The sequence below is a fragment of the Euleptes europaea genome, chromosome 1 (assembly GCF_029931775.1).
Source record: "Euleptes europaea isolate rEulEur1 chromosome 1, rEulEur1.hap1, whole genome shotgun sequence".
In the NCBI taxonomy this organism is placed as follows: Eukaryota; Metazoa; Chordata; class Lepidosauria; order Squamata; family Sphaerodactylidae; genus Euleptes; species Euleptes europaea.
In genome coordinates, this window is record NC_079312.1 from 1,500,634 (window position 1) to 1,561,581 (window position 60,948).

At 47.1% G+C, this 60,948-nt stretch overlaps 2 protein-coding genes and 1 pseudogene across 2 annotated transcripts; all 3 read right to left on the reverse strand.

Annotated features, from left to right (window-relative positions):
* Nucleotides 1-2,023: 2,023 nt before the first annotated feature.
* Nucleotides 2,024-11,796, reverse strand: LOC130493302 (zinc finger protein 14-like; the record flags this gene model as incomplete). Its single annotated transcript, XM_056867012.1, has 5 exons — nt 11,374-11,796; nt 10,963-11,077; nt 9,973-10,043; nt 9,631-9,750; nt 2,024-4,210 (listed from the first exon to the last, which is right to left on the reverse strand). Coding segments are annotated over exons 1-5 (2,916 nt in total), but the record flags the coding sequence as incomplete, so codon positions are not given.
* Nucleotides 11,797-27,642: 15,846 nt separating this feature from the next.
* Nucleotides 27,643-40,851, reverse strand: LOC130493304 (gastrula zinc finger protein XlCGF17.1-like; annotated as a pseudogene).
* A 2,619-nt stretch (nt 40,852-43,470) lies between these two features.
* Nucleotides 43,471-48,779, reverse strand: LOC130493305 (zinc finger protein 436-like; the record flags this gene model as incomplete). The annotated part of the gene is made up of 6 exons (XM_056867013.1): nt 48,582-48,779; nt 47,948-48,062; nt 46,861-46,931; nt 46,544-46,670; nt 44,734-44,930; nt 43,471-44,340 (listed from the first exon to the last, which is right to left on the reverse strand). Coding segments are annotated over exons 1-6 (1,578 nt in total), but the record flags the coding sequence as incomplete, so codon positions are not given.
* Between the last annotated feature and the right edge of the window lie 12,169 nt (nt 48,780-60,948).

The following is a 60,948-nucleotide window of genomic DNA, read 5'->3' on the forward strand; positions in this document are numbered from 1 at the left end:
CTAGGCATTGAGGGGAGAAGACATCGGCGTGAGCGTTTTCTTGGCATCTAGCTTGGACCTCCATTACCTATCACCTACATATGCACTATTTAATGAAGAAAAACCTCACCCTTCAGAAATCTATGTAACAAGAATAACTTTTGATCTTACCGGGAATGGAAGTTTGATCTGACTGGGGAAATAACTGGGAACTCCGCATTCTTTCCCCCCCCCCCAATATAAAACCTTTCTGGTTAAGATTTCAGATAAAGCGGCAAGGACTCTATCCATGCAAGAAGGAAATATGGAAAAGAAAATTCAGGAGATGTTTGCCAGACAAAAAGAGACAACTGCAAAACGATATGAACAGCTGTCAAAACAACAGAAGCAGCTGTCAAAACAGATGGAGCAAATGATTACTATACTGAATACTTTTATCCAACCAACGACACAAGTATGGAACGAGGCAATAGAAGACCCTACAGAAGAAGCAACCCAGATGACTACAATGAGGTCAGAGGTGATACTAGAGGGCCCTCTAGTGGATAAGAAAGATGAAAAACACAAGAATCTCGTAAATGAAATGGATTACTATAATACATTGACAACAATGGACTTGAATGAGAGTGACTTTGAATCAAGTCCTTTTAATTTGCCTGATGAATTGTTCAACATTTGTTTGGAAGATCTGATGACCAAGAAAAAAAAGGAGATTTCAGGATCATCTTTCTTGAATTTGAGAAGCAAGATGTTGCAACAAGGATTTACTATGAAGACTATCCACCTGCAGAGGAGACCTTACTAACAATTCCCAAGGATGCTCCTCGATATCTACTATTAATGATGAGAAGAAGGAAATGCTGGAAATTCCGGATAAAGGGATTAAATTAAGAGATTTTAATTTTTTTATGGCAAAGATTAAAAAGGAATAGATTAAATGGAACTGGTTAAAAGGATTGGCTTTATGGATATGCAATTATATATGATAATTAATTTACTAGAATATGCTTTAATTGAGCGTTTGGGAGTAATGGAGATTTATAAAATAATTAATTTTTAAGGAATGGAGGGAAATGTAGGGGAAGTTAAAAAATTTCTTTTTTCATTTTTGATTACAAATATTTTACAATGGTTCCTTTTTTATTTTATACTTGATGTTAACTGTTAAACTATGTGTTTAACATTTTGGGACCATGGATATTACTTGATCTATTCCCATATTTATACTTTCTATTAATTTTATATTAGATAGATTTAATTGTTAGATAGAGACTAATTAAAATTGTATTGGGGCTAGCTCTGTTAGCAAAAGTTTTGACAATTTATTTTAAGATAGAAGAGGGTGGGGGGGGGAAGTCAGCTTGTGATTAATTTAGTAATATAGAATTTTTAGTAGTATTAGTTTTTGTTAATACTGGATTATGTTTATATGTTAATATATTAAATTAGAAAATAAAAAATTATTTTTTAAAAAAATGGCTCAGAGGTGATGGCCAATTAACTAGAAATTGTCTCGCATTGCTTTGATGAAATCCTCTTGAAGTAGAGATAAGGGTGTTCACAGGACATTGAGCTGGGGGGAGTATATAAAAGTCAGTGATATCCTGCCTCTGTCAAGGAAATGCGCTCTGGACATGACAGGGAGTGGCACTCTCTCAAACTTATGCCAAAGATCCACCCAATGTACATTACACTTTCAATGGGGTCCCCTTCAAAAAAACTAAGAAAAGATTGGGGACAAATTGGAGTGCCTCAACAGAGGAGGGGACAGGGGCCTTATACTGAGCATTCAAAAAGGTTTTCCCTTTCTATGGGGTCTTAGATGCTGTGCCAGATTGCTATTATGACTGATTATCTTTCCACACACTGAGCATTCAAAGGTATCGCCCTGTGTGTGTTCTTTGATGCCCTTGAAGATGGCCACTTTCACTGCAATTCTTTTCACACTCTTGAGCATTCAAAAGGTTTCTCCAATGTGTGGGTTCTTACATGCTTTTAATTGCCACTGCAACTAAATCTCTTTCCACACTCAGCATGAAAAAGGTTTCTCCCCTGTATGGGTTCTTTGATGCTGTTGAAGATGGCTACTGCAACTGAATCTCTTTCCACACTCCGAGCATTCAAAAGGTTTCTCCCCAGTGTGGGTTCTTAAATGCGTTTGAAGAGCGCTACTCTGATTGAATCTTTTTCCACACTCTGAGCATTCAAAAGGTTTCTCCCCAGTGTGGGTTCTTTGATGCTTTTGAAGACTGCCACACTGACTGAATCTCTTTCCACACTCTGAGCATTCAAAAGGTTTCTCCCCAGTGTGGGTTCTTAAATGCGTTTGAAGTGTGCTACTCTGACTGAATCTCTTTCCACACTCTGAGCATTCAAAAGGTCTCTCCTTTGTGTGTGTTCTCTGATGCAGTTGAAGATGGCTACTGCAACTGAATCTCTTTCCACACTCCGAGCATTGAAAAGGTTTCTCCCCAGTGTGGGTTCTTAAATGCGTTTGAAGAGAGTTACTGTGACTGAATCTCTTTCCACACTCTGAGCATTCAAAAGGTTTCTCCCCAGTGTGGGTTCTTAAATGCGTTTGAAGATGGCTACTCTTACTGAATCTCTTGCCACACTCGGAGCATTCAAAAGGTTTCTCCCCAGTGTGGGTTCGTAAATGCGTTTGAAGAGAGCTACTGTCACTGAATCTCTTGCCACCCTCTGAGCATTCAAAAGGTCTCTCCTTTGTGTGGGTTCTTAAATGCATTTGAAGTGTGCTACTCTGACTGAATCTCTTTCCACACTCGGAGCATTCAAAAGGTTTCTCCCCAGTGTGGGTTCGTAAATGCGTTTGAAGAGAGCGACTGTCACTGAATCTCTTTCCACACTCTGAGCATTCAAAAGGTTTCTCCCCAGTGTGGGTTCTTAAATGCGTTTGAAGAGAGCGACTGTCACTGAATCTCTTTCCACACTCTGAGCATTCAAAAGGTTTCTCCCCAGTGTGGGTTCTTAAATGCGTTTGAAGATGGCTACTCTGACTGAATCTCTTTCTACACTCCAAGCATTCAAAAGGTCTCTCCTTTGTGTGAGTTCTCTGATGCAGTTGAAGATGGCTACTGCAACTGAATCTCTTGCCACACTCAGAGCATTCAAAAGGTTTCTCCCCAGTGTGGGTTCTTAAATGCGTTTTAAGAACGCTACTCTGACTGAATCTCTTTCCACACTCTGAACATTCAAAAGGTTTTTCCCCAGTGTGGGTTCTTAAATGCGTTTGAAGAGAGCGACTGTCACTGAATCTCTTTCCACACTCTGAGCATTCAAAAGGTTTCTCCCCAGTGTGGGTTCTTAAATGCGTTTGAAGATGGCTACTCTGACTGAATCTCTTTCTACACTCCAAGCATTCAAAAGGTCTCTCCTTTGTGTGAGTTCTCTGATGCAGTTGAAGATGGCTACTGCGACTGAATCTCTTGCCACACTCAGAGCATTCAAAAGGTTTCTCCCCAGTGTGGGTTCTTAAATGCGTTTTAAGAGCGCTACTCTGACTGAATCTCTTTCCACACTCCGAGCATTCAAAAGGTTTCTCCCCAGTGTGGGTTCTTAAATGGTTTTGACGAGAGCTAGTGTCACTGAATCTCTTTCCACACTCAAAGCATTGAAAAGGTTTCTCCCCAGTGTGGGTTCTTAAATGCTTTTGAAGAGAGCTACTGTCACTAAATCTCTTTCCACACTCTGAGCATTCAAAAGGTTTCTCCCCAGTGTGGGTTCTTAAATGCTTTTGAAGAGAGCTACTGTCACTGAATCTCTTGCCACCCTCTGAGCATTCAAAAGGTCTCTCCTTTGTGTGAGTTCTCTGATGCCGCTGAAGATGGCTACTGCAATTGAATCTCTTGCCACACTCCGAACAGTCAAAAGGTCTCTCCTTTTTGTGAGTTCTCTGATGCAGTTTAAGATGGTTACTCTGACTGAATCTCTTTCCACACTCGGAGCATTTAAAAGGTTTCTCCTTTGTGTGGGTTCTTAAATGTGTTTGAAGAGAGCTACTGTGACTGAATCTCTTTCCACACTTCAAGCATTCAAAAGGTTTCTCCCCTGCGTGGGTTCTTAGATGCCTTTGAAGATGGCTATTTAGACTGAATCTCTTTCCACACACTGAGCATTCAACAGGTTTCTCCCCAGTGTGGGTTCTTAAATGCGTTTGAAGAGCGCTACTCTGACTGAATCTCTTTCCACACTCTGAGCATTCAAAAGCTTTCTCTCCTGTGTGTATACTTTGGTGCACAAGGAGCTGTGATCTGTATCTGAAGTACTTGCTACAACGAAAGCATTTATGTGCCCCCATTACACTAGGCTTTCGAAAAAGTGCATTACCCTTTCTTCCACAAGGGAACATCCTTCCACTCTTCATGCAGATAAATGGCTTTTCTCCTGAATGAATCCTTTGGTGTTGAAAAAGGTCTGATTTCTGTGTGAAGTTCATGCCCCAGTCGGAGCAGCTATAAAGTTTCTTCCATTTGTGTATTCTTTGATGTCTAAGGAGCTCTGATCTGCGATGGAAGCTCTTGCCACACTCTAAGCATTGATGGGCCTTCTTTCCTCTGTGCATTTGCAAATGGATATCATATTGGGCTTGATCTGAGAAGTTCATTCCACACACAAAGCACTTGCATGCCTCTTCCACCATGTGGACTAATTCATGGACATCCTGCTCTTGGCCAGGAATGGGTCTATCCCTCTTCTTGACCATATGACTTTCTTCCTGCCTGTTTAGTCTGCCTTGACTCCAGAAGTTTCCTTTCCAATATTCATTCTTCACTTTATCTGGCAATAGCTGATGCACTTCCCGATCACCCTCATTCCACTGATCATGCCCTGCTGGAATGGAAAGAGAGATCCCTTTAGCACCCACATGAGTCCTGATGATCCACAAGCGAAACATTTTTTTAAATTATTATTATTTATTGCATTTTAACCCAAAAAAAGCCCTGGCCCTGATCGAGGCCAGCCAGATACTGCTTGGGCTGGAGATCACAAGTAAAGTTGGTATTACATGAACATAAATTTCTCCAGGGAACATACCAGGAGAGGCAGTCCTGTAGACAGGACAGTCCCAGATGTGACAGTCCCAGACCATGTAAGGCTTTAAAGGTCATAATCAGCACCTTGAAGCTGACCTGATATTTCAGCTGGAACCAGTGCAGTTGACACTGGTGTAATATGTGTCCACGGCAAGGTACCAGTAAGAAGTCTTGCTGCGGCATTCTGTACTAGCTGGAGTTTTTGAGTCAGTCTCAGGGGTTCTTTCTTAAAAGAAATGGAGAATACTCCAATTACCATGTGGGGTGTTCATGGGCTGCTATAGGGGTAATTCGTCCTATGGGTATCCCTTGCAACCCTCAAGGTCACAGAATGCCAGGCAAGTTGAAAGAGAGAAACAGTGTGGAGGTTTCTATGCTAATGCTAGAAGCCTCTAAGCAGAAATGGGGGAGTTAGAGTGTATTGTTTTAAGAGAAAACATAGATATAGAGAGCATTACAGAAACCTGGTGGAGGGGAGAGAACCAGTGGGATACAGTCATCCCGGGTTACAAACTGCATAGAAATGACAGGGAAGAGCGTATTGGAGGGGGTGTTGCTATGTACATCAAGGAAGGCATAGTGTCTAAAAAGCTAGAGACCATAACAAGGGCAGACTCGTCCACAGAATCCTTATGGGTGATGATTCCGGGCCCCAACAGTGATTTAGTACTGGGGACATTCTATCGGCCCCCTGACCAAATGGCTCCGGGTGATCTTGAGATGGAGAATGAAATTAGGGAAGCATGTAAAGATAATGAAGTAGTAATAATGGGAGACTTTAACTTCCCTCATATTGATTGGATAAATGTATGCTCCAGTCAAGCCAAAGAGATAAAATTTTTAGACATCCTAAATGACCGTGCCCTCGAACAGTTGGTCATAGACCCAACCAGAGAGGGAAGTGATCCTGGATTTAATACTCTGTGGTGCTGCCAGTGACTTACAGCCCATTCCTGAGAATGCGGCATGCAGAGTTGGCGGGGAAGAGGCGCAGTGGCGCCTCTTCCTAAGCTGATTCACATGGCTGGGAAAACAAAAAAGGCCGTTTGGCGGCTTTTTTTGTTTTCAATGGGGCCTGCACCGCTGTTCTGGCTGCCGGCACAAGTGGCCGAAAGGGGATAGGAAGCCGCCTAGCTGGCAGCTCCTCCACGCCGGTGCCGGTGCCACGGAGAGGCTGCGAAAATGGAGGGGCGAGGTACTGTCCTGCTGCGCTCGCCCGCCAGCGGGACTGGCCTCACCGCCAGCGTAAGTATGTTTAATCACGGTATTACGCGTACTTGCGCTGGCGGCGAGGTGACACCGCCTCCTATGGAGCTTCAGCCCATTTTTCAGGAATGGGCTGTTAGTGCGGGATGTGGATGTAGTTGAGCCAGTTGGCAATAGTGATCACAATGGCATCAAATTTAATTTATATGCAAGTGGGAAAGTGACAGGGGAAATCTCACACAATCACCTTTGACTTTAAAAGAGGAAACCTCTAAAATGAGAAAACTTGTAAAGAGGAAGTTGAAAGATCAAGTTAGGAGGGTTAAATCTCTGGCAAAGGCTTGGAGTGTTACTGAAGTCAACATTACTAGAGGCTCAGCTAGCTTGTATACCGCAGGTCAGGAATGGTAGTAATAAGTCCAAGACGTCACCACCATGGCTAACAGGTAAGGTTAGCCATTGAGAAAAAAAAGCCATTAGAAGCCATTAGAGAAAAAAAGCCTTCAGAGACTGGAAGGTTTGCCCAAATGAGGCGAACAGAAGCAAACACAAACTTGCACAAAGGAAATGCAAGCAGATAATTAGAGATGGGAAAAAAGATTTTGAGGGGCATATTGCTGAACACATCAAAACAAACAATAAGAAATTCTTTAAGTATATTAGGAGTAGGAACAAAGCTAGTTAAGCAGTTGGACCATTGGATGACAATGGGAGTAAAGGAACTCTAAGGGAGGATAAAGCGATTGCTGAACAACTAAATGAATTCTTCTTATCTGTCTTCACTGTTGAAGATACAGGGCAGAATCCTTCTCCTGAACAGAGATTTTGGAGATGGGAGAATGAGGAACTGAGGCAAATCGTGGTAATAAGGCAGGAAGTCCTAGAACATCTAGACAAACTGCAAACTAACAAGTCACAGGGACCAGACTGTATTCATCCTAGAGTTCTTCAAGAACTCAAACGGGAAATTGCTGAGCTTCTAACAAAGATATGTAATATGTGTCAGGATCAGGCGTTTACCCCTAGCATCCCATAAGCAAACTCATCCAGGCAGGTAGTCCTGAAGCAGTAATACTTTATTAGGAGCAAAAAGGTAAATTAAAGAACTGACTATCTACAAACAGAAGAAGGCTGTTAATAACGATACAGAGGACAGTACATGCTTAAAAGCACTTCTGCCAGGGAAAGTAAAACAAAGTGAGGTAAACCCAAGATAAGGGGTTCCCAGGAAGCGTAGACCAAATATCTGCACAGCTGCAGAAAACAGGACAGAGAATCAAGGTCGTTTGACACGAAGCCAGAGTCTGGCCTCGTCATGTCAAGAACAAAGGCCTGACAATATGTCCCTTCGATCAGCCTCTGTACCAGAGGACTGGAGAATGGCCAATGTAACACCCGTTTATAAAAAAAGGTTCCAAGGGGGACCCAGGAAATTACAGGCCAGTTAGCTTAACGTCTGTTCCAGGTAAATTGATGGAAAGCATTATTAAAGATAGAATTGCAAGCATACAGAAGGGCAAGGTCTGCTGAGCAAAACCCAACATGGCTTCTGTAAAGGTAGGTCCTGTCTCACTAACCTATTAGAGTTTTTTGAAAGTGTCAATAAGCATGTGGACAGGAATGAGCCTGTGGATATTGTGTATTAGGATTTCCAAAAAGCTTTTGACAAAGTCCCCCACCAAAGACTGCTAAGCAAACTTCATAGTCACGGGATAAGAGGACAAGTCCTCTTATGGATTGAGAGGTGGCTGAAAAATAGGAAGCAGAGAGTAGGAATCAATGGTCAGTTCTCACAATGGCGGGATGTGAGCAGTGGGCTTCCTCAGGGATCTGTGTTGGGACCGATGCTTTTCAACCTGTTCATCAATGACCTGGAGTTGGGGTTAAACAGTGAAGTAGCCAAGTTTGCGGATGACACCAAAGTATTTAGGGTGGTTAAAACAAAATCGGACTGTGAAGAGCTCCAGAAGGATCTCTGCGTACTGGAAGAATGGGCATTAAAATGGCAAATGAGATTCAATGTGAGCAAGTGTAAAGTGATGCATATTGGGGCAAAAAATCCCAACTTCACATATATACTGATGGGATCTGTGCTGGCAGCGACAGACCAAAAAAGGGATCTTGGGGTGGTAGTGGATAGCTCAATGAAGATGTCAACCCTGTGTGCGGCTGCTGTAAAAAAGGCAAATTCTATGCTGGCTATAATTAGAGAAGGAACAGAGACTAAAACTGCTGATATCATACTGCCCTTATACAAATCTAAGTTGGGACCACACTTGGAATACTGTGTACAGTTCTGGTCACCAGTCCTAAAAAAGGATATTACAGAGCTTGAGAAGGTGCAGAAAAGAGCAACCAAAATGGTTAGGGGACTAGACCAAGTGTCCTATGGGGAGCAGTTAATACATTTAGGGCTGTTTAGCTTGGAAAGAAGGCAGCTAAGGGGAGACATTATAAAGGTCTATAAAATTATGCATGGCTTGGAGAGAGTGGACAGGGAGAAGTTTTTCTCCCTCTCCCATAATACTAGACACGGGGTCATCTGCTAAAGCTGGAGGGCGAGAGATTCAAAACAGATAAAAGGAATGTATTTTTTCACACAACGCATAGTTAAATTGTGGAACTCCCTGCCCCAAAATGTGGTGATGGCTGCCAACTTGGAAGGCTGTAAGAGGGGAGTGGATATATTCATGGAGGAGAAGGGTATTCATGGCTATTAGTTAGAATGGATACTAGTCATGCTGCATACCTATTCTCTCTAGTATCAGAGGAGCATGCCTATTATATTGGGTGCGGTGGAACACAGGTTCTGGTCTGAGCTTCTGGGACAACAGAAAACAACTCGGCACCCCCCTCTATATCAGAGCTTCTTAAAAGTATGGGTCACAACCCCAAATGGGGACATGGAATAGAATCTCGGGGCCGGGAAAAGTCGCCACCCTCTCTGCCGAGCCCCCCCCCCCTTGAGCTCTCCCTAGACCAGAAGTGTCAAACTGGCCTGCGGAGCTGAATCAGCCAGCCCCCACTCCCCCTTCTTTTCTGAGCACAGGGAAGCCACTGAGGAATTAGGATGGGGGCCCCTTCCAGAAACTTCCTGAGGGCCTCTCAGTCCTGCATTGGCCTCAGGCCAGGACACCCTCTCTGGCTTATGCAATGGCCACAACACTGGCCTCTGTTGCCCCTGGCTCAGCCAGGACATTCGGGTCACTCTATCCGGCCATGCTGAATATTGCTTTTGCTCCCACCCCACCACTTTGAGGCTCCCAGAAGGCAGCAAGTAACAGAGCAGGCCTCAAAACAACATATTGCTGTTTAAGATTTTGATTTTGAATCAGCCCAATGGCACAATCCTAATGGCAGCAATTTGCACCTCTGCCCCCTTACCCAGAGAGGCCACGCTTCCGTAGTTCTCCAGCATGACTTCCTTGTAGAGAGCTCTTTGGTTCGGATCCAGCAGGGCCCACTCCACCTCAGTGAAATGCACAGCGACCTCCTCAAAGGAAACTGGAGACTGAAAGCAAAAGCAGATTCCTTTGTCAGAGATAATGCAAGGCAGAGGCAAATTTCTGGAAGGGAGGCGCATTCTGGGAGGGTCCCAGATGGAGAGTTCGCCATGGGTAAAAGAAGTGGCATTCAGAGGCTCTTGCCTGGACACTTTAAAAACAACTGCAGGAGAAAAGCCCCCCAGAAAAAGGAGGGGGGACCCAGGCTGCCCTCTTCTCATCTCCCCTACCTGGACTGGAGGTGCAGCAGCTGTTTCCACACCTCCGCAAAGAGAACGGATCAACAGTGTCTCTTCACTGCCTGCGAGGGAGAGAAAAGTGGAAGAAAGGGTATTAGCCTCGACTTCCTACTTAACTTTCTCTTAAGTTGTGGGAGAGGCAGAAGAGAAGCACAAGGGACGGATGAACCTGGGGGTGGGAGGGACTCTAAATTCTGCTGACACGTTTCAGACTTCTGAAATACTTGCAACCTGTCCTGGGAATGGTGGAGCTCAAAAAAGTGGCAGCATTTCTTCTGGATCAGACCAAATGCCCAGGCAGGCTGTTCTCCCACCAGCTGGGCCCTCACACAAGCCCTTGAGTCCAGGTTGGTGGAAGGAAAAGAGGGGAAAATAACATTACATGGCACCTCGCTGCCACAATCTGGCCAAAAAACCACACATGAATTGAGCGGACCTGGAAACTCAGGGTAATATCACTGGGTGTCCGGATCGTCTACTGATCCAGTAATGTCATATCTGGGTTTTCAGCAAGAGGTAACATCAACATGGCATCACATCCGCCACAAACCCCTCCCCAAAGGTGCTGGACATGCCAGACCTCTGCCTGGCATCCTATTTCCTGTAGAAGCCCGTCAGATGCCCTGCTAAGCATGAGCACAAAATACATTCTCCCACTATTCCCAGGAGCTATTCTACCCACAATGTACAGGCTTTGTTTATTTGCGAGAATTAAGAGCTCGGTTGAGATTTGTCTACCTTTTCTTCTGGGCCACCTTCACTCTCTCTAATGGAAAAAAGGGGGGATGTGAATCTTGTAATCAATATGAGGAAATGCCTGCATGATTTTGTAGAATCCCCTTTAATGGGCATCACAGTTAGTGAACGTTGAGTGTCAAAAGGTGGGTAGAGGACCGTTTCTCTTTTTCCCCCTGACTAGAACTGCCCACCCATCAAATTCACCGGATTCCCCAATCCCATCCAGGCACAGTGAGTCCTTACCGCGTGAGAGCGCATCTTGGGCACACTCCTGGGATTGGGCCCACTGCCCTTCCTCCAAGGGAGCTCTTTCTGTTTCAGAGAACTCAGCTTCCATCTTCACGGATGGATCCCACCTCTGAAACAGCACCAAGGGAGACGGGTAAGAGATGGAATGGAAGACACCAAGGAATGGATCCTGCCCCACTCCCAGACTCTGATCCTTTTTCCCCTTAGACCTGGAAGGGTTTTCCTCTTACCTTGTGGAATTACCTGGAAGGTTAAGAAATTCCCTAAAAGAAGTGACTGATGAAGCATGTTGTTAAATCTCCCATTTGGATGATTAACACTTGGGCAAATATCGGGCAAGGAAGCTTTAGGGTAAGGTCAGATATCGTTGCTTGATTTGGAATACCTGGAAAGAAAAGCCCTCACCTGTTCTGCCTGCCTCTTCTCCTCTGCCTGACTTAGGAGGAAACCTTCAGCCAGGGCCACTGCTTGGGAACTGGTCTCTGGCCCGCATCCTCTGATCCAGCTCTGCATTTTCTGGGGCAGGATGGTCAGGAACTGCTCCAGGATCACCAGGTCCAGGATCTGCTTCTTGGTATGTCTCTCCGGCTTCAGCCAGTGGTTGCAAAGTCCATGGAGCTGGCTGCAAACCTCTCGGGGCCCATCGGCCTCACAGTAGCGGAACTGCCAGAAGCGTTGGCAATGTACATCTGAGTTCAGGGGCTCCTGATCCCAGATCTCTGGCACAGCTCTCTCCCAGGATTCAACACCACTCCCAGCTTGGACAGGATGGGGGCCTTTCCTTGCTCCCTTGGCAGGTCCATTTCCTTCTGGGTCCTGCTCCTCCATCTCTTTCCCCTTCTATTAGGATGCCTCTGACTGTGACAAGATCCCTTTATTCGCTTGGCTACAAAGAGAGGCTTCTCCCTGCGGGGGAGGAAAGAGGGGGGTGAGACAGATAACACCGTGCCAGAAGGGAAACAAAAGAATGGAGACACGCAATGGGTCAGAACCAAAGTGCCATTTGTGGTTTGTAGTATCATTTTGTTATATGACATACCCAGATTTTTAAGAGATGCCTGTTAAGTTCTTTGGGAAGGCTAACTGTCTCTGGCTCTTTAAAGATGCTACAAACTTGTGTCTGATTACTTTGGATGGCTACTAGGTGTGTTAGCCAAAGCTAGAGCTCATCGGGGCTGCTGTGGAGTAATTCTCCACAGGGTTGCATGTACCGGGGTATCCCATGCCACCTCCAGGAATGGCATGGTGGAGTGGGGAGGAGGAGGAGAAAGCTGAGGCAATATAAAGCAAGCTCACCTGAAGCAATCCCAAGCAGGTCAACCCATAATCCTCCTATTCAATCGGGCTTACTTCCAGGAAAGTGGTTTTAGGACTGCACTGAAGATCTTTGTTCCTGTAACATCTTCCACGTTTTGCTAAGCATCGTGCCAGCAAGACCGTCCCACCTCCAAAGCTGCCGTTTTCTCCAGGGGAACGGAGCTCTGAGGTCTGGAAATCAGTTGCTGTAATCCCAGGAGAACTCCAGGCCCCGCGTGGAACTCAGCAACCCTCTTATTGGACTTTCTGGGTGTCACTCTTCCCCCTAGAGTGGCAGCATCAGAATCTAGGTTTGGCCGCCTTCTCTGCTCACAGAGGTGTTTGAGGGTATAAAAATGACTATTTTCAGGTTGGGGGGGGTCTAAGAAAGGGCACCTTTTATATAGAGTATACCTGAAGATCAGAAGATGGAAACCCCCCCCCCCGCACGAGGGGAGGAGGAAGAGGGCTTTTCTGGGGAGAGTGAGGAATTGTGTCTCACCATGTCCAACCCCCCAACTCTAAGGTCCCTCCTAGTCACATGCAATTTCTATTTAATTCCAGGAGAGATATCAGTGATATTTTTTTCCAATGAAAGAACTGAGGGAGTTCACGTCTTTGACAATATGGTCCCACAATGTGACACTGACATTTTAGAAAATAACACTTGGTGTGTCGTCTGTCCTTTCTTTTCAGGAGTTTCTTGCAGCCCTTGAACACTAATGTGTAGCTTTATAAAAAAAAAAAGCTGGAGTCCTTCTGAGGGGGTGGGGGGGCGACCGGCAGCTTCAGGCCCTCCAACCACTCTGGGAAGGTTCATAGAACATCCATTGCAAACATTCACAACCACAATGCAGACGAATAGGCAATGAATAACATTAACACAACTCTCCTTCCAGTAATCAGTATAAGAAATTCTCATACCTAGAATATTCACCTGCAGTTTTATAACAGAAATAAACATAAATGTTAAAAGCCGAAGTCCTTCTGAGGTAAGCTACCTGCAGCTTCAGCCCTTCCAAATACTCTGGGAAGATTACGACTTTTTCCTTCTGCGGTGTACCCCAGTTCTTTAGCCCCCTCCTCCCCCAGAGGACACAGGGCTACAACAAGGACAACAAGGGTCTCTGCCCTCTTTGCTACGAAGCATCCTTTATGAGTGTGTGTGTGCGTGGGGGGGGGGGGGATAAGAACCAGTCTCTTTAGGACCAGATCCTAACAGGCCCATCTGTGGAGCTGACTGGCAGACCCCTCTCCCAGCCTTGGCAGGCCATCTTCATGGGCTCCCATACAGGGAAAGAGAGTCTTCTCCTGTGATAAGAAGTCTACTGAGGATCTAGCCCACGTTACATTCAAGGTAGGTTGTCAGTAATAGGTTTTTGTGGGCGAGATTGTGTGGACTATTCCCAGGAAGTCCAGATCAGGAGAAATTCATCGCTTTTGAAATGTGATTTTTCCACTTTGGGTCATCTGCAAACTTTTATTGGTCTTTGGACCGTTTGGTCTTTCCTGTTACCGGAGATACCGTATTTCCCCGTCTATCAAACGCCCCCTGTTTTTTTTGGGGGGTCGTCTTCTGTGCATAAGGCCTTTCGGTGGGGGGGGTCGCTCGCTCTCTCTCTCTCCCCCCCCGGGCCGCCTCCCTTGCCTTTCGCTTTCGCTGGCCCCACATTTCCCCGCCTCGAGCCCCCCCGACCCAGCCCCAGGATCCCTTTTTACTCACGTGGGAGAAGAAGGAGAAGAAGCTGCTGCTGCCGCTTTTCCAGGCACCAGAGCAACAAAGGCCGCGTTCCCACGGGCGGACTCCGGGTCAGACAGGAAGTGGCCTCTCTGGGATTTCAGACTCGCTGGCCTTCGTTCCGATGGGGCGGAGACAGCCAATAGAGGCGACCCTCCGCCCGGGGATGCAAATCACGGACACGCCCCCTCCTCCCTCCCTCCCTCCCTCTCTCTGCCCAAGGGGCTTCGCGTCGTCTTTGGGAGGGGGGAGGCAGAGAAGGGGCTGCTGGGAAAGAATAGGGGCCGTTGGGGAAGAGGAAGACCCCCCCCACCCCCCAGCTCTGGATTATGTGTTGCCCCTTCTCTGTTCCCCCCTCCCCAAGCAGGATCCAGCTTCCCCCCCCCGTTCCCTGGCACAGGTTCACTGGGCCTCTTGGAGCCCCAAAGGAGGGGGGGTGGGGGGTGGGAGGTGGGGGCTGGCATCGGAGACCCCTTTCTGCTTCGGCACTTTATTTTCTCCTAGAAATGGGAAGCCCCCCCCCCCTCCAGTCACAGACGGTCTGCTGCAGAGGCTGGCAGAAATAGGACTGAGACGCTAGAAAGCTCAAGGGCTCGTGGTCTGTTTAGGGATCAGATCCACGAAGGCCCCCCCCCCTTGTCCCCTGGATCCCTCTCCATCCTGGTGCAAGGAACCATGCAAGGCCCTCATTGCACGATGCCTCGTTTCCAGGTCTGTCCCGGGCCCTGTGATGGATTTGTTCTGGGAGCTGTGTGCTTGGAGCTTGATTTCCAGAAGACGTGTATCGGCCCAGTCAGGAGTCCCCAAAAAGTCACTTGGGGCCATTTCCGATACCTCTTTACTTAATTCATTGACACCTTGCCTTTCTCCCCAGTGGGGATCCAAAGCAGCTGACATCATTCTCAGCTCCATTTTTATCCTCACCGCAACCCTGTGAGGTCGGTTAGGCTGAGAGTGTGACTGGCCCAAGGTCACCCAGCAAGCATTCCGTGGCCGGAGTGGGGATCTGAACCCGGGGCCTTTGCATACTGGTCCAGCACTCTTAACCATTACACCACGCTGGCTTCCACTGATCCACACTGGATCAGGCAAACCAGTGTGGTGGGAGGCTTCAGCCTCCTTGTCTCCTATGGTCCCCATGCAAATCAGGCCCCCACTTATTTGGAAATGAAGTTTTCCGCAGGGAATTAAGAGGACGCTTCTTTAGACAAAATCCGGGGATGGCAGACCCAGGAATAGTAAATCCTACACGATGCAAATGAGTCTCCAGAATTCACTTTGCTTTTTCCCATGGTTGGTTAGGAGAAAAAGCGCAGATCCTTCTCTGCCTCTCACTCCCTTTCTGCCTCTCACCTGGGTGAGCGGGCAACAGTGTGGCAAATGAAGTCCAATGTAGGTAAGTGTAAGGTGATGCACACTGGAACAAAAAATCCCAACTTTAAAGTTAGGCTAATGAGGTCTGATCTTGCTGAGGTGGGTGGGGGAGATCTTGGGGTCGTAGTAGATAGTTCAATGGAAGTGTCCACCTAGTGTGCTGCAGTGGTGAAAAAGGCAAACTGTATGTTGGAAATTACTAGGAAAGGGATTGAAAATAAAACAGCCGCTATTATAATGCCCCTGTATAAATTTGGAATATAAAATATAAATTTAAAATATAAATAAAATTACTGTGCACAGTTCTGGTCACGGTATCTTTAAAAGGACATCACAGAGCTGGGAAAAGAACAGAAGAGGACAACCAAGATGATTTATAGGATTGAGCACCTTCCCTGGGAAGAAAAGGCTGAAGAGTCCAGGGCTTCTCAGTTTAGAAGAGAGAGCACTAGGAGAGACATGATAGAAGTTTATAAAGTTATGCCTGGGGTGGAGAGAGTTGACAAAGAGACCAATTTCTCCCTCTCCCAAAATACTAGAACTTAGGGGCATCCAATGAAGCTGATGGGAAGAAGTTTCAGGACAGAGAAAATAAAATACTTCTTTACACAGCAAGTGTTTAAAATGTGGCATTTGCTTCCAGAGGATGTAGTGATGGCCCCAGGCACAGACAGCTTTAAAAGGGGATTAGACAGATTAATGGATGATTGTTCTATCAGTGGCACGTAGCCATGGTGGCTAAAGGGAACCTCCACATCCAGAGGCAGTCAACCTCTGAATCTCAGTGATAGGAGGTAACATGATGGGAAGGCCTCAGCCTCTGTGTCCTGTTGTTGGACCTCCAGAGGAACTGGTTGGCCTCTGTGTGAGACACGATGCTAGATGGACCACCGCTCTGATCCAACAGGGCTCTTCTGATGTTCTTATGTTTAGCTATGGCAAGGCCATCTCAGTGGCTTTTCCTGCTGTACATTGAAGGGTACATTAATAGACACTTTAAAGGATGCCTGCTGCATCAGAAAGACTTGGTCTGCAATCAAACTATTTGTATTAGCTTCTCACCTGAGTGAATTCTTTGATGTGATGCAAGGGCTGATTTCCCACTGAAGGGTCTTTCTGCACTCCACGCAATCATATGGTTTCTCTCCTGAGGGAATTTTCCTCTGGGAAATAACACTCATGTTCTTAGTGAAGGTCTTTCCAAAGACCACGCTTTCATTTTCGTTTTCCCTGGTTGACCTTTCTTCTTGGACTTGGATTTCATTTATTTATGCATTATTTTATTAAATTTCCACCGCACCCTCCCCAGCCTAGGGTGCTTTATTAGACATTCTCTCCCCCCGCCCACAATGCTGGTCACACCTTATGCCCAGCCGGACCTCCCAGGTGAGCAGTTTTTATTTTCTGCCTACCCCTCCCCTCCCCATTCTCCCTGTATGAAATTTCCAACTCTATGATGACTAAGTCTTTCAGGGCCAGCCCAGCTTTAAGCCTCTTAGTTATGCAAATTCCCCAAGAAGGGACTATCAATTTCTTTAGTGTTAACTAATAAATGTTTGCTATTTTTGGTATTGGGATAGATTTGTGTTGGGTGCTTCATTTTTTTTAAATTTTTGTCTTTTTGTAGACTCCAAGTCTTGAACACCCAAAACTGAGTACAGCAAAAAATGCAAGACCAGATAGTGGAAGATCATTCCAAGAGGCCTGGACAGAGTCATTTGGAGTGAATGAACACAGTGGGAAAGCATTATGTATTCTGTGTAATGAAAGTGTTGTGTGTCGCACATCAAGTGTCAGACGGCACTTTGACACCAACCACAAAAGTGTTGCTGAACTTGGTGAAGCTGAATGAAAAGAGTTTCTTGAGGGGAAATTGAGGAATGATCATTCCCAGTCTCTCAGTTTTTCAAACTACCTTTCTAGAACATATCATCTGACAGCTGCCAGTTTTCAAATTTCACTGTGCATAGCAAAACATGGTAAGCCCCTCTCTGATGGGGATATGATCAAAACAGCCATGTTGTCTGGGAGTAATTCCCTTTTTCACGATTTCCCAAACAAGGATAAAATTATTCAGTGCATCTCTGAGATGCCACTTAGCAGAAATACTGTTAAAGATAGAGTCCAGTGCATGGCAAGTGATGTTAGTCAGCAACTCACCACTGACTTACAAAAGGCAGCCTGTTACTCCATGTGCTTGGATGAAAGCACAGATATAAATAATCATGCAAGGCTAGCAGTAATTTTGCGTTATGCTGTTGGTGACATCATGAGAGAAGAGCTGGTGAAACTGGTGTCTTTGCCTACAAGAACACAAGGGATAGATATCTTCAATGCTGTGATGGGGGCTTTTTTGTCACAAGACATAAGACCAGAAAATTGGTTTCAGTAACTAGTGATGGGGCACCTTCTTTGGTGGGGGCAACCTCTGGTTTCATACAATTCTTTGTTAAAGAAACAAAACATCAAGTCATTCAGTTCCACTGTATTATACATCAAGAAGCTCTTTGTGCCAGGGACAGCAGCAAAAAATTGGACGATGTCCTCAAAGATGTCACAAAAATGGTGAATTACATCATGGCTCGTGCTCTGAATTGTCGACAGTTTCAAGCACTTCTTGAGGTTGAGGCACAGTATAATTGTCTACTTATGTACAATAATGTCTGGTGGCTGAGCAGAGGACGAGTCCTGGAGAGATTTGTAGCCTGCTTGGATGAAATTAGGCTGTTTATGAATGAAAAGGCAGGAATATCCACAGCTCACTGATATGGCCTGGCTTACCAACCTCATGTTTTTTACAGATTTTACACAACACTTCAATGTACTGAACAAATTCTGTGACCTGCGTGAAACACTTGAGCAGATAGAAGGGATGCCAAAGGATAGCACAGTTAGTTCTGAAAATGAAATCCTTAAAGTGTGGAATTCTCTGCCAAATAATTTTAAGTCAATGAAAGCACTTGGGATTGCTTTCCTTACTTTGTTTGGATCATCTTAGGCTTGTGAGCAGCTGTTTTCAGCTTTGAATTATATCAAATCTGACACCAGAAACAGACTAACAGATGACCTGAGTGCTGCATGTGTTGCTCTCAAACTTACAAACTTTGAGCCAAGGGTGGACAAATTATCAGCAAGCACACAACAGCAAAAATCACATTAATTGTTCAAAAGCATGCCAAATGCAAACTTTTACCTTTCAATAAAAAGTTGTTTGTATCATTGAAAGCTCTGTTATTGTGTTTTTCTTTTAAGGCAAAAGATGTTAATGTATGCGTTGTTTTTTCTAAACTAAAACCTCAGTATTCAGGTTAAATTGCCGCATTGGCACTCGGCGATAAATAAGTGGGTTTTGGGTTGCAGTTTGGGCACTCGGTCTCTAAAAGGTTCCCCATCACTGCCCTAGAGTGGCAGCGTCAGAATCTAGGTCTGGCCACCTTCTCTGCTCACAGAGGCTTTTGAGGGTATAAACATGACTATTTTCAGGTTGGGGGGGGGTCTAAAAAAGGGCCCCTTTTATATCGAGAATACCTGATCAGAAGATGGAAACCCACCCACCCCGCACGAGGGGAGGAGGAAGAGGGCTTTTCTGGGTGAGGAATTGTGTCTCACCATGTCCAACCCCCCAACTCTAAGGTCCCTGCTAGTCACATGTAACTTCTATTTAATTCCAAGAGAGGTATCAGTGGTGTTTTTTTTCCAGTGAAAGAACTGAGGGAGTTCACGTCTTTGACAAAATGATCCCACAATGTGACACTGACATTTTAGAAAATAACACTTGGTGTGTCGTCTGTCCTTTTTTTTCAGGAGTTTCTTGCAGCCCTTGAACACTAATGTGTAGCTTAAAAAAGCCAGAGTCCTTCTGAGGGAGGCGACTGGCAGCTTCAGGCCCTCCAACCACTCTGGGAAGATTCAGAGAACATCCATTGCAAACATTCACAACCACCATCACAATGGTGCGTGTGTGTGTGTAAACTGCCTTCAAGTCGCAGCCGACTTATAGCTTCTGAGATCTGACGAGATCAGGCTAGCCTGGGCCATCCAGGTCAGGGCCACATTGTTGCTAGAACCTTGTTATTTCAGATGGAGGCTACAGTTGACATCCAAACTTTGAGACTAATAGGCAATTAATAACATTAACACAACTTCCCTTCCAGTAATCAGTATAAGAAATTCACATACCTAGAATATTAATCTGCAGTTTTATAATAGAAATAAAATAAAATAAATAAAAATAATTTTTAAAAGCTGAAGTCCTTCAGAGGTAAGCTACCTGCAGCTTCAGGCCTTCCAATACTCTGGGAAGACTTTTTCCTTCTATGGAGTACCCCAGTTCTTTAACCCTCTCCCCCAGAGGACACAGGGCTACACAAGTGTCAGGCTTCAGCAAATCCACGGTGTTTCAGGCAATAGAACTCAAATCCAGGCAGAGCAGCGATTCAAAAGATTTATTCCAAAAGTCAATGATTTCAGTAAGGAGACAAACAAGGCTGGAATACATGACTGGGGGAGAGAGGATACATATATAGGGCTGATACAGTAGGGTTACAGGAACAAAGAGACAATGTAGTCGTTTCCTGCCTGTAACGACTTAAGTAAAACTGAAACAGAAACAATTAAGAGCAATCAGTGGAGGAGATGGCCGAGCTCTCGGCTTTGTGCACGGGACCCGATATCAGATCGGAGATTTACACGGGCGGGTCCCAATACAATTGTAAATCCCTGGCCGGAGCTCGTGTGCAAAATGGGGGGGGAGTGCACAGAGAACTCCATCTTGTTCACGGGGGAACCATCTTGTTTGGGAACGGAGCTGTCAGAAGCCCTATCTGACAACAAGGGTCTCTGCCCCCTTTGCTACGAAGCATCCTTTATGAGCGTGTGCGTGTGTGTGGGGGGATGGTAAGAATCAGTCTCTTTAGGATCAGATCCTAAAAAATCCATCTGTGGAGCTGATTGGGAGACCTCTCGCAGCCTCAGAAGGATATATATACTGGATATATATATATAATGATGAATTTGTATATGTATTTTAATGTTATTTCCAACTTAGTCGGCATTGATGCTATGGCTTAATGGGTTGTCATACAGGGAAAGTCTTCGCCTGTGATAAGAAGTCTATTGAGGATCTATCCCACATTACATTTCAGTGTCCAAGATATGAGGTTGTAAGTAATAGATTTTCGTGGACTATTAATATCCCACTTCCCAGGAAGGTCAGGTCGGGAGAAATTCATCACTTTTGAAATGTGATTTTTCTACTTTGGGTAATTTGCAAACTTTTATTTGTCTTTGGACTGTATGGTCTTTCTTTCCTACTAAAAAGGTAAAGGACCCCTGTGCAAGCACCGGGTCATTCCTGACTCATGGGGTGACGTCACATCCCGACGTTTACAAGGCAGACTTTGTTTGCGGGTGCTTTGCCAGTGCCTTCCCCAGTCATCTTCCCTTTACCCCCAGCAAGCTGGGCACTCATTTGACCGACCTCGGAAGGATGGAAGGCTGAGTCAACCTTGAGCCGGCTACCTGAAACCAACTTCCGTTGGGATCGAACTCAGGTCATGAGCAGAGCTTGAACTGCACTCCTGCAGCTTACCACTCTGCGCCACGGGGCTCCTATTACTTTCCTGTTGCTGGATGGATATATATATATATACACACACACACACAGGATATATATACTGGATATATATATATAATGATGAATTTGTATATGTATTTTAATGTTATTTCCAACTTAGTCGGCATTGATGCTATGGCTTTTCTTGCTAATGTAATCTTGAATGAATGAAAAGCTCATAATATCCTGGAGTGGGGGGTTGGTGTCAGGGGGTGCCCACTGTCTCCAGATCCCCTCCTCCTTTGTCCTTTCTCACCCCCTGAAATAATGTTTCATGCCTTTCCATCTTCCATGGGTGGGGGATGGTCCTTTTCTTTCAATTCCCAAAGCCTTCTGCATACCTAGGAAGTCCCACCCCAACCCACACCCCGTTTGGGGGCCCTACAGAGAAGAATTGGACCAAAATGATTATAGAACTGTCACACCTCAGTTGCGTGTAAGAGGACTGGGTAAAAGTTGGATCTAGATGAATTTAAGCGGATCCTCATGAAATCATATAATTTTAAAATGGAAACAAAAGAAAACAGCTGTCATGTTGTAGATCACATCTTAGTCCACAACCAGCACCACAAAAAGCACGCATCCATTGCTTCATGGTGATGCCATGGCAGAAAAACGTAATTCCAAAGCATGGTCCCTCATGGATCTTTATGACTTTTGTCATTTAGGTCACCCTAAAGTCACCAACATATCACACAGCATGTTCATAGCCACAGATTGCAGTGCACAAATCAGGCATCCATCGCTTAGTGGCACTGTCATAGCACAAACATATCGTCCCAAAATATGGACCCTTAAAGATCGTCAGGGTTTTTGCACACGGTCACCCCAAACTCAAATCACATATTATGCTAATACCTACAGACTGCAAAACAAAAAACATGGATTTGTGGCACCACTACAGTGCCGAAACAGAGTTAATAATCATGGATCCTCACTATTCTTTCATTGGATCACTCCAGGGGGCAGGTGGGAGTTTCAAACCCTGAACTTGGCAACTACAAATGTTACTTTGAATTACGAAAAACTCCCTGCACACAGAAAGCTAGCACTATAAGGAGAAAGGATGTTCCCACTATCTCTGCTTGTGTGAATTAGGTAAGAGATTGATGTCTCCTAGGCATACCCAACAAGAGATGGATTGACTCAATAAAAGAAGCCACAGCCTTCAATTTGCAAGATCTGAGCAAGGCTGTCAAAGATAGGACATTTTGGAGGACTTTCATTCATAGGGTCGCCGTGAGTCGGAGGCGACTTGACGGCACTTAACACACACACACAGGCATACCGGATGGGGGCCCGCATCTCTCTTCTTCCATCCGGCACAAGGCACTGCTGACCCTGAAGAGAGCCGGCAACTCTGGTCCATAATCTTGGGGAGCCTGGAAGGAACCCCTCCCCCTGCACACACCCAGCAGAGTAGAAAAGCAGCCCACAACTCAGAGGGCCAGGGTTGCTATAGGGAGAAAGACAAAGTGGAGTAGAGGGGGGCTCTCCCTCACCTGTTTCCAAAGAGGCAAAGGAGACGGCTGCATTTCTTGGGATGCTGAGGTGGAAAGAAGGAAGGAAAGCCCTGCTGGGGCCAGACTGGCCAGCAGCAGGAGGGGCAGGAAAGGAGGGGGCTCCTCCCAAATCTCCTGCCCCTCCTCAGTTTTGACCCATCAGCCCCCTCCCAACTCTAAAGCGGCTAGAAGGATGCTTTCCTATTTACCACTCCTGTGTGCGTGTGTGTGTGTGGGTCTTAATTTCCCGGCTCTTTATGGACTTCTTTGTTGTTCACCAAGTGGCTCTTTTTCTTGCCCAGGAAGGGGGTGTGCGAACTGGGGGTGGGGTGGGCTCTTCTTCCAATTCACTGCTCCCCCCTTCCTTTCTCTAAGCTCTGGATCTTGCATAGCAGACTCTGGCCCTACCCTTCCCCCTCCCAAAATCCCCGTTCAGCTCACCAGATCCAGCCATTCCTGCAGCAGCCCAACTCAAACCTTTCTTTGAAGGGAGGGAGTAGGAAGTGTCCCCCACCCCATCCCGCAGCTCAAGTGCCCGTCTAAGACTATGGATTCTCTCCCTTAAACTATTCCCTTAAACTGTTCTGTCCTCCCCATCCGAGCCAGGAAATAAACTGGTTTTAATTCTAATGGTGTCCAAGACTGAAACAGTCTCCCGTGCAGGGAGGAATGCGGAGCTTTTCTCCCCCATGGGCATCATTTCCCTCGGCCTTCTTTGCTCTCTGCTCGGGGTTTTTGCCCTCCAGAACGAATTGATGTCCTCTGCAGTCTGCATACTCAGCCCCACCTGAATGCACCTCATTTCCAAACACGTTGCATGCCAGGAGTCAGATTCTTTTTCCTTGCCCTGGGAAGAACTTGCGGGGGGGGGAGGGAGGGGGGGGTCTGACTCCAAACACTCTCCCCCCCATCCTACCCCCTCTTCACCATGCCTTTTCTTGACTTGCAAGCCCCATATCCAGGCTCTATGCTCCTTCCCCCGCAAATCTGGATGTCTGGCAAAGCCTCCACGATGCAGGGAAGGGGCTGCATCTCCCCCCCACACACACACACCAGCCTCATGCAGAAGGAGGAAAGAGGAGAGCCAGACGGAGCAGCCCCCGGAGGCTTTTCGGTGGAGGGATCTCCGTCTCTCCCTATCCTGGATCAGGGCCGCCTTTGACCTCCCTTGCATTTCCCTTCCACTGGCCCCACACTTCCCAGCCTCGAGTCATAGAATCATGGAGTTAGAGGTGACCACCAGGGTCATCTAGTCCAACCCCCTGCACAATGCAGGAAGCTCACAACTACCTTCCCCCCCCACACACACACACCCAGTGACCCCAACTCTCCCCCCGCCATGCAGGATCCCACAATCAAAGCACTCCCGACAGATGGCCCTCCAGCCTCTGCGTAAAGACCTCCAAAGACGGGGACTCCACCACCCCACCCCGAGGCAGCGCGTTCCACCGTCGAACAGCCCTCGCGGTCAGGAAGATCTTCCTAATGTTCAGGTGGAATCGCTTTTCTCTTCGTTTAAATCCATTCCTCCGTGTCCCAGTCTCTGGAGCAACAGAGAACAAAAGCGAGTTCCCTCCTCGACGTGGCATCCCCTTCAACTACTTAAACATGGCCATCATGTCTCCCCTCGACCTTCTCTTCTCCAAACTAAGCAAACCCAACTGCACAGGGCATCTGGATTCCAGGGACCTCTGACCATCCTGGCCGCCCTCCTCCGGACACGCGCCAACCTGTCCGCATCCTTCTTAAGTTGATTCCCAGCGGGTGGCCGTGTTCGTCTGTCTGCAGTAGTAGGAAAGAGCAAGAGTCCAGGAGCACCTTGAAGACTAACAAAAGTATGTTCTGGCAAGGTATGAAAGCTCAGACCCTGCCAGAAAATATTTTTGTTAGTCTTTAAGGTGCTCCTGGACTCTTGCTCTTTTCCACTTCTTAAATTGGGGAGCCCAAAACCGGACACCCCGGGATCCCTTTTTACTCTGTTGGAAGAAGCGGCTGCTGCTGCTGCTTCTCCACGCGTCAGAACCACAAAGGCGGCGTGCCCACGTGGGGACTCTGGGCGCTGGCCTTCGTTTCTGTGGGGCGGGGGCAGCCAATAGTGGCGACCCTCCGCCCTAGCAGCGCCCCCTCCGTCGGGGATGCAAAGCACGGACACCCCCCTCCTTTCTCTCTGCGAAACAGGCTTTGCATTTTATTGGGGAGGGGGAGGCAGAGAAGGAATTGCTGGAAAAGAATAGAGACATATGGGGGGAAAGAAGACCCCCCCAGTCCTGAATTTCCTCTGGCAAGAGGAGATATTGCCCTTTCGCCCCCCACCCCAAGCCCCTCCCGAAGCCGGATGCAGCCCCCCCTCACTGGGCTTCTTGGAGCCCCAAAGGAGGAAGGGGGCTCCCTGGAACTCCCTGCCCCAGGATGTGGTGATGGCTGCCAACTTGGAAGGCTTTAAGAGGGGAGCGGACATGTTCATGGAGGAGGGGGCTATCCGTGGCTACTAGCCAAAATGGTTACTAGTCATGACACATACCTATTCTCTCCAGGATCAGAGGAGCATGCGGAATATATTAGGTGCTGTGGAACACAGGCAGGATGGTGCTGCTGCAGTCGTCTTGTCTGGGGGCTTCCTGGAGGCCCCTGGTTGGCCACTGTGTGAACAGACTGCTGGACTTGATGGGCCTGGGTCTGACCCAGCAGGGCCCTTATGTTCTTTTGAGGTGATGTGAAAGAACCGGGAAAACCACTGCTAGCCTTAGTATACAATACTGACCTTGATGGACCAAGGGTCTGATGTGGTATAAGGAAGCTTCATGTGTTTGGGTGACTTGCTTGCTTGAGTGGTTATTTGGAGGCGTTCAGAGGTTGACTGCCTCTGGATGTGGAGGTTCTCTTTAGCCACCATGGCTAGGTGCCACTGATAGAACAATCCTCCATAACTAATTCCCTTCTAAAGCGGTCTGTGCCTGTAGCCATCACTAAATCCTCTGGAAGCAAATGCCACATTTTAATAACTTGAGTGTAAAGAAGTATTTCCTTTTCTCTGTCCTGAAACTTCTTCCCATCGGCTTCATTGGATGCCCTCAAGTTCTAGTATTTTGGGAGAGGGAGAAAATGGTCTCTTTGTCAACTCTCTCCACCCCAGGCATAATTTTATAAACCTCTATCGTGTCTCCTCTTGTTGCTCTCTTTTCTAAACTGAGAAGCCCCAGACTTTTCTTCCCAGGGAAGGTGCTCCAACCTCCAAATCATCTTGGTTGACCTCTTCTGTTCTTTATCCAGCTCTGTGATGTCCTTTTAAAGAAACCGTGACCAGAACTGTGCACAGTATTCCTATTCTAAGACCCCAAGATGCTTTTCGCACACACTACTGGTCAGACAAATCTCCCCCACCCTATAATTAGGCATTTGATTTTTCCTACCTAAATGCAGAACTTTGCATTTATCTGTTGACATTCTCACCATGTCCACACCCAACTCTAAGGTCACCCCGCAAAAGATGTAACTTCAATTTAATTGAAAGAGGGGATATCAAATACATTTTTTTCCAATGAGACTTAAGGGAGTTCACATCTTTGACAGTGTGATCCCACCATGTGACACTGACATTTATGAAAATAACAATAAGCAAACTTCAAATTTGCTCTTTCTTTTTATATAAGACGCAGTACAGCAATTAAGTATGTCAAACAATAATTAACATGTACCAGTTTGGGCCTTTTTTTCTGATTTCTGTCTAGCCAGGTGTCCCGTAGAGATGCATAGACTTGAAGCTCCGTTCAGCCTTGGTGTGTCGTCTGTCCCTCCTTTTCAGGAGTTTTTGCAGCCCTCAAATAATAATGTGCAGCTTTAAATAATGGATGCACTGCTTTGTGGCACCACCATGATACAAAAACAGAGTTTCAAATCACAGATCCTCATGGATACTCACTATTGTTTCATTGGATCCCTCCAGATTTACTATCAGATTACATATCATGTCCATAGCCAAAAATTAGGAGATAAAACTAGATTGTGTGGTCAAGGGAGCAGGTGAAACATTCCAACCCTGAACGTGGCAACTACAAATGTTCCTTTGCATCACGGAAAACTCCCCGCACATAGAAAGCTAACACTGTAAGGAGAAAGGTTGTGCCCAGGGTCTCTGCTTCTATGAGCCTGGAAAGAACCGCCCCTTTGCACATACCCAGCCAAGTAGAAAACCATCCTACAACTCAAGAGGAGCAGGTTTTCTATAGGAAGAAGAAAGCAGAGTGGAGGGGGGCTCTCTCACACTTGTTTCCCAAAGAGATGGCTGCATTTCTTGGGATCCTGAGGTGGAAGGAAGGAAAGGCCTGCTGGGGCCAGGCTGACCAGAAGCAGAGGGGCAGGAGGGCACCTTCCCCACCCCCAAATCTCCTGACCGTCCTGAACATTGACCTATAAGCTCCCACTAGAAGATCCCTTTCCTATTCACCTCTCCTGGGGGGATGGGGCATCAATTCCCCAGCTCTTCTTTCTTTGGGGATTTCGTTTTGCACAAAGCGGCTCTGACACAGGAAGTGTGTGTGTGTGATCTGGGTGGTTAGGTGTCCAGTGGGGTGCCACAGAATTTAATTTCCCTTACATATAACAGAGCATACATTGAAGTAAGGGACATATTGCAGATACACTGGCACCTTCTATCTGGGATCCCCCGGTATATCCGCCCCTTTGCCATCTAGTCCAACCCCCTGCTTAATGCAGGATCAGCATAGAGAATCCCCGACAAGTGTTTGTCCAGCCTCTGCTTAAAGTGAGGAGAAGCTCACCACCTCCCTAGGTAGCCAATTCCACTGTAGAACATCTCTTACTGTGAAAAAAATCCCCCTAATATTCAGCCAGTTCCTTTTTGCCCATAATTAAAACCCATTATGGTGAATCCTATCCTCTGCTGCCAACAGCAACAGCTCCCTGCCCTTCTCTAAATGACAGCCCTTCAAATACTTATAGAGAGCTATCAGGTCTTCCCTCCCCTCCTCTTCTGCAGACTAAACATTCTCCACTCCCTCAGCCTTTCCTCATAGGGCTTGGTCTCCCACAGGGAAACTTTCTGCTCCCCTCGTTCAGCACTTTGTGACCTTCCATCACTCTGATAAGGACTTGCACTTCTGGATCAGAGGACAAGCACAGACATCTTCCGTTCAATTCTCCAAACAGCTGCAAAGGAGAGAAATCTTCTGAATTTTTCCAGTGGAAACTTTGTCATCTCAAGGACTGGATGAGGAAATTGATTTTTGTTTGAACATGGCAGGGAGATTCACTCTCTCAAACCTATCCCAAGATCCACCCATTGCACTTTATACTTTAAAGGGGAGAGAACATGGGTATCAAACTGGGGTGTCTCAACTGTGGAGGTGACAAGGGCCTTACACTGAGCATTCAAAACAGTTTTTCCTTTGTGTGGGTTCTTAGATGCCATGCCAGATTGCTACGATGATTGAATCTTTTTCCACACTCCTCTGTGAAATTTCCTCCTTTGTGTGGGATCTTAGATGACATTGAAGAGTGCCACTTTCACTGAACCTCTTTCCACATTCTGAGCATTCAAAAGGTTTCTCCCCTGTATGGGATCTTAGATGCCTTTGAAGATGTCTACCGTTACTGAATCTCTTTCCACACTGAACATTCAAAAGGTTTCTCCTCTGTGTGGGTTCTTTGATGCAGTTGAAGATTGCAACTGTTGCTGAATCTCTTTCCATACTCTGAGAATTCAGAAAAATTCTCCCCTGTGTGGGATCTTAGATGCCTTTGAAGATGTCCACTGCGATTGAATCTTTTTCCACACTCTGAGCATTCAAAAGGTTTCTCCCCTGTGTGCGTTATTTGATGATTTTGAAGATGTCCACTACGACGGAATCTCTTTCCACACTCTGAGCATTCAAAAGGTTTCTCCCCCGTGTGGGTTCTTTGATGCTGTTGAAGATCACCACTGCGACTGAATCTCTTTCTACACTCGGAGCATTCAAAAGGTTTCTCCCCTGTGTGGGTTCTTTGATGCCCTTGAAGATGGCCACTGCGACTGAATCTCTTTCCACACACTGAGCATTCAAAAGGTTTCTCCCCTGTGTGGGTTCTTATATGCTGTTGAAGATGTCCACTGCGAATAAATCTCTTTCCACACTCTGAGCATTCAAAAGGTTTCTCCCCTGTGTGCGTTCTTTGATGCTGTTGAAGATCGGCACTGCGACTGAATCTCTTTCTACACACTGAGCATTCAAAAAATTTCTCCCGTGTGGGTCTTTTGATGCTCTTGAAGAGTGCCATTGCGACTGAATCTCTTTCCACACTGTGAGCATTCAAAAGGTTTCTCCCCTGTGTGGGTACTTAGATGCCTTTGAAGAATGCCACTGCAGCTAAATCTATTTCCACACTGTGAGCATCCAAAAGGTTTCTCCCCTGTGTGGGTTCTTAGATGCCTTTGAAGACTGCCACTCTCACTGAATCTCTTTCCACACTCTGAGCACTGAATAGGTTTCTCTCCTGTGTGTATTCTTTGGTGCAGAAGAAGCTTTGATCTGTATTTGAAGTACTTTCCACACCAAAAGCATTTATATGCCCCCATTATACTATGGTTTGGGAAAAGAGCATTGCCCTTTCTTCCACAAGAGAACATCCTTCCACTTTCCATGCAGATAAGTGACTTCTCTCCAGAATTAATCCTTTGGTGTTGAAAAAGTTCTGTTTTCTGTGAGCTGCACTTGTCACTGTCTGAGCAACTGTAAGGTTTTTCTTCTTTATGTGTTCTTTGATGCCTAAAGAGGTCTGAACTGGAAAGAAAGCTCTTGTCAAACTCTAAGAATTGATAGGTCTTCTCTCCATTGTGGATTTGCAAATGGATCTCATATTGGGTTTGATCTGAGAAGTTCATTGCACATTCGAAGCACTTATATGCCTCCTCATCCATGTGCATTAGTTCACTGAAATCCCACCCTAGGCCACAAATGGGTTTATCCCTCTTCTTAGCAATTTGACTTCCGCCTTGATTCCTGAAGTTTCCTTTCAAATCTTCCTCCCTTACTTTATCTGTCAAGAGCTGGTGCACTTCCTGATTCCCCTGATCATCCTCTGCTGGAATGAAAAGACAGATCCCATTAGCATCCATGCAAGGTCTGATCATCCACACGCAAAACATTTCAGTGGCTTTTTTCTGCAGTACAACCAAGGGTACGTTAATATACACTTTAAGGGACATGAAATTCTGCTGCATCAGAAAGGCTTGGTTTGCAGTCTAACAATTTTATACAACTCCTCACCTGAATGAATTCTTTGGTATGAAGGGCTGATTTTTGACTGAAGGTCTTTCTGCATTCCACGCATCATATGGTTTCTCTACTGAAGGAATTTGCTTCTTATTTCCAACAGGCAAATTCCTTCAGTAGAGAAACCACGTACTCAGAACAGTCATGTACTTACTAAAGGTCTTTCCAAAGGCCACACTTTCATTTTCCCTGGAGCAGATGCTCCAGTTAGCACAGAGGTCTTTATTCCTTCTTGTTTTGGGTGACCATTCTTCTTGGAGTTGGATTTCACAGAAGCCCCCTCCTTGGGACTGAATGAGTTCATCCCTCCTCTTTTCGGTGTGGATTCCCTGCTGCTGCTGTGCTCCACCTCCATCCCTGACATTTCCTTTGGAGTCTTCATTTTCCAAAGAGAACCCCTGCAACCCCCCAACTGTCTCCTCTACATGTGCTGCTGGAATAAAGAAAGAGGCCCAGTCAGCAGCTATGAAGAAGGCAAGCCAACCATCAGGCACTGTTCATTAATGGGTGTGCATTTTCTTTATCAGAAATCCCCTCCCCCCGGAATGCTCGTCACACCTTAATTCCAGCCAGACCTCCCAGGTGAGCGGTTTTTATATTCTGCCTATTCCACCCCTCCCCCTACTCCTCATATGTACTTTCCCCCCTTAAAGTGGCAAACAATCATTCCCCCACTGTTCACATTTGACTTGTTATGCAGCACTTTTGATTTTCTGCTATTGATTATTAAGTAGAAAAGAAGAAAAGGCTTTTATGCCGTGCTTTTCTCTACCCTAAAGAGTCTTAAAGCTGCTTCCAAATCAAACTCCTTTCCCCTCTCCACAACAAGAACCTTGTGAGGTAGGTGAGGCTGAGAGAATTCTGAGAGAACAGTGACCAGCCCAAGGTCAGCCAGCAGGCTTCATGTGGAAGAGTGGGCAATCAAATCCTTTTCTCCAGACTAGAGCCTTCCACTCTCAGCCACTACACCAAGCTGGCTCTCCACAGGAAGACAGACAGACAGATACAGAGATGGTTCTTATATGGGCAAGGAAAGGAAATGGAAGGAAGAGGAAACTTTTTTTCTGGAAGAATGGACACCTGGTCAAAATTAAAGCCTGTAATCCCAACCAGTGTAAGGGGTGTGTGTGGATCCATTCCAGAGTCAGAGAGGGTGACAGTAATCCCAATTACAACAAGCGTGTTGTAATGGTAGGCAATGGAGAAATTAGGATGGGCCCCCCTAATGGCAGCAATTTGCACCTTTGGCACGTATCAAAGGTGCTTACCCAGAGAGGCCACGCTCCCGTAGTTCTCCAGCATGACTTCCCTGTAGAGAGCTCTTTGGTTCGGATCCAGCAGGGCCCACTCTGCCTCAGTGAAATACACGGCCACCTCCTCAAAGGAAACTGAAGACTGAAAGAAAAAGAAGATTCCTTTGTCAGATACCATGCCAGTCAGAGGCAACATTCTGGAAGGAGTGTTTTGGAAAGGTTCAGGATGGAGAGCTCAGCATGGGTAAAAGTAGTGGTGTTCAGAGCCTCTTGCCTGGGCCCCTTAACAACAACTGCAGGAGAAAAGACCCCCTGAGAAAGGAGCGGGGTTCAAGACTGCCCCCCGCTTATCTCCCCTACCTGAACTGGGGGTGCAGCAGCTGTTTCCACACCTCTAGAAAGAGGACAGATCAACACTTTCTCTTCACTGCCTGCAAGGGAGAGAAAAGTGGCAGAAAGGGTATTAGCCTCAACTTCTTGTTTTGTTTTCTTGTGTGAAGCATGCTTCATGCCTCCCTGTTCCAAGGGTGTGAAACCTTGCCCTATATACACTCAAAAAAAAGGTAACACTTTGTAGTAAGTTGTGGGAGACGTGGACGGGAAGCACAAGGAATCAATGAGCCTCCTGGGAGCACGAAAAGCTGCTGACACATTTCAGACTTCCGTGATACTCAAAACTTTGGAGCTCAAAAACCTGACAACATCTCTCCTGAATCAGACCAAAGGCCCAGGCATGGTATTCTCCAACTGGCTGGGCCCTCGCACATGCCCTTGACTCCAAGCAGGGAGGTGAAAATGATGGCAACTCACCTGCACATCTGGCCAAAAAAAAAACAGACGTGAATTGAGAGCATCTGGAAACTCAGGGTATTATCAGTGAGTGTCCAGAGCATCTACTGACCAGGTTTTCGGCCAGATGAAACATCAGTGTGACCTCTCATCTGCCTCAACCTTTCCTCAAAGCTGCTGGGCATGCCAGACCACAGCCTGGTACACCTAGTACAGCATTCTATTTCCTGCTGATGCCCGCTAAGCAAGAGCACAAAACACATTTCCCCACTATTACTGGCCCCTAGCAACTGGCTTTCAGAGCTATGCTGCCCAGAATGTGCTGCCTTCGTTTACTCGCAGGATTGAAGAACTCGGCCGAGATTTGAGCTTAGGCAGATAAAGAGAGGGAGGGCATCTTGGTCATCTTCTGGGCATGGAGTAGAGGTCACTGGGGGTGTGGGGAGGAGGTAGTTGTGAATTTCCTCCATTGTGTAGGGGGCTGGACTAGGTGACCCTGGTGGTCCAACTCTATGATTCTATGATTGTTTACCTTTTCTTCTGAGCCACCTCGATTCCCTCTAATGGAGAAAGGTGGACTATGAAGATTGTAATCAATGTGAGAAACTGCCTCCATGAATTTGTCTAATCCCCTTTTACTGGCACCACAATTAGTGAACATTGTGTGCCACAAGTTGAGTGGAGAACCTTTTCTATATTTTTCCTGACCAAAACACTCGACCCATCAAATTCACCAGATGCCCCAATCCCATCCAGGCACAATGAGTCCTTACCATGTGAGAGGGCATCTTGGGCACACTCCTGGGGCTGAGCACGCTGTCCTTCCTCCGACGGAGCTCTTTCTGTCTCACAAAACATAGCTTCCATCTTCACGGTTGGATCCCACCTCTGAAACAGTAGTGAGGGAGATGGGTAACAGATGGAATGGAAGACAAGGAATGGATTCTGCCTCACTCCCAGACTCTGATCCTTTTTGCCAGTGGACCTGGTAGGGTTTTCCTCACCTTGTGGAATTACCTGGAAGGATAAGAAATTCCCTAAAAGAAGTGACTGCTGAAGCATGTTGTTAAATCTCCCATTTGGATGATTAACACTTGGACAAATATTGAGCAGGGAAGATTTAGGAGAAGGTTGGATATCGTTGCTTGAATTGGAATACCTGGAAAGAAAAGCCCTCACCTGTTCTGCCTGCCTCTTCTCCTCTGCCTGACTCAGGAGGAAACCTTCGGCCAAGGCCACCGCTTGGGAACTGGTCTCAGGCCCGCATTCTCTGACCCAGCGCTGCATTTCCTGGGGCAGGATGGTCAGGAACTGCTCCAGGATCACCAGGTCCAGGATCTGCTTCTTGGTGTGTGTCTCTGGCTTCAGCCATTGTTTGCAAAGTCCATGGAGCTGGCTGCAAACCTCTCGTGGCCCACTGGCCTCACAGTAGCGGAACTGCCGGAAGCATCGACAATGTACTTCTGAGTTCAGGGGCTCCTGATCCCAAGTCTCTGTCACAGCTCTCTCCCAGGATTCAACGCCGCTCTCAGCTTGGACAGGATGGGGGCCTTTCCTTGCTCCCTTACCAGGTCCAGGTCCTTCTGGGTCCTGCTCCTCCATCTCTTTCCCGTTATATTGGGTCACCTCCAACTGTGAAAAGATCTTTATTCACTTGGCTGTGAAGATTCTCCCTGCCCGGGGGTGGGGGGTGAGATGGGAAAATTCCAGAAGGAAAACTAAAAAGAATGGAGACACATGATGGATCAGAACCAAAATGCCACTTGTGGTTTGTAATATTTCGTTATATTATACCAAGCTTTTTAGATATGCCGGTTAGGTTCTTCTGGAAAGTTTACTGTCTCTGGCTCTTTAAAGACACTACAAACTTGTTTCTGATTACTTTGCTTCAATCCGTCCTCGGGGCTTTGGATGGCTACTAGGCATGTCTCCCCCAAGTAAGTCATTGGTCTCCCCCAATTACTTACTTCCAAGTAAACCTTCCAGGATCTGGTAGCAAGACTTTTTCCTTGTGTTGTGAAGCCTTCCTGTTCTCTTGGAAAATGCACAAGCAAACCCTTCCACAGGAAAGGAGCCTTTACTCTTTTAGTTCCCCCACTATTTTTGTGGCCTCTCTAGCAAACAGCTCAAATCAGTTCAACCATTTTGGTGCTGCAGAGAAATTTTTAAAAGCTTCCTGTCTTTCCCATCAGAAGCAGTGCCCAGACCTGGAGAGGGTGGAATGGACTTAAGCCAGGGCGCCATCAGAGATGCCCAAGGAGCTCAATGGGGCTGCTGTGGAGTAACTCCGTACAGGGTTGCACTCCCAGGGTATCCATGCGGTTCAGCCATCTCAGGGAATGGGACAGTGGAGTGGGGAGGAGGAGAAGAAAACTAAAGCAAGCTCACCTGAGGAAATCCGAAATAAGTCCATCCCTAATCCTCCTATTCAATAGGGCTTACTCCCAGGAAAGGGATTTCAGGACTGCACTGAATATCCGCGTTCCTGTAACATCTTCCATGTTACGCTAAACAACATGCCCACGAGACCTCTCCCCGTTACTCCTTTGTGATTCTGCCTTATCGGAGAAGGTCATCAACTCCTGCTCAGGGGATTCCTGGAGTTTTTGGAACAGAGCCTTGAGGGGACTGCAGTTTCTATGGTGTATATCCTAATGTTCCACCTCCGGGTAAATTGATTTCTGGGGTCTGAAAATTAGCTGCTCTAATTCCATGAGAACTCCAGGCCCCATCTGGAACTCAGCAACCCTCTTATTGGGAGTTTCTGGAGGTCACTTTTCCCCCTAGAGTGGCAAGCACAGCATCTAGGCTTGGCCGCCTTCTCTGTTCAGAGGCTTTCAAGGTTATAAAAATGACTATTTTCAGGTTGGGAGTCCAAGAAAGTGCACCTCTTATATCATGGATTATACCTGAAGATCAGAAGGTGGGGCAGGAGGAAAGGGCTTTTCTGGGGAGGGTGAGGAATTGAGTCTCCCCATGCCCGCCCTCCACTCAACTCCAAGGTCACCCCCAGCCAAATGTAACTTCTATTTAATTCCAAGAGGGATATCAAAGAAATGTGTTTTTTTCAATATAAGAACTAAGGGATTTCATATCTTTGACAAAAGGATCCCACAATGTGACACTTACATTTGCAGCAAGGTGGGGGGTGGAAAGAGGCAGGTGGCGCCCGGCGGCAGAGCATGCATGCGGGAGCCGATTGGGCTTCGGGGGGGGGGCTTTTGTGGACTCTGGGGGGGAGGGCATGGAGACTGGGGCCCGGTGTGGGGCCGGTGTGCATGGGTGTGTGTGTGTGTGGGGAGTCTTTTCTCTCTTCCTCTTTTTCTGTCACTCCTTCTCCTTTCTCTCACTCTTTCTCCCGCCTGGGAGGGGGGAGCGGGGGCGCCCTGCAGGCCTTCTGTGTGGCCTCCCCTGGGTTTGCCAACCTCCAGGTGGTGGCTGGAGACCTGGCAGCCCTAGCCTCTCCCCCCCACCGGGAGATCTACACCTGGTATGGCCCCTGAATGATGTCATAAATGTGCAAATGGCCCTTGGCAGGAAAAAGGTTCCCCACCCCTGCCTTATACGGTCCAAGGTACAATGGTTCCAGACCGTATAAGGCTTTAAAGGTTAAAACCAGCACCTTGAACCTGATCCGATGCTCCAGCTGGAGCCAGTGCTGTTGTTTCAGCACTGGAGTTATGTGCTCTCGCAGCGATGCCCCAGAAAGGAGCCTTGCTGCCACATTTTGCACCAGCTGGAGCCTCCTGATCAGTCCCAAGTGCAGCCCTGCATAGAGCGAGTTACAATAGTCTAGCGTAGAGGTGACCGTTGCATGGATCACTGTGGCTAGATCAGGGTGGGAGAGGTAAGGCGTCTCCTAGGAGTGCTGGATGGGGGCCTTCTCTCTCTTCTTCCATCCAGCACATGGCACTGCTGACCCTGAATAGAGCCTGCCTCTCTGGTTCAAAATCCTGGGGAGCCTGCAGGGAACCCCTCCTTTGCACACACTAAGGGGGAGTAGAAAAGCAGCCTGCATCTCAAGAGGATCAGGGTTTATATAGGGAGAAGGACAACACAGAGTGGAGGGGGGCTCTCCCTCATCATTTTCTCAATGAGCCAAAGGGATAGCTGCATTTCTTGCAATCCTGATGTGTGAGGAAGGAAGGGAGGAAAGGCCTGCTGGGGCCAAGAAGCAGAGGCAGGAGGAGGAGGTATCTCCCCCCCCCCATCTCCTGCCCCTCCTGAACCTTGACACATAAGCTCCGGCTCCAGTCTAAAGTGGTTAGAAGATCCCTTTCCTATTCACATCTTCTTTTTTGGGGGGGGGGGATTCCCCAGCTCTTCTTTCTTTGGGGACTTCACTGCTCCCCCCTTCCTTTCTCTGCGCTTTGGGTCTTGAATAGCAGGCCCTGGCCTGACATTTCTCCCCTCCCCCCCAAAAAAAGTCCCTTTCAGCTCACCAGATGTCACCCCCAGCCTCAAAATCCCCAACCTTCCTTCTGTACAGAGGGAGCAGGACCCCCCCCCCCGCGCTCATGTCCCTCTCTGGGACTGTGGACTCCCTCTCCCTTTTACCACTCCAGGGGGGTTGTCTGCCCTCCCCCCGCCCCAATCCAAGCCAGGAAACAAACTGGTTTTTATCCTCATGGGGTCCAAGATTCAAACACTCTGACGTCTCCCCTGCAGGGGTGGGATTGGGAGTTCCCCCCCCCTTGGGCATCACTTCCCTCCTCGAGAGCCTCGCCTGGTCCCCTCCGACCTCTTTGCTCTCTGCTGGGGCTTTTGCCCTCCGGAATGAACACGGATGTCCTCTGCAGACCCGGCCCCGTCTGAACGCGCCTCGTTTCCCAACACGTGACACGCCAGGAGTCGTTTATTCCCTGCGTTCCTTCTCTTTTTTAAAAAAACTTTTTTGTATTTTCATAAAATAACACATAAATCTAAACAAACAAATACTATTAAAAGAAAAACAAAGTACAAAAGTACCAAAAAGTACAAAAGAGTATAGATTATAATTTGGTTACTACTTCCTCCGTTCCTTCTCTCCAAGCAGCCCCTTGCCTTGGAGAGAACCTGCCGGGGGTCTGGCTCCCAACACTCCCCGCCCCCCCTCCATTGCAGCCCCCTCCTCACCCTGCTTTTCCGTGACTCACAACCCGCCCCCCGCCCCCCTTCCGCCCGCCCGCCTTGCAAATCTGAATCACACGCGAGGCCGCCGCCGTGCAGGGAAGGGGCTGCATCTCCCCCCCCCGCCAAGCCTTCTGCAGAGAAATGGGAGAAAACAAGAGAGCCAGGTGGAGCAGCCCCCCCCCCCCAAGACTTGTGGGTGGGTGGGGATTCTCCCTCTCTCCGATCATGGCCCCCCTCGGACCTCCCTTGCATTTCCCACCCACCCCCGATCTCCCACCCTCGAGGTCCCCACAACCCAGCCTCGGGATCCCCCTCGACTCACTGGGAAGGAGCTGCTGCTGCTGCTGCTTTTCCAAGCGCCGGAACAACAAAGGCCGCTTTCCCACGGGCGGACTCCGGCCAAGACAGGAAGGGTGGCCTCTCTAGGATTTTAGACTCTCTGGCCGCAGTAAGACAGGAAGGGTGGCCCCTCTAGGATTTTAGACTCTCTGGCCACAGTAAGACAGGAAGGGTGGCCTCTCTAGGATTTTAGACTCTCTGGCCGCAGTAAGACAGGAAGGGTGGCCTCTCTAGGATTTTAGACTCTCTGGCCACAGTAAGACAGGAAGGGTGGCCTCTCTAGGATTTTAGACTCTCTGGCCGCAGTTCCTGTGGCCGCCCACCAAAATATCGCCTCCCCCTCGGAGTTGCAAACCCCCACCCCCCTCTCTGCAAAAGGGGCTTTGCATGTGCTGGGGGAGGCGAGGGGCGGGGAGGAGGGAACCGGGAGAGACTGAGAAGGGATTGCTGGAGGAGACCAGAGACATTTGGGAGAAGGGGCAGACTCCCCCCCCCCAGCCTTGAACGACCTCTGGCAAGAGGAGATGTGGCCCCTTCTCTCTTCCCCCCTCCCTGGAAGCCCCTCCCCAAGCAGGATCCAGCCCACCTGTTCCCAGGCACAGAGTCATCGGGCTTCTTGGAGGCCCCTTTCTGTTTGGGGGCTTTTATTTTCTCCCAAGCAATGAGAAGCCCCCCCCCCCCCCCTCCACGTTAGACTCAGCCAGAGATGGTCTGATTGGGATCCTGATTCGGAGACTGGTTGGAAATAGAGGTGAGACACGAGAGAGTTCGAGGGGGACGCCTGGTCGCTTTAGGGGTTACTTGAATTCAGCTTCCACTATTAACACTATTGACAAGATCTTGGTATCCACGAAGGCCAACCCTTGTCCCCTGGATCCCTCTTCATCCTGGTTCCAGAAACTATGCAAGGACCTCACTACACAATGCCTGGTTTCCAGGGCTGTCCCCGGTCCGGTGATAGATTTGTTCTGGGTTTTGTGTTCTTGGAACTTGATTTCCAAACGTCCCAATCAGGATTTGGAAAAGAGTCACTTGGGGCCATTTCAGATATTTGTTTACTCAATTCATTTATACCCCTGCCTTTCTCCCCAGTGGGGATACAAAAAGCTTGTATCATTCCCCTCTCCTCCATTTTATCCTCACAACAACCCTGTGAGGTGGGTTAGGCTGAGAGTTGTGACTGGCCCAAGGTCACCCAACAAGCATTTCATGGCCTGAGTGGGGATTTGAACCTGGGGCCTTCACATACTAGTCCAACACTCTTAACCATTACACTACACTGGCTTACACTGATCTGCACTGGATCATGCAAACTGGAGGTAGGCTTAAGGCTCCTTGTCTGCTATGGTCCTGATCCAAATCAGATCCCCATGTGCGTGGAAATGAAGTTCCCCACATGGAACAAAGAGAATGCTTCTTTAGACAAAATCCAGGAGTGGCAGACCCAGGATTAGTGAATCCTAAAAGAGGTGAATGACTCTCCAGAATTCACTTTCCTTTTTCCAATGGTTAGCGAGGAGAAAAAGCTCGAATCCTTCTTTTCCTCTCACAAATTTGCTGTTCTTTTATCCCTGTCCTGACCAGCTGGGAAATGCCAGGGTTCCCAACTTCCAGAATCCTCTGGTTCCCATGAACACTGCATTCTCGCAAGAAGAGTCAGTTGTCTGATAGGCTGGCAGACAATTGCAATCCAGAGGAGTCCGCCCACTGCCAGTTTTCCGTCTGAAATCAGAGCCACTGTAAACTGGTTTTTCAGCCACTTGTCTTGCAACCCTTTCAGCTACCCTCTGAGCATCACCAGAGTACAAAATTATAGACATCGTTATGACCTGAGGGTGTCATTTCACCACTAGAACAACCTAAGCCCTTTAGTCAGTCAGTCAGTCCATCTTAGGTTATCTGAACTTTGAACTCACGAAGATCTCCTTCCTCTCTATGACTTGGCTCAGGGTTTTCCTCTCATCTCTCCTAGAGAGGGATTTCTCCTCTGGGGTTAGTGCCCCAGTGGATTTCCTGCCTTTCCTGATGTTTGTGGCTTGGGAGGGGCTTTGCCTCAGTGGGAGAGAATCTGCTTGGCTTGCAGAAAGTCCCATGTTCAATCCCTGGAAAAGGATCACATAGGGGGTGATATGAAAGACCTCTAACCTGAGACCCTGGAGAACCACGGCCAGTCTTAGGAGACAATACTGACCTTGATGGACCAAGGGTCTGATGCGGCATAAGGAAGCTTCATGTGTTCGAGTGACTTGCTTGCTTGAGTGGTCATTTGGAGGCATTTGTTCTACTGGGCCTTCCAGGCATGGCACCTGATCTCTGCTTGTGGCCTGATCGGTGTGGGGAGGGTGGCGGAGATGGCCTTGCCATAGCAAAATAAAAGAACATCAGAAAAGCCCTGCTGGATCAGACCAGTGAGGGACTATCTAGTCCAGCATCCTATCTCACACAGAGGCCAAACAGTTCCTCTGGGGGGCCAACAACAGGACACAGAGGCCGAGGCCTTTCCATGACATTAACTCCTGCCAATGGGATTCAGAGGTTGACTGCTTCTGGATGTGGAGGTTCCCTTTAGCCACCATGGCTAGGAGCCACTGATACAACTGTCCTAGACGAATTTATCTAATCCCCTTTTAAAGCAGTCTGTGCCTGGGGAACATCACTACATCCTCTGGTGGCAAATGCCACATTTTAATCATTTGCTGTGTAAATAATTATTTCCTTTTCTCTGCCCATCAGCTTCATTGGATGCCCTTAAATTCTTGTATTTTGGGAGAGGGAGAAAACTGTCTCTTTGTCAACTCTCTCCATCCCATGCATAATTTTATAAGCCTCTATCATATCACCCCTTAGTGGTCTCTTTTCTAAATTGTGAATCCCAAGACTCTTCACCCTTTTCTTCTCAGGGAAGGTGCTCCAACTCCCCAATCATCTTTTCTTACCGTATTTTTCCAGCTCTTAAGATGTCCTTTTTAAGATGCCGGGACCAGAACTATACAAAATATTCCAAATGACGCCACACCATCGATTTATGCAGGGCCATTATAATATTATGCCCTGACCTGGATGGCCCAGGCTAGCCTGATCTCATCAGATCTCAGAAGCTAAGCAGGGTCAGCCCTGGTTAGTATTTGGATGGGAGACCACCAAGGAAGTCCAGGGTTGCTGTGCAGAGGAAGGCACTGGCAAACCACCTCTGTTAGTCTCTTGCCATGAAAACCCCAAAAAGGGGTCACCATAAGTCGGCTGCGACTTGACAGCACTTCACACACACACACACATTATAATACTAATATTTTTCAATATCATTTTCAGTTCCTTTCCTAATAATCCCCAACATACAGTTTGCCTTTTTCACCACTGCAGCACACTAGGTTGGCACTTACTTTGAGCTACCTACCATGACCCTGAGATCTTTTTCCCTCTCAGCCTTAGCAAGTTCAGACCTCATTAGCCTATCCTTCAAGTTGGGATTCTTTGTTCCAGTGTCGTGCATCACCTTACACTTACCTACATTGAACTTCATTTGCCACACTGTTGCCCACTCACCCAAGTTGTGGAGATCCTCATGGAGCTCTTCACAGACACGCTTGGTTTTCGCCATCCTGAACAATTTTGTGTCATCTGCAATCTTGGTCACTACACTGCTCACCCCCAGTTCCAGATCATTCATGAACAAATTAAATAGTACCGCGTCCAATGCTGATCCCTGAGGGACTCCACCGCTTACTTCCCTCCATTGTGAGAACTCTCCATTGATTCCTATCCCTCCACACCCCTAGTGACCAGAAGATGGCCAAGATGCCCTCCCTCTCATCATCTGCCTAAGGTCACAGAATCAGCATTGCTGACAGATGGCCATCTAATCTCTTCTTAAAAACCTCCAGGGAAGGAGAGCTTACCACCTCCCAAGGAAGCCTGTTCCACTGAGGAACCGCTCTGTTAGAAAATTCTTCCTAATGTCTAGATGGAAATTCCTTTGATTTAATTTCAACCCATTTGTTTTGGTCCGACCTTCTGAGGCAACAGAAAACAACTCAGCACCCTCCTCTATATGACAGCCTTTCAAGTACTTGAAGATGGTTATCATGTCCCTTCTCAGTCTTCTCCTCTTCAGGCTAAACATACCCAGCACCTTCAATTCTATTCTTCAGAATGAGAACATCTTTAGAAAATATTTTGTCCTATACAAAAGGTATATGAATGATGTATTCCTCATTTGGATTGGCTCACTCCACACTTTGGCCAGTACATCAATACTACATATGATACTATTACATTTGAAATGCAATTTGATAAATCTGGTCTGATTTTTTAGATGTAGAGGTTAGAAGATCAAACAAAGAAATACAGACTGATATGTATAGGAAGCCAACAGGTATCAACTCATTTTCAGCTGGCCACCACCTAAAAAGAAATCTGCCATATTCACCGTTCTTAAAACTGAGACGCAACTGCAGTCTGGAAGCAGATTTCTATAAACAGGCTCAAGGCTGGATAGACCAGAACTGTCAAACAGACCTTTTACAAGGCCAAAAACACCTCAAGATCATCATTATTAACTCCCTAGGGGAACAGATAGAACTCTGATAGAATGGTGATCAAAATTGCCCGATTGCCCCTGAACACCAAATTCAAACATTCTGTCACACACAATACAGCACTAATATCCCGGGATAAACTAACAGCGCATTCCTGAGTCTGTCAGCAAAAGAGCTCAGGAGGTGAAAAATGGGCTGTGCTGGCATAAGAGGGATGGCTGCCAGCTCCCATTCCACTTACGCCATGCAGAAAGGCCCGGATGCCAGTGGGGAGGCCCGGACACTGTCCTCCCCATGCTGTTCTGGCAGCGTGACCCAGGGACGCCGGCACAGCTTTGAGCTGGTGTCCAGATGGTGCGCTTTTGTGCACCCTCCCCAGGAAGGTGTTCCTGAGGCGTTCCAGTGCCGGGTTGGGGGAGGAACTGCCTTTAGGCGGCCTCCGAAGCCCTTTCCGGCCGGGTATGCCCCTTTTATATTTTTTGTGAGAGACACCACCTTTTTAGGTGTCGTATCTCTCATGCAACCCTATGAAGGGTTGCACAGATTTTTGACACCACGGGGAGGTTTCGAGGGGGCTGAAACATCCTTTGGAGGCAGCGCAGCCATGTTGCCTCCAATGACCGGTGCAGGCATTCCTCTCAGGAATGCACTGTTAATGGGGTACCACATGGGGATTTTCCTTATGTGTCCATGTAATTTAAAGAAAGTTGTTGGCCAGGCACTTTAGGCTTTCAAGACCTGTGACTTGCCCATGCACTCTCCACCATAAATCTGTCATCCTAACCTGTACCCAGAGTAGGGGAAATTAGCTTTAAAAGAGCTTTAAAAGAGTTCCAGAATAACGCAGGATCTTCCAATCTGTGTGTACCAGGGTCATCTCAGTAGGGGGTCCCCAAAAATAAAATTATAAAAAAGATGAATTTATTACAATTTTAATTGTACTGGATACAAAACTGAAATTAAAATGGGGGGAAGGAACCGGGGGAAGAGGGAAGCATAAAGAGGGAAGAGATCAATGTTACCTCATCCAAGGTGAGTGAGAAGCTGAGAATTGCGGACAGTCTGATCAGCAAAAGTCCAACAAGATGGAGTTGGGGGGGGTTTCCTGCAAAGCAGTTGCAGGGGTATTTAGGTAATGGGGGAAACCTATCACATCCCGTTCATGGACCTGGGCTCCCCCTTTTATGGGGGAAAATCCCATAGTTTTGCATTCCAAGGTGGGGAAGTTTTCAAAGCTTTGGGCACGCCTGAGTTGACTGGCTGTTACAGCTGCTTTAATGGCTCAGAGGTGATTACCCATTAACTGGAAATGGACTTATTTTGCTTTGATGAAATTCGCTTGAAGTAGAGATATGGGTGTTCACAGGCCATGGAGCTGGGGGGTGGGGGGCAATATAAAAGCCCGAGTGACATCCTGTCTCCGTGAAAGAAATGTGCTCTAGACATAGCAGGGAGATGTTCTCTCTCAAACTACCCCAAAGATCTGTCCATTACATATGATGCTTTCAAAGGGGTGGACTTCAAAAAAACTAAGAAAAGGTTCGGTATCAAATTGGGGTGTCTCAACTGAGGAGGAGGCAGGAGCCTCACACTGAGCATTCAAAGGTTTTTTCCACTATGTGGGTTCTTAGATGCCTTTGAAGATTACCACTGCGATTGAATTTCTTTCCACACACTGAGCATTCAAAAGGTTTCTCTCCTGTGTGGGTTCTTAGATGACTTCGAAGGCTGCCACTCTCACTGAATCTCTTTCCACAGTCTGAGCATTCAAAAGGTTTCTCCCCTGTGTGGGTTCTTAAATGATTTTGAAGATGGCTACTCTGTCTGAATTTCTTTCCACACTCTGAGCATTCAAAAGGTTTTTCCCCTGTGTGCGTCCTTTGATGCATTTGAAGATGGCCACTGCAACTGAATCTCTTTCCACACTCTGAACATTCAAAAGGTTTCTCCCCTGTGTGGGTTCTTAGATGAGTTTGAAGATTGCCAATGAAAGTAAATCTCTTTCCACACTCTGAGCATTCATAAGGTTTCTTCCCTGCGTGGGTTCTTTTATGTAGTTGAAGACTGTCACTCTCACTGAATTTCTTTCCACACTCTATGCATTCAAAAGATTTCTCCTCCGTATGGGTTCTTTGATGATTTTGAAGATTGACAGTGCAACTGAATCTCTTTCCACACGCTGAGCACTCAAAAGGTTTCTCACCTGTGTGGGTTCTTAGATGACTTCGAAGACTGCCACTCTCACTGAATCTCTTTCCACAGTCTGAGCATTCAAAAGGTTTCTCACCTGTGTGGGTTGTTAGATGCATTTTAAGATCACCAGTCTGACGAAATTTCTTTCCACACTCCAAGCATTCAAAAGGTTTCTCCCCTGTGTGGGTTCTTAGATGACTTTGAAGACTGCCACTGCGACTGAATGTCTTTCCACACACTGAGCATTCAAAAGGTTTCTCCCCTGTGTGGGTTCTTTGATGCCCTTGAAGATGGCCACTGCAACTGAATGTCTTTCCACACTCCGAGAATTCAAAAGGTTTCTCCCCTGTGTGTACTCTTTGGTGCACAAGGAGGTGTGATCTGTATCTGAAGTACTTTCCACAATGAAAGCATTTATGTGCCCTCATCCCACTAGGTTTTCGAAAAAATGCATTACCCTTTCTTCCACAAGAGTACATCCTTCCATTCTCCATGAAGATAAATAGCTTCTCTCCAGAATGAATTCTTTGGTGTTGAAAAAGGTCTGATTTTTGTGAGAAGTTCTTGCCACAGTCTGAGCAGCTATAAGGTTTATGTGTTCTCTGATGTCTAAGGAGCTTTGCTCTGTGAAGAAAGCTTTTGCCACACTCCATGCATTGATGGGTCTTCTTTCCACTGTGTATTTGCAAATGGATCTCATATTGTGCTTGATCTGAGAAGTTCATTCCACACTCTAGGCACCTGCATGCCACCTCCACCATGTGGATGAGTTTACTGAAATCCTGTTCTTGGCCGGGAATGGGGTTATCCCTCTTCTCGACCATGTGACTTCCTTTCTGCCTCTTCAATCTGCCTTGATTCCTGAAGTTTCCTTTCATATATTCATTCTTCACTTTATCTAGAAATACCTGATGCACTTCCTCATCACCCTCATTCCACTGATCATTCCCTGCAGGAATGAAAAGATTCCGTTACCACCTACGCTAGGAGGCCTGATCATCCACATGCAAAACATTTGTATGTACTCTTCTGTAACGTTTATGTTTTATTTTAATTTTATTTTTTTGTATTATGTTTTGTTTTATTTTATATTATAAAAATAAAAAAATATAAAACAAAACAAAACATTTCAGTGGCTTTTCCCTGCTGTACATTGAAGAGTACATTAACAGACACTTTAAAGGGACATGAAAGCCTGCTGCATCAGAAAGGCTTGGTTTGCAATCTAAGAATTTATACATCTCCTCGCCTGGGTGCATTCTTTGATGGGAAGTAAGGGCTGATTTCCAACAGAAGGTCTTTCACATTCCATGCAATCAAATGGTTTCTCTCCTGAGGGAATTTGGCTCTTGGAAATAACACTCATGTTCTTAATGAAGATTTTTCCAAAGGCCTCGTTGTCATTTACGATTTCCCTGGAGTAGATTATCCAGTTAGCACGAAGGCCTTTGTTCCTTCTTGTTTTGGTTGACCTTACTTCTTGGGCTGGGATTTAACACAAGCCCCCTCCTTGGGATGGAATGGGCTTATCTCTCCTCTGGTCTGCCTGGCTTCCCTCCTGCTTCTGGGGTTCATCTCCCTCCCCCAAGTTTCCTTTGGAATCTTCATTCTTGGTTTTTTCCAAAGAGAACCCCTGAAATTCCCCAATGGTCTCCTCTACATGTGCTTCTGCAATAAAGAACGATGTCCAATCAGCAGCTACACAAGAAGCCAAGCCACTCATCAGGCACTGCTCACTAATGGGGGTGCATTTCCTTTATCAGACCTTCTTTCTCACTCAGTCAAACTGCTGGTCACACCTTATCCCCACCCAGTCTCCCCCAGGTGAGCAGTTTTTATATTCTGCCTATCCCCCTTCCCCATTTCCTCATGTATACTTTTCCCCCTTAAAGTATCAAAGAATACTTCCCTCACTGTTGACATTTGACTTGCTGTGCACCTCTTTTGAGTCTCTGCTACTGATGATTAAATAGAAGAGAAGGTTTTTATACCCTTCCTTTCTCTACCTAAAGAGTCTCAAAGTGGTTTACAAATCACATTCCTTTCCCCTCCCCAAAACAGACACCTAGTGAGGTGGGTGGAACTGACACAGTTTCGAGATAACTGTGACTGCCCCAAAGTTATCCAGCTGGCTTCATGTGGAGAAGTGGGGAATCAACTCCCTTTCTCCAGACTAGAGTCCACCCTCTTAACAACTACACCACAAGAAAGTGATCATTCTTATATGGGGAAGGAAAAGAAATCCAACAGAGAAATTAGGATGGGGCCCCTTCCAGGGTCTTCCTGAGGTCCTCTCAGTCCCACATTGGCCTCAGGACACCCTCTGTGGCTTGTGCGTTGGCCACAACACTGGCCTCTGTTGCCCCAGGGCCAGCCAGGACATTCGAGTCACTCTACCCGGCCATGTTGAATATCGCTTTTGCTGCCACCCCACCACTTTGAGGCTCCCAGAAGGGAGCAGGTAACAGGGCAGGCCTCAAAACAACATACTGCTGTTTAAATGTTTTGATTCACGCATCAGCCCAATCCTAATGGCAGCAATTTGCACCTTTGGCACCTTACCCAGAGATGCCACACTCCTGTAGTTCTCCAGCATGACTTCCTTGTAGAGAGCTCTTTGGTTCGGATCCAGCAGGGCCCACTCTGCCTCAGTGAAATACACGGCCACCTTCTCAAAGGAAACCGGAGACTGAAAGAAAAAGCAGATTCCTTCGTCAGAGATCATGCAAGGCAGAGGCGACTCTCTGGAGAGTTCGGCATGTGTAAAAGGAGTGGAGTTCAGAGCCTCTTGCCTGGGGCCCCTTAACAACAGCTGCAGGAGAAAAGCCCCCCAGAAAAAGACAGGGGGACCCAGGCTACCCTACTCTCATCTCTCCTACCTGGACTGGAGGAGCAGCAGCTGTTTCCACACCTCCACATAGAGAATGGATCAACTCTGTCTTTTCACTGCCTGAAAGGGAGAGAAAAGTGGAAGAAAGGGTATTATCCTTGACTTTTTGTTTTGTTTTCTTGTGTGAAGCATGCTTCATGCCTTCCCATTCCAAAGGTGTGATACCTTGCCCTATGTACACTCAAAAAAATTGGTTACACTTTCTGTTAAGTTGTGGGAGAGGCAGGAGAGAAGCACAAGGGACCAATGAGCCTTGGTGGGGGGACACTCTAAATTCTGCTGACACGTTTTAGATTTCTGTAATAATAGCAACCTGTCGTGGGAATGGTGGAGCTCAAAAACGTGGCAGCATCTCTTCTGGATCAGACCAAAGGCCCAGGCAGGTTTTCTCCCACCAGCTGGGCCCTCTCACACGCCCTTGAGTCCAGGTTGATGGAAAGAAAAGAGGGAGGCGAAAATAACATTGCATGGCACCTCGCTGTCACATCTGGCCAAAAAAACACACATGAATTGAGTGCATCTGGAAACTCAGGGTAATATCAGTGGGTGTCCGGATCGTCTACTGATCCAGTAATGTCACATCTGGGTTTTCAGCCAGAGGCAACATCATCATGACATCACATCCGCCACAAATCCCTCCCGAAAGGTGCTGGACATGCCAGACAACTGTCTGGCATTCTCTTTTCTGTAGCAGCCGTCAAGATGCCCAGCTAAACATGAGCACAAAACAGATTCTCCCACTATTCCCAGCCCCTACCAACTGGTATTAGGAGCTATTCTGCTCACAATGTACAATCTCTGTTTCTTTGCGAGAATTAAGAGCTCGGTTGAGATTTGTCTACCTTTTCTTCTGAGCCACCTTCAGTCTCTCTAATAGAAAAAGGTGATATATGAATTTTGTAATCAATACGAGGAAATGCCTCCATGAAATTGTATAATCCCCTTTTATGAGCATCACAATTAGTGAACATTGAGTGTCCCAAGTTGGGTGGAGAAGCTTTCCCCCCCTTGACTAGAACTCTATCCATCATATTCACGGGGTGCCCCAATCCCATCTAGACACAATGAGTCCTTACCATGTGAGAGGGCATCTTGGGCACACTCCTGGGCCTGGGCCTGCTGCCCTTCCTCCAACAGAGCCCTTTCCGTCTCACAGAACTTAGCTTCCTTCTTCACAGATGGACCCCAACTCTGAAACAGCAGCGAGTGAACCAGATAAAAGATGGAATGGAAGACACCAAGGAATGGATCCTGTCCCCACTCCCGTACTCTCCTCCATTCTATCAGCAGACCTGGTAGGGTTTTCCTTCAACCCTGGGGAATTATCTGCAGGGATAAGAAATTCCATAGAAGTCACTGCTGAAGCAGATTGTTAAACCTCCCATATGGATGATTAACACTTGGACAGATATTGGGCAAGGAAGTTGTAGGATAAGATCAGATATTGTTGCTTGAATTGGAATATCTGGAAAGAAAAGCCCTCACCTGTTCTGCCTGCCTCTTCTCCTCTACCTGACTCAGGAGGAAACCTTCAGCCAGGGCCACTGCTTGGGAACTGGTCTCCGCACCGCATCCTCTGACCCAGCGCTGCATTTCCTGGGGCAGGATGGTCAGGAACTGCTCCAGGATCACCAGGTCCAGGATCTGCTTCTTGGTGTGTCTCTCCGGCTTCAGCCAGTGGTTGCAAAGTCCATGGAGCTGGCTGCAAACCTCTCGGGGCCCATTGGCCTCACAGTAGCGGAACTGCCGGAAGAGTTGACAATGTACTTCTGAGTTCAGGGGCTCCTGATTCCAGATCTCTGGCACAGCTCTCTCCCAGGATTCAACGCCATTCCCAGCTTGGACAGGATGAGGGCCTTTCCTTGCTCTCTTGCCATGCCCAGGTCCTTCAGGGTCCTGCTCCTCCATCTCTTTCCCCTTCTATTGGGTAGCTTCCGACTGTGAAAAGATCCCTTTACTCACTTGGCTATGAAGAGCGGCTTCTCCCTGCAGGGAAGCGGGGAGAGACATATAGCAACGTTTCAGAAGGAAAGCAAAAGAGAATGGAGATACATGATGGATCAGAACTGAAGTGCCACTTGTGGTTTGTAATATCATTTTGTGATATGACATACCAAGCTTTTTTAGAGATGCCCATTAGGTTCTTTAAAGATGCTACAAACTTGTGTCTGACTTTGCATCAATCCATCCTCGGGGCTTTGGATGGCTACTAGGCATGTCACCCAAAGCCACAGTGGTTTCCCCAATGACTGACTTCCAAGTAAACCTTCCAGGATCTGGCTGTAAGGCTTTTCCCTTGTGCTGCGAAGCCCTTCCTGTTCTCCTGGGAAGTGCAGAAGCAAACCCTTCCCACCCACCCCCACAGGAAAGGAACCTTTCTTCTTTTCGTCTCCCCCACTACTTTTTTGGCCTGTCTAATCAAATCAAATAATTTTTTAAAAAATTAAAAGGCTGAAGTCCTTCTGAGGCAAGAGTTTCTTGCAGCCCTCAAGTATTAAGTTCCTCTTCCGGCAAATTCCTCAAGGAGTTCCTCTTCCAGCAAGGCTGTCTGTTGTCTAAACAGTCAGTACAAAATTCAGCTAGTGAATCCATACATTTATGTTTCATTTTACAAATACCTTCATATTCTAAAGAATACGGTTACAATGAATAAATACTTAACATTCTACTAAAACTCTATCATATTTAAACCTTTAAACAGCATAATAACATTCATTTAGTAATACATTTGGCATTTATTCAACAAAGTGCTTTGCTGCTGATCAAGGGCAGCATTCTAAGGTTGTTACACTGTTCTTGAAGTCACTCTAACCTATAAGCTGCAAGAGATGCAGCAGCTACAAAGAACTATCTGGCACTCATATTGCTCACATTCCATTCTCAAGGTCCTTTAGTGTTCAATCACAAGGACAGCCGTCACATCTTCCCTGTAAAAGTCTCTTGACCAGGCATGTCTAGGCTTGTTCAGTTTAAATAAAAAATAGCTTTTTATGAAAAATATGGTTCTACACTGAGGAATTCTGTCTATGTACAACACTAATACATCAGTTCATATGCTCCATATGTCAAAGCCTGCAACAATACATACCCAGCTTTTAAAGGTATGCTTGTTTGGTACTTTGGGAAAGTTAACTGTCTTGCTACAAGCTTGGGTCTGATTACTTTTGGTCTGGCTGTGCTAGGGGCTTCAGACAGCCACTAAGCATGTCAGGAGAGATGCCCACCCAAAGACCCAGTGGTCTTTTGCTTGTGTAGGGCAAGTGGAAATCTGACGCTGGCACAGAGTGGGATTGCATCAGGGGTGTGGTCTGTGCCTGGAACTTCCTGAAGCCCCCCCAGGTCAGGGCAGAAGGGCTGGTGGGATTAATAGGATCTGAGGGAGGCAATGAACCCTGCCAAATGCGCAAAGTTTGTGCATTTTCACCAGAATTTCATGTTCATTCTTTCTAGAAACTTAGAATCATAGAGTTGGAAGGGACCACCAGGGTCATCAAGTCCAACTCCCTGCACAATGCAGGAAATTCACAACTACCTCCCCCCTCCACACCCCTAGTGACCAGAAGATGGCCAAGATGCCCTCCCTCTCATCAGGTCACAGAATCAGCATCACACGTCTGACTCATGTTCAGTGTTTGGTCTACTAAGACCCCAAGATCCTTTTCACACACACTACTGCTCAGACAAGTCTCCCCCATCCTATAATTATGCATTTGATTTTTCCTGCCTAAATGCAGAGCTTTACATTTGTAATATTGTCGAAGGCTTTCACGGTCAGAGTTCATAGGTTCTTGTAGGTTATCCGGTTTAGAATGAATAAGGCTTGGCTTCCTGTTCTGAAAACCTCCAGACTAACAAAGGCAACAGTCAACAATAGCCATGCAGATTAGCCTTGGATTACACACATTAACAGATCACTTCAGGATACAATGGTTCCATATTAACATACCATACCCAAATTAGCACATTATCTTGATACTTACAGGACAATGATTAGCACATTACTTTTGCAGGACAGTACTCAGCTCAAACCCAACCCCTTTCTGACTATATATTACTCTTCCTACACACTTGACACTGAGAGACACTGTTCTTCAGTGTTAATCCTCTGAAGATGCCTGCCACAGCTGCTGGCGAAACGTCAGGAAAGAAAATTCCAAGACCACTGTTACACAGCCAGGATAACCTACAAGAACCAACTTTACATTTGTCTTTGTTGAAGTGCATTTTATTAGTTCTAGCCCTCTTCTCCAGCCTGTCAAGATCATCCTGCATCTTGGCTCTGTCTTCTGCCATATTTGCTACCCCTCCCAATTTAGTATCATCTGCAAATTTAATAAGCATCCCCTCTATTCCTTCATCCAAATCATTTATAAAGATGTTGAACAACACAGGGCCCAGCACAGATCCCTGAGGAACTCCACTAGTCACTTCTCTCCAAGTGGATGAGGAACCATTAACTAGCACTCTTTTGGTACAATCTGTCAACCAGTTGCAGATCCACCTAACAATAATAGGATCTAAACCACATTTTCCCAATTTGTCAACCAGAATACTATGTGGAACCTTATCAAAAGCCTTACTGAAATCTAGATAAACGATGTCTACAGCATTCCCCTGATCCAGCAAGGTAGTAACTTCCTCAAAAAAGGAGATAAGATTAGTCTGACATGACTTATTCTTGAGAAACCCGTGCTGGCTCTTAGTGATCACATCCATCCTTTCTAAACGCTCAAAGACTGTTTGATGATTTGTTCGAACACTTTTCCTGGTATAGAAGTCAAGCTGATGGGTCTGTAGTTACCGGGATCCTCCCTTTTCCCCTTCTTGAAGATGGGGACAACATTTGCCCGCCTCCAGTCTTCTGGCACCTCACCTGTTTGCCAAGATTTTTCAAAAATAATGGACAGAGGTTCCGAAATTACACCTGCAAGTTCTTTGAGTACCCCAATGCCAATTCTAGGCTGCAAATCCTCATCACATGTTCTGTTTATGCCATGTTGAGCACCACTTCCCTCACGAGAAAAGACTGAGGAAAAGTAGGAATTGAGGAGTTCTGCCCTCTCTTCGTCTCCTGTTACAATTTCACTTTCCGGTCCACGCAATGGGCTTATCTTGTTCTTGTTCTTACTCTGTACATAGGAGTACTATGTAAAGAGTACTAACACAGTACTGAGTAAATGGTGTTTGTTTTGGAGTGCATGCTAAAGAGGCCACCCATTCTTGTCAAGTCATGAGGCCTTGTAAGAGAGGCTGAGAAGATCCTCCTACTGTTTAATCACCAAATACAACAGAATAGGTGGTGAGAGTCAAAGGTATCAAATATTTAGAAGTCACACAATTTTGCAGGGTAGCTGTCAAAGCACTGTCAAAGATGGCTACTTGTGCATGTTAAAGATACAAGGCTGTCAGATTAGTTTTGACAAACAGGCTGTAGATTAAGAGCATCTGAGATGATGCAACTGGCCTGGAAACTCCCTAGAGAGCCTGCAGGGGGCTGGCCTGAACTGGTTAGAGCCGGAGTTATGATGCAAGGTACTGAAACAGCACCATGACTTGGCAAAGTGACCTGATAGGTTCCAGGTGCTGGAACTATGTATAAATCTATATAAGCCCAGGATATTGTAACTATGTGTAGAGAGTGCGGGTTGCTATGAGTGGAGAGGGAGTGTATAAGGATTGGTGTTTTATTTGTGCACTGTAAAATAAACGAGCAGTTTTCTAGTAGCAGGGAGTTCTGGTGGTGATTTACTGGACCAACTGCCTAATTCACTGGCACCCGCGACAGTGCATTCCATTTCTTGTTTCTATAATACAGAAACTGTGGCCGATCGCTAGGTAGTACATCTGATCTTTGTTCATAGCTATTGTGTTTAATTCGTGTGTGTCTGGCTAAATCTGTACATTGCATTGCCAACTCTTTTTATAAATCCATTACATTGTCCTACAAATGTGGAAGGTTCTGTTGTAAAGAGAAGTATTTTACCCCCAATTTTTTCTTTGGAGCAGTAGAAGTAGTTTGTCGTTGCTGAGAACTATTTGCAATGTCCTATTAACACTGGTTCAGTTGGAATGCTTGGAACTAATGCTGGATCTTCCTAGTACAGCAAGTAAATACCTGTAGAACATAACACCAGATTGTTCTTGGAAAACTGAATCTCTCCAGGATCAGATGAGCATGCGTATTATATTAGGTACTTTGGGACACAGGCAGGACGATGCTGCTGCAGGCGTCTTGTTTGTGGGCTTCCCAGAGGCATCTGGTTGGCCGCTGTGTGAACAGACTGCTGGACTCGATGAACCTTGGGCTGATCCAGCATGGCCTTTATTATGTTCTTAAGGTTGCCAACTCCAGGTTTGGAAAGTACTGGACATTTGGGAAAGTCAGGAGATAACACAGAATCCACCTCGCAAAGGAGCCACATTCTGCCGGCAAACTAACTTCTGGTGACCTCCAGGCTCTACCTGGACACTGGCAACCCCCGCATCAGGGAGGTGGTAGGTGAGGGGAGCGCCAGCCAAAATCCTTAGCTTGACCGGAACCCACGCCTCCTGTGACTGTGGCCTGGTGTTTCTCCCTTTGGTGTTGCCTGGGAGTCTTAACCTCTCTTGCTTGTCAAAAGGATGCTGCTCCTCCCACCCAAACCCCAATGCAGGAGGGAGGATTTTGCCTTCCGACATGGCTGCCTGCGCCAAATGAGCTGGGGAGGCTCGGGCAGGGGAGCCATGATCCTCACAGCAACCTAACACCGTGTGCAATTTGTCCCTCCTGGCCCTGTTTGTGGTGGATAGCAGGCCCATTCTAGGGGGCGTGGCCTCACCAATATGCTCCACCCCCTCCCTGTAACAGGGTTCACCTCGTGAGGTGTTTCCATGGACCTTGGCAAAAAATTCCTCTGCTAGGCTGGCCTTTTACACCAGCTCACAGCCCCAGCACCACAAGCATTGGGGTCTTAGGATGGGGCTGCAATTGATTCCAATGAAGCAGAAGTTCCCTTCCCCCATGCCCATTTTTATGCATCAAACCCAAAAAGGCCTGGTGTGGTGTTGTTTTTTGCAGAATTAAATACGTTTTTATACTTTTATTGTGCTGATTGATGCTGACAATAGCCCTTTGCCCAAAATAAAAACTCCACTTAGATAGTGGAGAAAACTGGTGCCTTATAGGGTTGTCAACCTCCAGGTGAGGCCTGAAGTTCTCCCAAAATTACAACCAGGTGACAGAGATCAGTTCCCCCTGGAGAAAATGCCTGCATTGGAGGGTGGACTCAATAGCATTATACACCTGTGAGCCACCACCCCCTACTTGGACCCAAACCCAGCCTTTCTCAGAATCCACCCCAAAATGTCCAGGAATTTAACCTGGCTGAGAAAGAGCCTAACCTTCCTCCCTTCCAAGATCTAAAAGCTTATCCCCCAACAACTTACTTGGAAGTAAACCTCCCAGGATCCGGCTGCAAGACTTCCCCCTTTGGCTGCGACGTCCTTCCAGTTCTCTTGGGCAGTGCAGAAGCAAACCCTTCCCCCCACACCCAAAGGAAAGGAGCATTTCCTCTTTTTGTCGTCCCCCCACCCCCACTACTTGTTTGGCCTCTTTAGCAAAAAGCTCTTGTCATTTTAACCCCTTTAGTGTTTGATAAATTTTTAAAAGTTTCCTGTCTTTCCCATGCGGAGCAGCGCCCAAACCTGGAGACACTGGACTGGATTTCAGCAGGGCCACCATCAGAGATGTCCGAGGAGCTCAATGGGGCTGCTGTCCAGTAACTCTGCACAGGGTTGTGCTCCTGGGACATCCCATGTGGTTCAGCCATCTCAGAGAATGGCATGGAAATAGTGGGGAGGGGGAGAAGAAAACTAATGCAAGCTCACCTGAAGCAATCTGAAGCAGGTCTGGGTCATTTGCAAACTTTTTTTGTCTTTGGACTGTATGCTCTTTCTTTCATCTGTCTGTCTTTCTATCTATGTCAGGAGCAAGCCATGAGGATGGTATGTGGTAGTGCGACTGTGCTGCCTCCAGGTGCTGTTATGCTATTCTGTCCAAGGCCAGTTTATGCCCCGTGTTTAGTCTTCATAGATTCCCATACTGTGGGAATTGCCAAGTACTCCTTCCTGCCTCTGGGAGGGGGGTTGCCTGGGTTACCAGTTATCTCCTTTTGCTCTTCCATATATACATGTACCTTACCTTTGTCCCTTACTAGTGTTCTTCTGAATATAGCTTCTGAAACCTGTCGATTCTAACCAATAAAACTGCTTTCGTAGATTTGCCGTCTGCTGAAATCTGTTTATGGGTTCACCGCAGGCCTAGAGCTTACAATCTATCTACCGTATCTATCTGTCTGTCTATCTATCTATCATGATGGACATGCATATATATTTTAATACTCTCTGGAAAATGTTTAATTATAAAAATTATTTCACTATTTTTAATGTTATTTTGGAGGAATTTCCACCTTATACAGCATTGTTGCTGTGGCTTTTCTTGCTAATACAATGAAGAATGAATGAAAAGCTCATAATATCCTGGATTGGGGGGTTAGGGTCAGGGGTTGCCCACTGTCTCCCCCTCCTCCTTTGTCCGTTCTCTGCCCATTAAATAACGCTGAACTGGTTTTCCTCTTCCATGGCTCCTGGAGGGGGAGAAACATGCTCAGGCCCCCTTGCTGGGATGGTTTGGGGTGGGGGAGGATCCTTTTCGTTCAGTTCCCAAACTCTTTTGCATACCTAGGAAGTCCCACCCCAACCCACACCCAGTTTGGGTGCCCTTCAGAGAGGAATTGAACCAAAAAGATTATAGAAATGCCACACCTGTTGCAGTTGTGTGTACATGGGGACTGGGTAAAAGTTGGATCTAGATGAATTGAAATGGATCCTCATGAAATCATATAATTTTTAAATGGAATTAGAAGAAAACCACGGTCATGTTTTTGTGCCATGGCAGCACCACAAAAATCACACATCCACTGCTTCATGGTGCTGCCATGGCACAAAAATGTACTTCTGAAGCATGGTTCCTCATGGATCTTTAAGATTTTTGAGCTAGGTCACCCTAAAGTCACCAACATATCACACAGCATGTTCATAGCCACAGATGGCACTGCAAAAATCAGGCATCCACCACTTTGTGGCACTGTCACAACAGGGTCCCAATACATGGACCCTTATGGATCGTCAGGGTTTTTGCACACGATCACCCCAAACTCAAATCACATATTATGCCCATAACCCACAGGGTGCACCACAGAAACCATGGATTTGTGGCACCACTACAGTGCCCAAACAGAGTTAATAATCATGGATCCTCACTATTCTTTCGATGGATCACTCCAGGGGGCAGGTGGGAGATTCCAACCCTGAACTTGGCCACTATAAATGTTACTTTGCATCATGGAAAACTCCCTACACACAGAAAGCTAGCACTACAAGGAGCAAGGTTGTGCCCACTTTCTCTGCTTGTGTGAATCAGGTCAGAGACTGACGTCTCCTAGGCCTACCGGATGGAGGCCGTCCCTCTCTACATCCATCCAGCACATGGCACTGCTGACCCTGAGGAGAGCCTGCCACTCTGGTTCATAATCTTGGGGATCTTGGCAGGAGCCCCTCCCCCCTTTGCCCACACCCAGCCGAGTAGAAAAGCAGCCCACAGCTCAGGGGACCAGGGTTTCCATAGGGAGAAGGACAGGGGGCTCCCCCTCACCTGTTTCCCAAAGAGCCAAGGAGACAGCTGCATGGCTTGGGATGCTGAAGTGGAAGGAAGGGCCTGCTGGGGCCAGGCTGGCCAGAAGCAGTGGGGGGCTCTCCCCAGATCTCCTGCCTCTCTTCAGGGCTTGAGCCATCAGCCCCCTCCCCAGTCTAAAGAGGCTAGAAGGTCCCTTTTCTATTCACCTCTCCTGTGTGTGTGGGTGTCTTAATTCCTCGACTCTTCTTTCTTTGGGGACTTCTTTGTTTTGCACAAAGCAGCTCTTTCTGGCCCAGGGAGGGGTGTGTGTGTGAATGAACTAGGGTGGGGGGCAAGGGGGCTCTTCTCAAAGTTCACTGCTCCGCCCCCTTCCTTTCTGTTTTGGGTCTTGAATAGCAGACCCTGGCCCTACATCCCTCCCCCTCCCCAAAGCCCCTTTCCGCTCACCGGACGTTCCCCAGACTCAAAATCTCCAGCCTTCCCCTTCTGTGCGGAGGGAGCAGCAACTCATGCGCCCCTCGGGGACTGGCGACTCTCCCCCTTCAACCATTCCGGGGGTCTTCTGTCCTCCCCCCAATCCGAGCCAGGAAACAATCTGGATTTCACAGATTAACAGATCACTTCAGGATACAATGGTTCCATATTAACATGCCATACCCTCATTAGCACATTATCTTGATACTTACAGGACAATTATTAGCACATTACTTTAGCAGGACAGTACTCAGCTCAAACCCAACCCCTTTCTGACTATATATTACTCTTCCTACACACTTGACACTGAGAGACACTGTCCTTCAGTGTTTCTCCTCTGAAGATGCCGGCCACAGCTGCGGGCGAAATGTCAGGAAAGAAAATACCAAGACCACGGTCACACAGCCCGGATAACCCACGAGAACCAATCTGGTTTCCATTCTCAGGGGGTCCCAGATTCAAATACCCTGACGTCTCCCGTGCAGGGGTGGGGGGGATGGGGAGGTTTTCCTCCTCCCCACGGGCATCACTTCCCTCCGACCTCTTTGCTCTCTGCTCGGGGCTTTGCCCTCCGGGATGAACACGGGGGTCCTCTGCAGGCTGAAGGTGCCTCGCTTCCCAAACACGTGACATGTTAAGAGTCATTTATCCCCCCCCCAATTCCTTATTCCCCCCCCCCAATTCCTTCTCTCGAAGCAGCCACTTGCCTTGGAGAGAACCTGCCGGGGGTGGGTGGGGGGTGGTCTGACTCCAGGCACTCCCCGCCCCCATTCCAGCCCCCTCCTCACCCTGCCTTCCCTCGACTCGCAACTCCCCCCCCTCCACCCGGAGGACCCCCCCCCCAGGCCCTCCACTCCCCCTTCCCACCCTGCAGATCTGGGTTAACGGTAAGGCCTTTGCAATGCAAGGGAAGGGGGGGCTGCATCTCCCTCCCCCCTCCAGCCTTAGGCAGAGAAGGGGGAGGAAAGAGGAGAGCCAGGCGGAGCAGCCCCCCCCCACCCCGAGCTTGGGGGGTGGGGGTCTCCATCCCTCTCCCGGGTCGGGGCCGGCCTCTGACCTCGCTTCCCTTCCACCCCCCCCCCCATTTCCTAGCCTCGAGAACCCTCAACCCGGCTTCGGGACCCCCCCCCCCTTCGCTCACCCGGAAGGAGCTGCTGCTGCTGCCGCTTTTGCACGGGCCACAACCACAAAGGCCGCGTTGTCACGTGGGGACTCTGGGTCGGACAGGAAGTGGCCTCTCTGCGACTGGAGACTCGCTGGTCTTGGTCCTCCGAGCAAGCGTCGTCCTCCCTCCCCCCCCATGGCGATGCGAAGCACAGTCCGTCCGCCCCCCCCCCCCCCGCACACTGTCCTCTGCAAAAGAGGTGTTGCGTTTGCTGGGGGGAGTCGTGGGGGGGGGGGAGAGAGAGAGACAGCGAAGGAATGGCTGAAGGAGAAGGCGAGGGGTGACCGCACTTGCCTTCCCAGCGATGTACTGAGAGTTTGAAAACGATTAGCCGTGGTATCCTAAAAACCCTTTTAAAGCGATGTTTTTAATAACATTTTCAAACTCTACACATCGCTGGGAATATAAAGTGCGGTAATGTCTTTGGGGGAAGGGACGGATTCTTCGCCGCCCCCCAGCCTTGAATTACCTCTGGCAAGAGGAGTTGTGGCCCCTTCTCTCTCCCTGACCCCCAAGCCCCTCCCCAAACAAGATGCAGCCCCCCTGTTCCCCAGCACAGATTCACAGGGCCAACCAGGCCGGATACATCGGGGGTTACCGCACTTTGTATTCCCAGCGATGTATAAAGAGTTTGAAAATGTTATAAAGAAACATCGCTTTAAAAGGGGTTTTGGATGCCACGGCTAATAAATGGTTGGAAGACGTCTTCATGGCTAAAGAGACCAAACAAAATGCGAACAGTATTTCTTACAACGTTTTCAAACTCTTAATACATCGCTGGGAATACAAGTGCAGTAACCCCCATCATCTGCCCGTTCCTGCAAGCGAGCATGACGGGCTTGAAGAGTTCTTGAGGGGGGGGGGGAGAGAGAAAGATACTGTATCGTCTTTTGTTTTGGCACAGCATGGTTGCGTCAAGTTTATTTTCATGACTGATGGGAGCTCCAGAACAAGTTCAGGCCTGGTTTTATTTTGGTCTGTATTTGGAGCCCAATAATGAACTGGGAGAAGCAGCCTTCAAAGAAACAATTACATCACCAAGTTCCAAATTGGTTATAGCACTACTATTAAAATACACTTCCTTATTTTTCTGCCCCTAGGTTTCACATGCAATCAGCACTATTACAAAAACGTGTTATTGGTTGAGAGTAAATGTGCGCATCTCAATAAAGGAAGCCACAGCCTTCAATTTGCAAGATCTGAGCAAGGCTGTCAAAGATAGGACATTCTGGAGGACTTTCATTCATTGGGTTGCTATGAGTCAGAATCGTCTTGACGGCACTTAACACACACACAGAGATGTGTGCATGCGCTCGGTTGTGACCACTGAAGTTGTGGTCCTATGGTCCGAAACACCTATGGTCTTGCTGTTTTATAGTGCAACCAATCAAGCTGTTTTATGTGATTTCTTATATGTATTTAATTTGCTTTGTGAGGCTTATATTTGTAACTCTTTTAAAGGGCAATTGCACTTAATCATAAATATATATTTATATTATTTTTAATTTGGCTCAACCTTCTAGGTTCCTAGCATGTTTCAGTGGTGGGGTGTAGCTCCTGTTGTTTTATTGCAGGCCCAGAATTTCACAAACTAAAGGTTCTAGGATCTTCTCTTCTGTAACCTAAAAATGGAGGCAGCTGCCATTTCGGACAACCTCTAGGGCACAACTCTTTTCTATACTATGCCTTACTACACCACCCACTTTATAGAGAGGTAGAGAGACAGGAGAGGGGAGGAAGACTGAATTCAGCCCCTTGCATTCCAACAAGTTTTACCAAAGTGACATCTTGGTTGCAGCTAGACCTCCTTCAGCTTCAGAGAGAAAGAAACCACCCAGAACTGCCTCTGAACACCAAATTCAAGCATTCGCTCACACGCAACACAGCACTTGTGCCCTGGGATTCAGTGAGCAAGGTACCACACTGAGCCTTCACCCCTACATACATGTGATTTAAAGAAAGTGCTGGCAAGGCACTTTAGGATTTAAAGACCTGTGACTTGCCCATGCATTTTCCACCATAAATTTGTCATCCCAACCTGGACCCAGAGACCAGGTTCCAGAAGGGTTCCAGAAAGGAATAACGCAGGATCCTGTAGTCTCTGCATACCAGGGTAGATTTTAGTAGTGGTAGAATCATAGAGTTGGGAAGGCCACCAGGGTCATCTAGTCCAACCCCCTTCACAACCCAGGGAATTGACAAGATCACCCTGTCTTCTACTATATTTGTTACCCCTCCCAATTTAGTATCATCTGTAAATATAATAAACATCCCTTCTATTCCTTCATCCAAAATATTTATAAAGACGTTGAACAACACTGGGGCCAAGACAGGTCCCTGAGGCACTCCACTTGTCACTCCATTAACAAGCACTCTTTGGGTGCAATCTGTCAACCACTTACAGATCCACCAAACAGTACTAGGATCTAAATCAAATTTTACCAACTTGTCAAGAATATTATGCGGAAGCTTATCAAAAGCCTCAGTGAAATTAGGATCAACTATGTCCATAGCATTCCCATGATCCAGCAATATAGTAACTTTCTCAAAAAAGATGAGGTTAGTCTGACTGATGATTTGTTCTAAAACTTTTCCAGGTATAGACATCAAGCTGACAGGTCGGTAATAACCCAGATCCTCCTTTTTCCCCTTCTTGAAGATGGGGACAACATTTGTCCTCTGTCGCGAGAATTTTCAGTATTGAACATTAGTTCATATTAAATATATTATTACTTTATATTAAATGAGTCTGGGTTGAAATGACC